Source organism: Carya illinoinensis, chromosome 13 (assembly GCF_018687715.1).
Source record: "Carya illinoinensis cultivar Pawnee chromosome 13, C.illinoinensisPawnee_v1, whole genome shotgun sequence".
Taxonomy (NCBI): Eukaryota; Viridiplantae; Streptophyta; class Magnoliopsida; order Fagales; family Juglandaceae; genus Carya; species Carya illinoinensis.
Genome location: NC_056764.1, coordinates 28,003,189 through 28,075,277, shown reverse-complemented (window position 1 = coordinate 28,075,277; position 72,089 = coordinate 28,003,189). Strand labels below are relative to the sequence as shown.

The 72,089-nt window shown below is 34.4% G+C and overlaps 2 protein-coding genes and 2 pseudogenes across 5 annotated transcripts in view; all 4 read left to right on the top strand.

Annotated features, from left to right (window-relative positions):
* Positions 1-16,482: 16,482 nt before the first annotated feature.
* Positions 16,483-21,903, top strand: LOC122292935 (annotated as a pseudogene).
* A 10,001-nt stretch (positions 21,904-31,904) lies between these two features.
* LOC122291706 (protein argonaute 5-like) lies at positions 31,905-39,815 on the top strand. Of its 3 annotated transcripts, XM_043099596.1 has the most exons (23): positions 31,905-32,630; positions 33,233-33,450; positions 33,564-33,713; positions 34,026-34,159; positions 34,276-34,382; positions 34,766-34,869; positions 35,855-35,993; positions 36,076-36,192; positions 36,320-36,430; positions 36,512-36,583; positions 36,933-37,055; positions 37,142-37,286; positions 37,365-37,486; positions 37,565-37,702; positions 37,771-37,913; positions 37,999-38,061; positions 38,145-38,208; positions 38,549-38,684; positions 38,761-38,834; positions 38,962-39,056; positions 39,154-39,185; positions 39,271-39,438; positions 39,558-39,815. In XM_043099596.1, exons 1-22 carry the CDS (start codon positions 32,094-32,096, stop codon positions 39,432-39,434), a joined length of 2,988 nt encoding a protein of 995 aa, XP_042955530.1. In that variant the 5' UTR covers positions 31,905-32,093; the 3' UTR covers positions 39,435-39,438; positions 39,558-39,815. The 3 variants fall into 3 exon arrangements, with proteins under 3 accessions (XP_042955530.1, XP_042955531.1, XP_042955528.1); XM_043099597.1 differs by having other exon boundaries at positions 38,606-38,684; positions 39,271-39,815; XM_043099594.1 differs by having other exon boundaries at positions 39,271-39,815.
* A 2,189-nt stretch (positions 39,816-42,004) lies between these two features.
* LOC122291708 lies at positions 42,005-45,700 on the top strand (annotated as a pseudogene).
* Positions 45,701-70,588: 24,888 nt separating this feature from the next.
* Positions 70,589-72,089, top strand: part of LOC122291707 (protein argonaute 5-like) — an 11,393-nt gene continuing 9,892 nt past the window's right edge. The window contains exons 1-2 of one of the 2 annotated variants that reach the window (XM_043099598.1): positions 70,589-71,266; positions 71,866-71,917. In XM_043099598.1, the coding sequence (XP_042955532.1) occupies positions 70,730-71,266; positions 71,866-71,917 (589 nt within the window). In that variant the 5' untranslated portion in view covers positions 70,589-70,729. Of the gene's footprint in view, positions 71,267-71,865; positions 71,975-72,089 lie in introns of both variants that reach the window. The other variant, XM_043099599.1, reaches the window with a different exon arrangement.

Here is a 72,089-nt window from a genome sequence, read left to right as displayed (position 1 = left end):
TCTACATACATTTCTTATGGCATTGAAGATTTTCCTTGACAAGTTGAAGTACCTCAAATTTAAAGTTTATATTGTGATAGAAAATCATGAGTGGAAAAATGTTCTTTTTCGTTCTAAATTTTATCTGCTTCCAAAGAAGCAATAAAACCACATTAATACTCGTCTCTATTGAGCCTTCCTTCAAAATCTGAGACTTGTGTGTAGATGGCGACAAAGACCTCAGCTGGTTTAATACTTGAGCAATTGGCAAGTGAGTAAGGAGAGAATGACATGCAAATGGCAACACACTCCAATTTTTAATTTATTAGCATACAAACAATGTTTGTACTTTTGACTTTATCTCTAAGCATATGAATTCCACAGTAAATAATTTGTTACATGACTTACTCAAAAATGAGTAACACAAATGATATCCCAAGTACAGAAAGATGTCGTGTAATAATTAGGAATAAAACTCTTAGATCATCTCCTCGTGGAAAGTTGTTTAAATTCAAACTCATATAAAATGGTGAAAAGTTTCACAAATAAAAGTGGTGGTATGTACAATGAATGGAAGAGTGCAATGGAAATTTAAAAAAAAAAAAAGCACTAGTCATAAACTAGATTCATATTTTTGGATTTTTGAGTGTCGAAATGGAATGTAAAATACTAACAAATTGAAATTAACAATTAAAGACTCAACTACGCTAAACAAATACGCTAAACAAGTCAAATGCCCCCAAGTCATGCTGCGTGAAAATGTCCAAGCCAATTAAAATGTATGTGGCGTCCCAGGTCAAATAAAAAGCATGAATTCCCCTTTAAGTCCCTTGCGTGCTTTTCATTTCTTAGCCTATAAAATAAAATAAAAATTAGAAATAAAATAAAATAAAAATAAAGAATATAATATCAAAAATTATGTTATGCATATAAAGGAATATTGTCCAATTAAATCACAAGTTATAATATTAAGCAAAAACAATACTATTTATCAATTTAAATCACACTCGGATTTATGCATCTTAATCATTTTTTCCATCTAGCTAAAACCAATAATAATGTAATGAAAAAATTAAAATATATTAGTTCTAGATATATAAAATATGCAACATTTCAGCTCAATCATTACACAATAGAGACAAAAACTTTAGTCCTAATGAGAAGATTGATATTTTATTATTTATATTTATCTTCACGTGTAGGTTGGACTCTTCGTTGATCCAATGGTTGAATATTTAATTAATATGGTGAAGTGTAGGGTCAAGACCTAAATTCAAGATCTATGCTCTGATACTATGTAAAATCATCACTTATTTCAAAATTTTAAGTTGATGAAAAGAGATAAATTTTATTATTTATATAATATTTTAACAAAAACAAAACAAATGGTAGTAAGTCATTGATCTAATCAGGTCAAAAACTTGAGGATTTCTCAATAATTTTCCTACATAAATTATGCATTTATCTTACATTATGAGACTAATTGCCAACAAGGAATTGACACGTGGATAATTTCATTTTTAATTTATCACATGCCCAATGAAAGAATGAACTCCTCAATGTTTCTTCAAATTTGACTCTACAAAATGGCAACATTTACATGGAAGAGACAACAAAGAGACTATTGTTCAAACATCATGTTAAGGTGTGCTTTGTAACCACCAGGCTGGATATTGAAAAAGAGTCATTCCCAGCTCATAGTGGTGGCGCGGGCCTTGGTTTGTGTCATTTGAAACCCACGATGGCAGTCCAAAGAGACAGATTTACGTAATTTAGAATAAGACCTATGTTCACGGCTCGTTTGGATTGCAAAGCCACTATAAATGAGTGTATTTTAGAATCTCTCATGGTCTCTCGTACCTCACTATACAGACTCCTAATACGTGGAGAAAATAACAAAACTAAAGCTTCTGTCTGGAAGTTGAAAAAGCTCTCGTATCCATTCACTCAGGAATTCCCCTTTTCTCAACTGATATGATCCATTTTATTAACCTGTGTCAATGGTCAGTGAAGAATTCAGTTTTATCTCACTTCATTGTCCATTTTTGCGTGCCAGACCCTCTTTTCTCTCTTTTCCCCTTCTTTCTATCACTTCCTTTTGAAAAATTGTACTCTTTTCCTCAACCTTTATCCCCTCATCTCCTTTTTCACTATTTTTCCTAATGAATGTCACTCAATGGACTAGGTCATGGATGTCATATTGGGCCTGGACTATTTTATCCATTCTAGTTTACCCCTAACGCCTAGAGAAGATAATAAAAATAAAGCTTCTCACTAGAGGTGAAAAAGCACGCGTATCTAGTAGCCCAGAAGTCTCCTTCTCTCAACCAATCTGATCCTTTTTATTGGCCTATGTCAATAGTTTCTGAAAAATTTGGCATTATCACTTCACTATCCACTTTTGTATGCTTGACCTCCCTTCTCTCTATTTTTCCATCCTTTCCGTCACTTCTTTTTGGTACATTGCCTTCCTTTCTCAACTTTAGTCCCCTCATCTCCTTTTTTTCTCTTTTTCCTAATGAAGGCAACCCATTGAACTAGGTCATGGATATCATATTAGACCTGGGCTATTTTATCCCTTCTACTTGACCCCTAATGCCTAGAGAAAATAATAAAACTGAAACTTCTATCTGAAGATTGAAGAAGCTCTCTCGCATCCAATCACGCAAAAGTCTCATTCTCTCATTCAATCTAATCCTTTTATTGGCCATTATTAGTACTAGGTGAAGAATTCGGTTTTATGTTAATTTACTATCACCTTTTGCATCATGCACGCCTCCCTTCAAACACTTTTTCATCATTTCTATTATCTTTGTCCCCTCATCTCTTTTTTCTATCTTTTTTCTTATGAGGACCACCCAATGAACTGGGCCATGGATGCCATATTGGGCCTAAGCTCTTTTATCCCTTCCAATTGACCTCTAATGCCTTGAGAAAATAATAAAATTGAAGCATCCGTCTAGAAGTTGAAGAAGCTCGCACATCCAATTGCCCAGAAGTCTCATTCACTTAATCGATCTGATCCCTTTTATTAGTCTCTGTTAGTGTTTGGTGAAAAATTCGACTTTATGTCACTTCACTATCTACTTTTGCATGCATGGTCCACTTTCTCTCTATTTTCTCCTCCTTTCCGTCACTTCCTTCTAATACATTTCCCTCCATTCCTCAATCTTTATCCCCTTATCTCATTTTCTTTCCTCAATCTTGTAAAGGTCACCCAATTGACTAGGCCATGGATGTCATGTTGGGTCTGGGCTATTTTATTCCTTCCAATTGACTCCTAATATTAGGAGAAAATAAAAAAAATAGACCTTCCTATTGGAAATGAATAATCTTACATGTTCAGTCACCCAGAACTCTCATTCTCTTAGATAATCTAATCCCTTTTATTGACCTCTCTCAGTGGTTGGTGAAAAATTCGACTTTATGTCACTTCATTGTTCATTTCCTCAATCGTTGTCCCCTTATGTCTTCTTTTCCTCTTTCTCTTAATGAAGGTCACCCAATGGACTAGCCATGGATGCAATATTGGGCTTAGACTATTTTATCCCTTCCACTTGACGCCTAATGTCTAGAGAAAATAATAAAACTAAAGTTTATGTCCAAAATTTAAAGAAGCTCGTGCATTCAACAGCCCAAAAGTTTCATTCTCTCAGCGATCTGATCCCTTTTATTGGAATCTCTCAATGACTAGTGAAGAATTTAACTTTATGTCACTTCGTTATCCACTTTTAGTGCCTGACCTCCTTCACTCTATTTTTTCCTTCTTTCCATCACTTTTTTCTAATACATTAACATTCTTTCCATCACTTCCTTCTGACACATTGCCCTCATTTCCTCAGCCTTTATCCCATTATCTCTTTCTTTTCTCTTTTTCTTGATAAAAGCCACCCAAGGACTGGGCCATTGATGCCATATTTATTTCAGCAATTTTATCATTTCCACTTGATCCTCAATGCCTGGGATAAATAATCAAACTGAAGTTTCTGTCTAGAGGTTGAAGAAGTTGGTGCATCTAGTCACCCAGAAGTCCCCTTCTCTCAGCCGATCTGATCCTTTTATTGGTCACTATCAGTGTTGGGTGAAGAGTTTGGCTTTATGAAAATTTGTTGTCTACTTTTATGTACTTGACCCCCTTTCTCTCTCTTTTCCCATTCTTTCCATCACTTCCTTCTGACACATTACCCTCCTTTCCTCAGCCTTTGTCTCATCATCTCATTTTTTCTATCTTTTTCTGAATGAAAGTCACCCAATGGATTAGGTTATTAATGTCATATTGAGCCTGAACTCTTTTATACCTTCCAGTTAACCTCTAATGCTTGGAAAAAAATAATAAAATTGAAGGATCTATCTAAAGGTTAAAAAACTCTCAAATCCAGTCATATCAGGGACCCCTTCTCTCAGTCGATTTGATCCATTTTATTGGCCTCTGTTAGTGATTGGTGAAGAAATCACATTTATGTCATTTCACTATCCACTTTTGCATGCCTGGCCCAATTTCTCTCTATTTTCTCCTCATTTCTATCACTTCCTTCTAACATATTTTCCTTCATTTCTCAGTTTTTATTCCATCATCTTCTTTTCTCTCTTTTTCCTCATGAGGGCCACCCAATGGATTGGGTCATGGATGTCATATTGGGCCTAGACTATTTTATCCCTTCCAGTTAATGCCTATTACCGAGAGAAAATAATAAAAATGAAACTTTCGTTTAGAGATGAAGAATCTCGCGTGTCCAGTCACTCAAAACTCTCCTTCTCTCAGCCAATCTGATCCCTTTTGTTGGCCTCTCTTAGTGGTTGGTAAAGAATTCAGCTTTATGTCACTTCATTGTTCACTTTACGTGCCTGACCCTCCTTCATTCTATTTTCCCTATTTTTCAACAATTCCCTATGACACATTGTCCTCATTTCCTCAATCTTGGTATATATATATATATATTATATTCTCTTTTTCTTAATGAAGGCCACCCAATAGACTGGGTCATGGATTTCATATTGAGCCTAGGCTATTTTACCCTTTCCAATTGACACCTAATGCCCGGATAAAATAATAAAAGTGAAGTTTCTGTCCAGAATTTGAAGAAGCTCATGCATCCAACTGCCCAAAACACCCTTCTCTCAGCCAATCTAATCCCTTTTATTAGACTCTCCCAGTGATTATTGAAGAATTTAGCTTTATATGACTTCAATGTCCACTTTTGCATGCCTGACCCCCTTCACTCTATTTTTTCCTCATTTTCGTCACTTCCTTTTAACACATAGCCCTCTTTTCCGTCACTTCTTTCTAACACCTTACCCTTATTTCCTCAAGTTTTGTCCCGTTATCTCATTTTTCTCTATTTTTCCTGATAAAAGCCACCCAATGGATTGGGCTATTGATGCCATATTGACTTCGACTATTTTATCATTTCTAGTTGATTTCCAATGCCTAAAAAAATAATAAAACTAAAGTTTATTTCTAGAAGTTGAAGAAGCTCATGCATCTAATTGCTCAAAAGTCCCATTCTCTCAACCGATCTTATCTTTTTATTGGCCACTGTCAGTACTTGGTAAAAAGTTCAACTTTATATCAATTGATTGTTTACTTTTGCGTGCTTGACCCCCTTTCTCTCTATTTTTTCCTATTTTCCATTACTTCCTTTTGACACATTACCCTCATCCTCAACCTTTGTCCCCTTGTTCCCTTTTTCTATATTTTTTCTGCTGAAGACCACCCAATAGACTAGGTCATTAATGCCATATTGGGCCTAAGCTCTTTTATCCTTTCCAATTAACTCCTAATGCCTAGAGAAAATAATAAAATTGAGGCATTTGTTTGGAGGTTGAAGAAACTTACACATCCAGTCATCTAGAAGTCTCATTCTCTCAACCGATCTAATCCATTTTATTGGGCTCTCTCAATAGTTGGTAAAAAATTTGGCTTTATGTCACTTCATTATTTACTTTTACGTGTTTGGCCCTCTGTCACTCTATTTTTCTCTACTTTATGTCACTTTCTTCTTACCCATTGCCCTCTTTTCTTCAATCTTTGTCCTATTATATCTTTTTTTTCCCTCTTTTTCTTAACGAAGGTCACTCAATTGACTGAGTCATAGATGCCATATTGAGTCTAGGCTATTTTATCTATTCTAATTTACGCCTAATGCTTAAAAAAATAATAAAGATGAAGTTTCTGTCCAAAAGTTGAAGAAGTTCACGCATCCAAACACCCAAAAGTCCCCTTCTCTCAGCCGATCTAATCTCTTTTATTGGCCCTCTCAGTGACTGGTGAAGAATTCAGTTTTATGTCACTTCATCATCCACTTTTGCAAGACTGGCCCCTTTCACTTTATTTTTTTCTCATTTTCGTCACTTCCTTCTGACACATAGCCCTCATTTCCTCAGTCTTTGTCTCATTATCTCATTTTGCTCTCTTTGTTATCATAAAAGCCACCCAATAGACTAGACAACTGATGACATATTAGTTTCGGCTATTTTATCCTTTCCAGATAATCTCCAATACGTGGAAAAAATAATAAAATGAAGTTTATATCTAGAGGATGAAGAAGCTCGTGCATCTAGTCACCGAGAAGTCTCATTCTCTTAGCCGATCTGATCTTTTTATTGGCCACTGTCAGTGCTTGGTGAAGAGTTTGGCTTTATGTCAATTTATTGTCTTCATTTGCGTGCTTGACCCCCATTCTCTCTTTTCCCCTCCTTTCCATCACTTCCTTTTGACACATTTCCCTCATTTCCTCATCCTTTATCCCCTCATCTTATTTTTCTATCTTTTTTTTTATGAAAGTCAGCTAATGGACTAGGCCATTAATGCCATATTGGGCTTGAGCTCTTTTATCCATTCCAGTTGATCCTAATGCTTGGAGAAAATGATAAAATTGAAGTATCCTTCAGGAGGTTGAAGAAGCTCACACATCTAGTCGTCCAGAAGTCTAATTCTTTCAGCCGATCTGATCCCTTTTATTGACCCCCGTCAATGGTTGGCGAAAAAATCGTCTTTATGTCATTTCACTATCCACTTTTACCTATATGACTCCCTTTCTGTCTATTTTCTCCTCTTTCTATCACTTCCTTCTAACACATTTTTCTTCATTCCTCAGTTTTTATCTCATCATCTCCTTTTCTCTTTGTTTCCTCATGAAGGCCATCTAATGGACTGTCATATTGGGCCTGAACTAGTTTATTTCTTATAATTCTGTAAATGAAGAAGCTCACACATCTAGTCGCCTAGAACTCCCATTCTCGCAGCCAATTTTGTCTCTTTTATTGACTTGTGTCAGTGGTTGTAAAGAATTCAGTTTTATGTCACTTCATTTTTCACTTTTACTTGCCTAATCCCCCCTCTCTATTTTCCTCTCCTTTTCTCAACATTTGTCCCCTAATGTCATTTTTCTTTCTTTTTCCTAATGAAGGTCATCCAATGGACTAGGTCATGGATGACATATTGGGCTGAGGCTATTTTATCCATTCTAATTGACAGCTAATGCCTAGAGAAAATTATAAAACTGAAGTTTCTAACTGGAGATTGAAGAAACCCGTGCATCCAATTGCCCAAAAGCCCTCTTCTCTTAACCGATCTAATCCATTTTATTGGTCTCTATCAGTGGTTCGTGAAGAATTCAGATTTATGTCACTTCATTATCCACTTTTGTGTGCATGACCACATTCTCTCTATTTTCCCTCATTTCTGTCACTTCCTTCTGACACCTTACCCTTCTTTCCTTAGCCTTTGTCTCCTCATCTCATTTTTCTCTCTTTTTCTTGATGAAATCCACCCATTCGACTGAATTATTGATGCCATGCCTGGAGAAAATAATAAAACTAAAGTTTTTGTCGGGAGTTTAAAGAAGTTCATACATCCAATCGCCCAGAAGTCCTCTTCTCTTAGCTGATCAAATCTTTTGTTAGTCATTTTCGATGTTTGATGAAGAATTCGACTTTACGTCACTTCACTTTTCATACTGGTTATTTGATTTTTGGCACTGTCGACTGCCATAGGGAGCTAGATTTCTAACCATGAAGCTTTCTCATTTCGCACAAAGCTTTCTTTACTTTTTCCTTTCCCCTCTGCTCCATGATTTCTCTCGAGCTAACAATCTTTCATACAATTTTTCTCTCTCTCAGTTACTGGATACAAAATCCTTCAACAATCTAATATCACTCCTCTATTACGAGATTCCAAAAGCCTTCAAGGACACAACTCCATTGTTTGTTGAGTGATACCAGGTCTAAGGCATTTTAGTTGTTGTAGGTTAAAAAAAAAAAAAAATTATTGACAGACCTTCCATTATTTATTTTATTTTGGAACAACAAGTTTATGACTTATTAGTAAATATTCAATTGGGCAGCAGTCATGTTTTTCAATTTGGAATTGAATGTCAATACTCGCAATAAACTAAACACTATAAGTTTATTGTTTCCAATTTGGGATTGTTTAAATTTATTAACTAGGATAACCACTGGGGTTGGGTTGAATTTGTTATCTATTTGTATAGATGAAAAATATGAATAAATATTTAAATGAAATAGTGATAGATTTAGAGAGTTGTTTATTTAGTATTGTTAAAATTTGGCTACCTACATTAAAAAAAAGTGAATTTTCTAGTCAAATTTTGGTTAAAGAATAGCTGACCCATCCTTCTATCTCTTTTTCCTTCCTTTTCGTCCCTTCCTTCTGACACCTCACCCTCCTTTCATAAATCTTTGTCCCCTCATCTAGAAAAGGAAAAAGATAGAAAAATGAAATCTCATTTTTTTATTTTTTTCCTAATGAAAGTCACTTAATGGACTAGGCCATGGATACCATATTGGGACTGGACTCTTTTAGCTCTTCTAGTTGACCCTTAATATCTAGAGAAAATGATAAAACTACCAAGTCTGGAGGTTGAAGAAACTCATACATCCAATCGTTCAAAAGTTCCCTTCTCTCAACCATAGAATGGCAATATGTAATACGACCTGTTAACTCAACATGAACATGATACGAGATTGGTGAGTTTTCGTTTAATGCTAACAGGTTCGGCTCAAAACGGTTTAACCCATTAAGACAAGATTCATTAATTGGTCACTACCAAGTCAACCCACTTAACCTATTAGTGATTCGTTAAAATTTTTACTCAAAATTATAATTATATCATTTTTAACCTGAAAACAAAATTACTCTAACCCTATTTTGTATTTCCTAACTTCCTCTCAGACCCTCACTCTCTCCCCATTCTCAGTTGAGTTAGTTCTAACGAGTCTCCTCCCACACTTCCTCTTGGTTGTAATTTTGGTGTTTGGATTGTATTTTGAACTTATGTAGTTAGTTTTATATTTTTTTAAGATATTATGATTTTAATTTTTATGTAAAATTGTGTTAATCAGATCGAATGAGTTGAAATATTGCATATTTTATATATCTAAAACCAATGTATTTTAATTACTTCATGACATTATTATTGGTTTTAGATGAAAATGTGATTAATAGGCTTAAATTGGAGTTGTGATTTAAATTGTTAATATTATGGTTTATGCTTTATTTTATAACCAATGATTTAATTGGATAATAATTCTTCACATGCACAATATATTTTTAATATTCTAATCTTGTTTTTTTTAATTTTTTTTTTATTTTCTATTATTTGTATATTATTTTCTTTTATGCTTTAAAAATGCTGACCTGCTCTGTGCACCTTACTGATACATGATTTCAATTAGAGGATAAAATATTGCTAAGAAAAAATGCCAAAGATTTTAATAGATTGGTAATTGAGCTGAGTTATTGCAAATTTTTATACATTTAAAAATCAATATATTTTTAATTGTTTTATTATTTTAGTATTGGTTTTAAATGGAAAATGATTTATAGGCATAAATTTGAGTTGTGATTTAAGTTGATTAATATCATGAATTATGCTTAATTTTATAACCTGTGATTTGATTAGGCAATAATTCTTCACATGTATAATATATTTTTTTTTGATATTTTATTTTTTTAATTTTTTTTTATCTATGTTATTTCTTCTTCTTTTTTTACTGCTTTTAAATAATGACTCTACTTCTAATTGTGACCTCTAACAGCATGGACACGGAATCAATGCATGAAAAAAAAGAAATATGGCTGATTATTCATGTATGCGCCGGCTAGCAATTAGCTAGCTTTGTGATTGTTCTCTCGGTTAAAAAGAGAACGTGTTGTTTTTAAGTTTTTAGCCTTTGACTTTTCAACGGGACATATAAAGATAATGTGAAAGCATGAGTTTTCACACGGACGGCACTTTTATTTTTTCTTGGTCTTTTGTCTTTTGCATGCAGCAAGTGGGATATGCTTTTGAGGCATGCTCATTTTGACTCTTCAACCGGACCACATTCCATTCACACGGAAAACAACCTCACATGGCACGCTGGACTCACGACTGCATCACACATGATTAACTCCACCTCACGGAAAGTGCCAGATAGCTTATCTAACTGCAGCAAATTACGGAAAAGAGATGCATTTTTTACTTCAGCTTTTGGAGGTAACATGCCTAGAAAAATGATTGAAGGAAAGAGAAGGGGGAGATATATTTTTTTTCCTGACCTAAGCCGCAGAGAGATTTTATTTTTTTTTTTAGAAAGAGGCGCCGCGTACTGGGGGGATTGCAGAACAAACATTAAGCGCCACACAGAATTTTTCCTGAGTCTCTGGCATTCGCAGCGCCGTTGAAGAACCTTGAAGGGTCCATTGCCGTTGGCCAACCTCCTCCACTGTTTTTCATCTTCATCTCCATTTATTTGGCTTATTCTTTTCATTCTCTATTTTTTATTTAATTTCAGTTTAAAGTTTATGGAATATTTTTGAGATTTTTGGCTTAAAAGTTTGGGTAATTTATTTGATGTTTATTTATTTCGTGTTATTTATTTTTCTCACTTCTTTAAACTTTCATTTAATAGTGATTACAATTGCTATGGATTAATTTTGAGAATTTGTGATTTGAATACAAAGATGAACTCTAGAATCTTGGTTTTGGGGTTTTTCAATTTTCAGTTTGTATTTTGTCAATTATTTTATAATCTAGTTTAATTCTTAACTTAGTTTTATTAATCTCTTAGTTCCATTGTATATTAGATTGATTAAAATTTAATTAGTACTTAAATAATTTCAGTTTCATTGTTTAATTTTTAGATTAATTAAGATTGTTCAGTTTAATTGACTCTTTGATTGTTAATTTCAATTTATTAGTCTTTTACATTTCATTTCGACACTCAAAAATCTACAAATATGAATCTAGTCCATGACTAGTGCCTTTTTTCATTCTTGTTGCACTCTTCCATCCATTGCACGTACCATCATTTTTATTTTTCTCTTTGTGAATATTTTCATCATTTTAAATGAATTTGATTTTAAGTAACTTTCCCTGAGGAGACGATCTAGGAATTCATTCCTAATTATTACACGACATCCTCCTGCACTTAAGATAGCATTTGTGCTACTCATTTTTGAATGAGTCAATTGGTAGAGTGGCAGATGCACATGGCCTCTCTTGACATATTTCAGTTTGACCACCACATAAGTCAAAAGTACATGAGACGAGATTTTTTGGCTATGACCATATAAACAAGTGAAGAAAGAAGAATCACATATATATAAAGGATGCGGGACCCATGCATGGAATAAAGAAATCACATGCACATGGGGTTGGCTATTGACGAACATTTCTTTTCTTCATGAGACATGGAGCCCACATCACTTCAACTTGTTCAATTTTCTAGCTTTTGGATCTTCAACGCACATAGGGTAAAGAGCCATTGTAAAAACCATTGACCAAGTCTCTCAAACCTTGTGGACAATAAGCTCTCTTCGTGGACAGCATACAGCCCCATCAATCTTGTTGTGACACATTTTCAAGCCTTTCTTTGCTTTGGACGAAAATGAGAAAGTAAATTGGTTTCTTTTTGCCGCATACAATTAGTGGTCCTGGATTAACATAAAGGCAAGAGGAAAATCAGCGAGTAGGAGTTGTGAAAGACGTGAAAAAAAAATGAGTGGGATTTTGACGGAACTGGGAGAAAGAAAAGCTAGGGACTTTCGGCTCTGTTTTTAGGGGAAAGAAACAGAGCAGCTACGAACTGCGAAAGTGGAGGTTTTCACTTTCGTTTGGAGGATAAAAAAGACACAAAACAGAGATGAGAGGCAGGACTTTGAACAAAAAAAAGACTTTCGGCGGGAAGGATTTTATTTTCTGGCTTTGGGACTTGAACATAGTGAGACTTGAATGTGAACTGAAGCGTGAAAATAGAGCTGGACGGAACTGCAAGGAGTTTTTTTATTTCTTTTCTTCCGTGGAACTCTAGACCAAACGGCTGACTTACAAGAATAGCAAATTTTATTTTTTGAATGGGCTTTTGAGTGAGACACAGGGAGTTTTTTGGGGTTGTATTTTCTCTTCACTTTTGTTCAATGCTCTCGGTTATTTTTCTAGTGTTGATTTGGTATTTTATTTTAGTTTAATCATGGAAAATGTTCATTTGATTTTCATAACTTTTATGTTGAATATGGTTGGCTAAACTTTCGTACTAACGTTAGATGTGAAGTTTAATAATTTAGATATTATTTTCGGATCAACGTTGGAATTTATATTGTGAGTTTGATCGATTGAATGGTTTTATTATTAGATATTTTGATTATCTATATATTTATCTTGATTCATTGTGATTTTAAAATACAGTGAATACTTGAAAAAATCTCTGTGATATTTAAATGAGTTCGTGAAGGTTATAACCATCAATCGTTCATGCTTAATCATTAGTGACTATTTTTTTGACCTTAAATGTTAAATTTTTCAATTAAACGGAATCATTATTCTAGTTTAAGTTAAGTAAATCGATCGGAAATAATATTTTAAACTATTAGATGGATTCTCGAAACCTTAGTCATTCTCCATATCGATTTATTTTATAATTTTAATTTTATTCTATTATTTTAAAAATCTTCATCTCAGTAATTTTCTTATCTACTTGATTGCACGTTTATCTTAGTAATTTATTTTCTTTGTTTGAGTTTATTTTCTTCATCACATAAGTTAATCCATATGGATTCGACCCTGTTAAGTACTACAACACCTACATACTTGCAAGTAAAACTGCACTAAATTTTTTGTTCACTAGTTTGAGTCAATTTAAGCGCAACAAGTTTTTGGCACCGTCTTTTTACCCCATCTCATTTTTCTCACTTTTTCCTAATGAAAGCCACCCAATAAACTGACTCATTGATGTCATATTGGGTCTGGACTATTTTATTTCTTCCTTAAGAAGCTCTCGCATCAAGTCGCCCAAAAGTCCCTTTCTCTCAGCCGATCTGATACCTTTTATTGGCAACTATTAGTGGTTGGTGAAGAATTTGGCTTTATGTCACTTCACTGTCCACTTTTTCCTGCTTGACCCCCTTTATTTTTATTTTCCCCTCATTTCCATCACATTTTGCTGACACATTGCCCTCCTTTCCACATCCTTTGCCCTTAATCTTCTTTTTCTCTATTTTGTCTGATGAAAGTCACCCAATGAATTAAGTTATAGATGCCATATTGGACTTGGACTACTTTATTCCTTCCAGTTGATTCCTAATGCTTAGATAAAATAATAAAACTGAAATTTCTATCTGGAGGTTGAAAAGCTCATGCCTCCAATCACCCAGATGCCATCTTTTCTTAATCGATTTGATCCCTTTTATTGGCTTATATCACTTCACTATCCACTTTTGAATGCTTAACCTCATTCTCTCTATTTTTCCTCATTTCTGTCACTTCCTTCTAACACATTGCCCTTCTTTCCTCAATCTTTGTCTCCTCATCTTATTTTTTCCTCTTTTTCTTGAAGAAATACACTCAATTAACTAGGTCATTGATGCCATATTGGGCCTGGGCTATGTTATTCCTTCTTGTTGACCAATATTGCTTGGAGAAAATAAAAAAATTGAAGCTTTCGTCTGAAGGTTGAAGAAGCCGCATCCAATCACCCAAAAGTCATATTCTCTTAGCCGATCTGATCCCTTTTATTGACCTCTATCAATGGTTAGTGAAGAATTCTCTTTATGTCACTTCAATGTCTACATTTTGGTGTGTGGCCCCATTCTCTCTATTTTTCCTTCCTTGCTGTCACTTACTTTTGACATCTTGCCTTCTTTTTCTCATCCTTTGTCACCTCATCTCATTTTTTTTTTTTTTTCTCTTTTTCTTGATAAAGGTCACTCTATTGATAGGGTCGTGGATGTCATATTGGACCTAGTCTATTTTATCCCTTCTAGTTGACCTTAATGCCTAGAGAAAATAACAAAACTAAAGCACGCTTTCGTCTAGCGGTTGAGGAAACTCTCGGCTCCAGTCGCCCAGAATTCGAATTCTCTCTAACTATCTGATCCCTTTTATTGACCTATATCCGTAGTTGGTAAAGAATTCAGTTTTATTTGATTTCACTATCCATTTTTGCATCCCTAACCTCCCTTCTCTCTCTTTTCCCCTCCTTTCTGTCACTTCATTCTAACAGCTTACCCTTCTTTCCTCAACTTTCATCCTCTTATCTCTTTTTACTTTCTTTTTCCTGATGAAGGTCATCTAATGGACTAGGCCACAGATGTCATATTTAGCCTGGGCTATTTTATCCCTTCCACACCCATTTAGGGTGTCATTATTAAGTGCGTCATTATTAAGTGCTTATGACATGTGTTTTGAAAAAAGAGCATCCACTATTAATTTAATGCACCACAATGAGCAATACTAGTTAAACATTTCTCATTGGGATATAGATAGTGCTAACTCAGTTTAATACCCTTTTATTATAATTTGACATATAAAAATTCTACAATTTTTTTTAAAAGAAAAATTACATCACACCAAATTGCAACACAAGAATTTAGAACCACCTGAAAGGGTGACCGAACCACCATAAGCTGGTGGCAAACTACCTCGACTAAGGTGGATCTTGCCACCCTAACACCTCAGGGTGGGTTGGCCACATGCCATCCTATGCATGGTGGTTCTAGCTAACTTGACAATAGGGTGAATGCAAATCGAGGTTGCAGATCTACCTGCTGTGAAGTAATTCTACCCACACTGAGCAAGGTTGTCATAACTATCCTTAGGTGGCCAGACTACCCTTTGAAGGAATGGAAAGCCACCCCAATTTTTTCTCTTTTTTCAATTTTTTTATTGTGAAAGAATTAATTCTGTGTGGGTGTACTTATTTTATTTTCAAAGGAAAATTTTATGTCATGATTTTATCAAAAGATATAAAGGAGTGATTTATATTGTATCTTGATTGAAGTTAATTTCTTTTGAAAGATTAAGTGAAATGTAACTAAAATATACTATATCTTGATTAACGTTAATTTCTTTTGAAAGATTCACTATTTGGATAGTGAAAGTATTTCATCTCATCTCATTTCATCATTACAACTTTTTTAAATTCCCACATAAAATATAATAAACAATTTAACTTTTCAAATCTCAAAATAATAAAAATATTAAAAAATAATATTCTATCAATATTTTATTCAACTTTCAACTTTTATCTCAATTTATCTCATCTCAACTCACTATTTAAACAATACGTTAAATGTAACTAAAGAATAATAATATGTTTATTTCGAGGAAAAGTTAAACTCTCAAACCCCATATCTCAAGTAGTAATAAATATTGTGAAATCTATATCATATATTTATTGCTCTCTCATATTCTTATTCTTATAATTCAAAAAATTAAAAATCTGAATCCAAAATGAGGTAGATTATTGACAAAACCTAGCATACAATAAGGGTATAGATACAAAGAAATTACACAAAGTAAACTTACAAACTACACCGTTTGATATGGTCTATTATATTTACTTTATAATAAAAGTAATTTTACAAACTGACAAACTATATCAAACTACATGAGTTTCTAAAATTATTTTTATATAATTTCTTTGTGGTTAGAATATTTCCCTTACAAAAAAACTAAAATATATATATATATATTTATATGTAAAAAAAAACACAAATAATAAGAACATATTGTCCCAACACTTCGTCATTTGTAGGAGTGTAAAAAAAATCGATAAACCAATCAACCAGACCGAAACAAACCAAAACGGTGGGTTTGGTCTGGTTCCAAATTTGGTTCGGTCCAATACTAAACTTGGTACCGGTACCAATTTTATTTTTCTTAAAACCAATCAAAATCAATCCGGTTCTAATTTTTCTTTTTCTAAAACTGGATCGGACATGTTCATGTATATATATATTAATTTTTTATATTATATATAATATATGATTATATATAAAATAATTTTTTATTATATGATAAATTACTAATTAATATAATATTAAATATTAAAATCTTATATCACTATAGTTTATTATATTAATAATTATACTAATATTATATCACTATATATTACAATATATTATAATATAACATTTATTATTTTTCTTTTTTCTTTTTTCTTTTTTCATTTCGGTTTCAAATAAGTATCTTCCAACTATTAATTGGATGGACATAGGAGTAGGCCCAAGCTGTCTTAAAGAGATCGTACAGTTCTTCGTCCACAGCCTCCAGGTTACTCTCAGAGAGAGAGAGAGAGAGCGAGAGAGCGAAGCATAAATCAGATTGAAAATGCAGAGTTTGAAGCGACTGATACCCCAGGATTCAACCTGGGGTGCGATTCTTTGTGATCAGATTTTGAGGCACCAAGAGAATATCTTTCATCTTCCTTCACTGCATTTAGCTTAAAGGTCCTCCATTCGCTTTCTCGACATTTACCAGGTATTCTATACATTTTTTCAAATAGAATCTCTTTATTATTATTTTCTTCCATCAACTATGACAACTAAGGCTTCTATTGCTATAAGTAATTGTTCATGTGATTTAGGGCAGTGCAGATGAGATGAACAGGGGATGCGTTTCCGATATTTCGGAGCACGAGAAACATGGTTGGAAGGTTTTGTAGCGAACAAATCATTTTTTTTTTTAAATCTTCTACTGGGGTAAGCAAAGGCCTCTGCCCTTCGATTTCGTTGAGAATTTGACTTCCCTTTCCGCTGAGGTAATGATTTGCATAGCCTATTACGTGTAGTGATATTGAGTTGGAATGATGTGATTGTGAACTAGTTTCTAAACAATTTTAAAACCCACTTTCTATATCAAGCATTGGATTCGATTAAAAACTGTGTTGAGATGGCCAGATAAAATCTATATTTAGTGTGACCAATCTACGTAATTGGACCTCTGAGTGCTGATTCTTTTACTTCATCCATGATGATGTGTTATGATCGTCTAGGAAACCTAATAATCTGTGGAGTATAGTATGTAAGTCGTGTTCTTTAGTTTATTCTTGACTGTACAGAATGACTTTACCTGTGCAGATTTCTACGGAAAATAAAATTATCATTCCTGCAATGGCAGCCGTGAAGTTTCCTGACATAGAAGTGAACTACTCTGATAATAAAACATGGAAGCTGGCCATCACTTTCAATAGAGATATGGTTGATGCTGAAAAAGCAGCTATTCCAAAGGCAACATTGCTATGTCTTTCATTCCATGAAAACTCCCAGGTATAGAACATTAGTTATAATTGTGCACCAAAATTTCAGGTGCTTCACCAGTTCACCAAATGCCAGTGGTTTTTTTGCTCCAAGTTGGATGCGTATATTACACTTGGATATCTTTACTACACCTTTTAATGTGCAAGAAAGCATGTAATCTCGTGTGATTAATCAGTATACGGTCTCATGGACTATATATAATTTAGAGAACATAGGTCTAGGAGCTGTTTGCCAGCTGGAATAAAGTGATTAGAACTACAAGGAAAATAGAAGAAAGTTCGAGGTTTTTACTTTTTTGTTACTTTTAGCGAGGTTTGCGGGGTGCAAAATAGGGGTGTATAGAGAACCGACGGCAACCGGACGCCGGAACCGGCGAAGAACCGGTCAGCCGGCTGTAGAAATTAATGAAAACCGACTTTGGTCGGCTCGGTCCCGGTTCGTCCACACAAAAAACTGGTAAACCGACCGACCTTATATTATTATATATATTTTTTATATATACTTTATATAAAATGACGCAGTTTCATATATATGAAACAGCGTTGTTTTGCTTAAAATGTGTGAGCAAAAAAATTAAAGGCAACCAAACGGTGTCCTTTTTTTGGGAACGAGTTAGGGTTACCTTCCCCTTCCCCCCCCCCCCCCCCAATTTTCTCTCTCTCAAAGTCTCACATTCTCCCCCCCCCCCCCCCATTTTCTCTCTCTCTCTCTCTCTCTGAGTCTCTCACAGTCTCACTCTCTCGTGTGTCGCAGTTGTGCTTGCTTGCAAACCCGTGACTCTCCCCGTTCAACAGTGCCGGAGACGAACCCATGACTCCCTCAAGCCTCCGTGTTTTCCTCTGGCCTTCGTGACTCCCTCCGGCCTCTGTGAGCATTCTGACCCCTTTTCCCCTTCATATATAAATGATATATATTAGTATATAGTATATAGTATATATTCTATATTAACATATATACATATACTATATCAATTATTGTTAATACTTAATATACTATATAGTATATAGTATATATACTATAGTAACGTGTGTATATATATAATCTGTTATATATATATATATTAACTTATATAATCTGTTATTTAGTTATTGTTAATTATTTATATAAATTGAGAGAAGATGAGTGAACAACCTAGATTAGAGTCTTAGACTTGTGATGTTTGCCATGTTGCAAAGTAGCTGCTGGGATATTTTGTTTTATGTTTGCCATGTTTCAAACTTGTGATATTGTATGGGATCTTAAAAATTATAAACATATAACATTTATATTTTGTTTTATAATTTAGATGGATTCTTCTTCGTCTCCGATTGATGTTGATACAAATGAACCTCAACCAACAATTAATTTGGAAGAAGATGTGAGAGAGACCCAAACATCAAAACCCCCTAGTGTCCCTACTAGTAGTACTTGTCCATTACCTAAGAAACGGAAAGGGACGAACAAGTTGATTGTATGGGATCATTTTACGAAAGTGGATGGCTGTCCTGTAGATGATTCGAAGGCTAAATGTAATTATTGTGGCAAGATGTACGCTTGCCACTCAAAGAGGAACGGAATTTCAATGATGCAAAATCATTTGCCTTCATGTCGTAAAAATCCTCATAAACGTGGACCTTTGGATAGGTACCAAAAAACATTGACAAGTGAGGCATCACATGAGGAGAGGGTTGGAGAGAGTGATAGTAGTACATTAAGGACTCTTGTAACCCACAAATTTAGTGAAGAGATTGCGAGGTTGGCTATTGCAAAAATGGTAATTATTGATGAGATGTCATTTAGGGTTGTTGAAAGATAGGGATTTAGAAAATTTGCTTGGTCCGTTGAACCCCGGTTTAAAGTTCCATGTCGTGTCACAGTTGCAAGAAATTGTATGAAGTTGTATGAAGTAGAAAAGGGGAAACTTAAAAAAGTGTTTAAAGATGGTGGCATGTGGATTTCATTGACGACAGATACATGGACATCGATACAGAATTTGAATTATATGTGTCTAACTGCACATTTCATTGATAAGAATTGGAAATTGCATAAAGAAATAATTAATTTTAGTTTAATCCCTAATCATCGAGGGGATACCATTAGAAGATATGTTGAGTCGTGCTTGTTTAATCCCTAATCATCACGGTTCGGTTTTCTCCCCCATGCACGGTCGGTTTCGGGCAGTTTATTACATCATTCCATAAACACCAGTCGGTTTCGGTTTGGGCAAAAAACCAAACCGTGATGGTCGGTTTTCAGCCCTATTGCAAAATGAAAACGTCAAATATGGATGATAAGCATGATATTTGGTGCCCAAATAATATTATATCAGGTTTTAAGGCATTTTCAAAATGGAAGGTACAGTAAAAAACAAGTCAAGATTTTGTGCACTAAGTAGAAACAGAAATAGAATCATCATACTAGTTCAATTATTTCTCACACTTGGTCGCTTATATATTACTCTGCCAATTTAACTGCCTGAAAATTGGCACGCCTTACTATTTTCTCTATTTTTTATAAATCCAAATCCCAGAATTTCCTGGATCGTATATTTTTTAAAAAATAACTTAGTTGATAGGTTTGGCTCTTACTATTTTATCCTCTAATAAAATGTTCATTAATCAAAGAAATAAATTTGGTTAGTTTCCCTTTTAAATTTTTTCTTTTTGATAAGTAAGTTTCCTTTTAATTATTTGTGTTGTTCTGTTGCTGCAACAATCTGGTATTATTTCCTTGACAGGCAATGATTGATTCTTGGAGTGGGCCTTTTCTAGGTGCTTACAGTGATTCAAAAGATCTTCAGCTATACGAGGTACAATCACTTTGTATATGTTAGTAGTTAAATAAGTTGTCCCAGTACTTGGGGACAATCCCCCAGCATTAAAGGTTTATGAGATCAATGCATCTAGTTTTCATAACTCAATCTATTCATCATTGTATTTAATCACTCGCAAGTTTTCTTCTCTGATCCTTTCGTGGATTCAGATGTAGGTCAGTGCAAGTGTCTGATGAATGCGATCATTTGAAGGTTATATGATTTTTTCATGAAGTAATGTGCTGAGAGAGTTTCCATGAAAAAGTGGGGACTTCTTCTCTGACTTCTCTCTAATTTAAACCAATTATCCTCCTTCACTTACTAGTCAAGCATTGAAAACTTGAGCCAGTCTCATGGTGACTATATTTTGAGTGGCAATATCATTTGCCAGATTATGCCTCGGTCAGAAGAATTATAATTTGTGCAAGAGGTGTTATAAGATATGCCAACATTTTTGTCTCCCTCTCTTTCAACGGAATTGTGGTTTTGTGACATATACTCAAATCAAATTGCCACTTATGCACATCAAACTTTGATGAATTCGCTATTTTTGTTTTCTTTCTGCATAAAATCTTTTCTCCTTCGAAAACATACTAATGCTCAGAACATTAAATTAGCAATATGGTTTTTAAACGACCAAAACAACACACCAGCAGAGTGTGTTGAGTTTGCTGTTATGCAAACATTTAGGAATGCTATTTAAATGTTTTTTTTTTCTTTTTACATTACCATTGTACTGTAGCTGTTTTATCTTTGTCTCGGGAAAACACTAGTTGAATATAGGGAAAAATCAAATGTTCCACACAATGTTTCATAGTTGGCTCATTCCAGATTAGATGCAAAGGTGCATCTTAAAGATTGTAAATGTGCTTTACAAACATTTTCAATGGTTAGTTAACAAAGTTCAGGCTAAGTTACATATGCCTTATTTTAATCTTTCACGATGCTCTAATAATTTATCATGGATAATTATCTTTAAATTTTTACATTTAAATTATCAATGAAATATTTCATTTTTCCCAGGTGTCCTTCACAGACTCGTGGTTCTTATGCTGGAACCCTATTAAGCAGCTGCTTCTTCGGATGATGAAAAAATCTAAATATGAAGGGAAGGATACACTTCAGAAGCAGATTGTATATCATTTGGTGACCATTATTACTTCCGAAAAGAACTAAAAATTCTGAACCTTGTCACTGGGTACAAAGTATTTTCATTTCCCAACTTATTTAGTGGGAAGCTACATGAAGTTCTTAGTTTTAAAGTTTTAAAGCTCCATCTGTAGGTATATTTTTCTGCTGGACAAATTTGGTAGAATAAGATGGCAAGGCCTTGGTGTGGCAACAGAAGAGGAGCTGTCATCCCTTCTTTCTTGCACATCACTTCTTTTGGAAGAAAAATGAGGTGGCCAGAGCATTTTCTTAAGGTACTTTTAGAATAAGCAGGAAGAGAGTTTCACTGATATTGTTTGGCCTCAACTTCAATGGATCAGAAATACCCTAGTATGATGGAGATGGTGATATCTTTAGGCACGTTTCTTTTTTAATTGCTTTCATTTCTCCTGTTTCTAGATTTTCGTTCATCCTTGGGAGTTTATTAAGGTACCCTTTATTCTGCAGAATGAAAATGTAAAAATTAAAATTAAAATAACTTTTTGAAATAGAAATTGTTTTAGAATAACTTTAACTTTGAAAATTTGAGCAAAAATTAAGAGAATTTGAGTATGAACCTGGATGTAGCTTGAGGTTTTTTTGAATTTACGAATGATGTCAAAATCAATATCGATCCGATATATGGGTTTTGAAATTGCAATAAAGGTGACGAATGAAATCCCTCAAATTGTTTGGGAGATAAGGTCAATGACTTTACAATGATTTTACTGAATTTAATTATAGTCTTGAATAGTCTATAGATTCAGTTGTGAATATTTATATATTTTACCTTGACCACTGTATAAATATGATTATATTCTGATATCTCACGTTTGAAGTTCGGCCAAGACAAATTATTTTGGGTATCGTGTCAATGAAAAAGGGGTAGGGAAAAAAAATATATATATATATATATATATATGTATATAGGTAAATTAATGTCATATCGAAGCGTGCACGGAAACTAAACCCAGTCGGAAATTGAGAGCCTGTCAATCTGATTAGTCTTTACTTCTCATGGGTAATTTTAACTGACAAATGAGAGGAGAATAGAAGGTCGTCGTATATTTTCTCATTAAGAAATAAAACTGTACAAAGAATGTGTGTATATATATATGTTGAGTAACTTTACATAGATTTGTGAAGTGCCTAAACATCGCTTTGTCGCTTTTGAAAAATAGTAGAATTTATTATTAAAAAATTAATTTTTTTATGTAAGTCTTATATTTTATTCATATTTTTTAAAGTGATTACGTAGCGATTGCACAATTCACGATTGTAAATATATTTTTTAATATCTGCATATATGTGTGTGTATCCAACTCAGCCAAATGATCGACTTAAGTACAATGTTAATTAACAAGCTAAGTAAGAAACATAACCAGCTAAGTAAAAATATGTAAAGATAGGTAACACATACTATGAATCTGTAATATTCTCTCTCAAGATGGAGAGTAAATGGAATGAACTCTCCGTCTTTGTGATTAATTACAGAACCTCTTGATGTCCAAGAACTTTAGTGAGCACATTTGCAAGTTGGTGTTGTGATGCCAAATGAGCAGTCTTGATTACTCCATTTTGTATCTTCTCATGTATGAAATGACAATCTAGCTTAATGTGTTTGGCACATTCATGAAACACCGGGTTGGCAACAATGTGTAAGATAGCATGAGTGTCACAAAATAATTGAGCACTTTTGAGTATGTGATATGTAAATAAAAAAGAAGGGTAAGAAGCCAAACAATCTAGCAAGTAGCGGATGACATTGATCTGTATTCAACTTCAGTAGATGAGTGAGAGACATTTTGTTTTTATTTTTATTTCCAAGAAACCAAAAAAAACCAAGAAATACCAAGAAACTAGTTATGGATCAACGGTTGCTAGGACAAGATGCTCAATCTGAATTTGCAAAAACTGAATAGAAAAGATTAGGCCTTGTAACAGTGAGATATAAGAACCAACTAATCAACCTTCAAAAAACTGTTGTATCTATCAATAACTCTCCATCATTTCTAGTAAATCTAAGATTCGGCTCCATAGGAAACAAAGCTAGGTTGGCCCCTAAGAAAACTAGCATCTTGCATAATCTCAAGAGCATATTTTCTTTGACATAGAGAAATTCCTTGTGGAGATTTAACTACCTCCAAACCAAGGAAATATTTAAACTGTCCGAAATCCTTGAATTTAAATTTTTGATCAAATAATACTTTCAAACATTCCACACATTTGATATCATTACTTTCTATAACAATATCATTCACATAAACAATAAGAGTAGTAAAAGAAGAACCTTGGGATTTGGTAAAAAGTGGGTAATTAGCTTTGGACTGCACAAAAACCATGTCAATAAGAGTATTAAAGAATTTTGAGAACAATTGACGTGAAGCCTATTTCAAAGCATAGAGAGATTTGGTCAGTCTGCAAACTTTGGACTCCCCATTAATATGGAAACCAGGTGGCAATTTCATAAAGACTTCTTCCAACAAATCCCCGTACAAAAAGGCATTGTTCAAATCAAGTTGAACCAAATGCCAATTCTGGACAACAACTATACCAAGTAAAGTTCTAACAGTAGCCATTATAGCTAGGGGTATAACTGGTCTAGTCCAATCCGGTTTTGGACAAAATTTAGAATCGAATTGGTATGTACCGGTTTTGCATTTTCAAAAATCGATTACGCACCAGTTACTCTCTTAAACTGATATGTCTGGTTTTACATGTTTCGATCCATTTTCCAGTTTTAATAAAATTCAAATTTATAAAAAATTAAATAAAATCAAATAAAATAATAAAAAAAAAAAGAGTAAAAAAAAACACCTGCTGGAAAGAAAGAAGATAGGGTATACATCCCCTATATTGATTACAAGATGAGAAAATATTGAGAGCAGCCACTATTCACCATTACACACCACACACCTTATAAAAAACATCCATATACCTTATGAAAAGCATCCCTACACCCTATAAAAAGCTATAAGTGTGTGATGTGAAAATGAATAATGGCTGATGCATAGTAAATCCCTGCCCTGTATTCCTCATTCAACCATGTTAAAATCACAAGGCACCATTCTAGCTACTACAGTTTTACATGCTAGAGATACCAAAATATTTATTCCTTGTATCACAGCCATCAACAAGAATGACGAGAAGATCGTATGGATCAAGGGTGTTAGGCTATGAAATGCATGTTTTGCATCGAGAGCTGTATCTTTAACAAAATTAAAAATTTGAATCTTGGGATGATATATACTTTTTTTTATATAAGTATGTGAGAGATTTAGTTAATTTTCTAATGGAAATTAACTTGAATGTAAAGAAAGGAACACATAAAACATATTGAAGAACAAGATGTTCAAAAACTGAATCGTATCAACATGTGTGACTGAAACACAATGGCCATTAGGAAGTTGGACAGTAGTGTTAACAGTAGAGGTGATAGAAGAAAAAACTACAATAGATGGAACTATGTGGTATATTGCTCTTATGCTATGAATCCAGAAAGAACAATCAGAAACAAATAAGGCAGTTTTGATAGATGAAAAAATGGAATTACCAATATGATAAAATATACCAGACATTGGGATGAAATAGAAGATACAATATTAACAACAAGAGCAGAATTAGAGGATGTATGAGAGTGAAGCATATCCAAGAGTTGTTGGTATTGAGTTTGAGTTAAGGAAAAAGGAGATGCAGTTGTGGAAGAGTTGTCACTAAGAACAACTTGATTGGCTATGGACTGTTGTCGACGTTTAGGCTTGTATCCTGGTGGAAACCCGTGAAGTTTATAGCACTTTTTGATCACATGACCAGTAAGTCCATAGTGTTTACAGTTCGGCCATTCCATTTTAAATGGAGGCTTTATAGATCTGGAAATTCCAGACTTAGCTGCAAAGGTATGTGCCTAGGTAAAAGACAAACAGAAATGTCACATTGTTGCTCTTCTTGTAAAACCAGTAAAAACTAGGGGTGCTACCCGCACCATACGGTGCGGGGTAGCCCCCTCCCCGCACCCCGCCCCGCACCATGCGGGGGTGGGGTTTTCCTCCCCTCCCCGCTAGGCGGGGTGCGGGGCGGATACCCAATCCGCCCCGCTTTATTTTCACTTCAAATATTAACTATATTTTATTATTTTAAAAAATTATTTCTAGATCTAAAAGTGATAAAAAAATATATGTTTAGATCTAAATTGTAAATTTAAATTTTGTAAATATGACTATAATTTAAAAATTATGTCATTTTTAAATTTACTAATGCATATTTTGTATAAGTTGTAGTGTAGTAGTTTTTAAACTATATAGTTTTTAAATTTGCTAATGCATAATTTGTGAACAAGTCTAACAAATTATAATATATATTTATATATACACAATTTGTAAAATATAAATATATATTTATATATATAAACATATATTTATGTTTTTGTAAATATAAATATTTATGTTTATATATATATATAGGTGAGGGCGGGGCGGGGGAAATGCGGGGCGGTGTACCCCGCCCCGTCGTGCGGGGGCGGGGCGAACGGGGGCGGGGTAGCGGGGTGCGGGGCCCCGTTGCCCACCCCTAGTAAAAACACTTTGTTAATGGGAGGCAAAGGCTCCATTAACAAAGATTTGAGCCCTTGCAGATGAAAATGACTCATTGAGAACCATCAAAAACCAAAGAATATGTTGCTGTTGAACATATTTGTTCAAGGTGTGAACTGCATCACAAGAACAAGTTGGAGGTGACTTGTAATTATTCATCTCATCCCAGAGGGCTTTCAGCCGAGTAAAATAGGCATTCATATAGAGTTGGCCTTGAGAAAGAGTAGAAATACTCTTATGCAATTGAAAAATACACAGACCATTTTTCTAAGAAAATCTCTCTTTGAGATCTATCCAAATCTCATATGTAGTGGTTATATAAAGAACATTAGCAAAGATTTCGCTGGGAACAAAGTTAAGAATCCAAGAAATGACCATGGTGTTGTAATGTAGCCAAAGAGAAAACAAAGGATCGGTAGAATTAACGGGTTTGAGAATTGTATCGTTGACAAACCCTAGCTTATTCTTTGCAGACAACTCCATAGTCATAGATCTGGCACATGTATGATAATTGTTGCCGATCAAGGGCTGTGTAATAAGGATAACGCCAGGATTATCTCTCGGATGCAAGAAAAAGGGACTATCAGCATCATTAGACAGAGAAAATGGAGTTGGCACCATGGAAGTCAAGGTGCGCATTTGAGAGAACTCAATTTGGGTGGACTTGAAAAAAATATGATACCATGACAAATGAGAGAAGAATAGAAGGTTATAGTATATTTTCTCATTAAGAAATAAAATTGTACAGAGAATAAATATATGTGTGTGTGTGTGTGTCCAGCTCTGCCAAATGACCAACTTAAGTACAAAGTTAATTAACAAGCTAAGGAAAAAAAATAACAAGTAAATGATAAATGATATTTGAAGTTATAATATGTGTAAGTGACATGTAATTATTTAAAAAATAAATAAATAAATATATGAATTATATAAAAAAATAAATTTTTTAATAATAAATTTCACTTTATTTGAATCTAATTTAGATCAATTTGTAAAATTATTTTTATATAATCTCTTTATAGCTACAACGTACTATAAAAAAAAAAAACCCCTCTTAACTTCTCTTCTGCCTGGACATTGCCCCCAATGAATATGTTATCGCTAGCCGTGATCATTGACCGAAACAGCGTGAGGTTATATAGGGAAAAAAATGAATTCAAAAGGTTACTACTATTTATTACGAGGAGGAGTTTGTATCAGTGGTGCAATGAACCGTGAAAGCTTGTGAGCAGTCTGTTTTTGTCTTTGTGGTACTTGCCCATACCTACGGCGAGAGTATTCGATCTATTAGATAGCTAGGGGGAAGAATGACCCACAATATTTGGATTTTACCACATTTCATTACCTAATCCACCCAACCAATATTAAACAAAAGAAGAAAAACCTGTTAGCAAGAGCATGAGCTACTTAGCAATTGGATAACACATTTAATCAACAAAGACTTTTTATGGGCAAACAAACTATCTTATGGTCTGTTGGTATGTTGCTTTCACTCTGACTTCACTGAAAATCAAGAGACCAATTTGCATCCCATTTTCCTTTTGATGGGGGAGATAAGGGAGAATGATCATGACAGACAAAAGAATGGAACTAATTTATATTCTTTTCACTTTTTTATACCCCCATAGAAAATTGTTAGAGAATCATAGAGCAAGAGTACTGGATGAAGTTTCTTCTCTAAGCCTCATCTGTTGGGGAATACAACTGTTCTCAAATACATATATAAATATATCAGATGACGTGATTGTACAAAGAGTATCTCAGATGATCTGTAAAATATAATATCTGATAATAGTTGTGCTCCCAAACAAACTTTAAATAAGTAATAAATATTGTAGGTCATCTATCTCTCACATACTTGAGGTTTTTAAGTTCATGCAAAAATTGAAGGGGTCTCAATTTATTTAATATTTGCATTTTTATATATATTTTTGTATTTGTTTGTGTGAAAGCAAATAAAAGTTAAAAAGGAATAAGAACGTACAAGAATATTAATATAAATAAATTTTAAATGGAAAATAATGACCGAAAGATATAAAGTAATGCATCTTCATTGTTTAAGATTAATCCTTTCTACATATACAATGTTAGTTTGATCCATAGGAGAGTTTTATATTGTACGAACCTAAAAGAAGGTAGTGTAGGACTCTTTCCAAATCATACATATACATACTGATGCAACAAACACGTAAAAGGCTAAAAGCATATTCTCTCTTGAGAACTGAGAAAAGCGACTTTGGTATCTTTTCTTTCCTCTAGAAGGAAAGTAGCCTATAGTTGAATTCTCCGTGAATGAAAATCACAATGCATTTCGTACGGAGATCTGCTCGTTCATGCATGCAAGCAAGCCTTCGCGTAGAAGCCATCCGTGCGCGTATATATGTATAAAAATGAGTTCTGATTTGGTTAAAATCAAACCATTTTATTTTATATAATTATTATAATTTTTTAAAATTTTTATATAAAATAAAATTTATTTTTTAAAAGTTTTAAAATAAAAAATTATATTTTATCAAGAAATTTACATCTATGAGCAAATATATTAATATTTTACAATGTCCCCATATTAAACATGATATCATAAATCAAAATAATGTATTTAGAGATCTACTAATACACTATTTTTTTCTGACTGATCTGGTCTTCACTAGTGCTAATACTCTCAACAGATAAACGTTTAAGAGATAGCTCAACCTCACCCTTCATAGATAGAGATAACTCAACCTCTATAGAAAAAATTCTAAGAGACGAACTCTTTTTTTTAATTAATAATAAAGAAATAAAAAAAGGAAAGCAGTAAGATAAATGCAAAAAAATGACAGATTATAGTTTGGACTAATTTCGATAGATTTCGAAATCTATGTGAAAAAATGACTTAAAGTTCAGATTTGAAAAGATCTAGTAGTGGCAAAAAGAACTGCTAGAAGAAGTGGTGCATGAGAACCACTTGCAGTAATTTTCATAAAACTATTACTTTTCTCCAAACAATTTACAATTTGAGATGTTGCTTGTACTGCGAGTGTCTTTCCAAAATTGTTAAAAAATTATAAATCGTGAAAAAAATATAGGTCGTGGAAAAAATATATTTTTTTAATCGTAAAAAAAATAAAATAAAATAAGATAAAATAACTATCTTAATAGGGAAAAAGTTGGTTTGTCGCTCCACTTGTATCGCTACAGTATACCATTAGAAAAAAATTTTTATAATAATTAAAAAAGTAATTTTAAATATATTAATATTTTTTTTTTATTTTTTAAAAATATTTAAAAAAATTAAAAAAAAAATTAGACAGCACGTTCGGCAGCTGTAAGAGCTAGACGGTACAGTAGGCCCACCAACCTTAATGCGAAGAGAAATATTTTTTGTAGTCGACAGATACAGTCGGTTGTAAAAAAAAATTAAAATAGGATGTACATAAAAAAAAATTATTTTTATAATTTTTTATAATTCATGTAAATTCTTTTAAATATAAAAAAAAAATTTATAAATTTTTTTTATTCATTTTATACAATCGACTGCACGTCAATTATATCTGACGAGTGTACGTAACAAACTCCTAATGCGAATGGAAGGAGACTTAGGAAAGGGCTGCCTTTCTCCTCCGGCTTGGTTTTTGACCAGGAAGAGAGAAAGGGGGAGGCGGGCGGGGGCGAGACAAACGAGGCTTTAACTTAAGCGTGTGCTTCAAAGTAATGATTATGGGTCCTATCACCAATCGAGAATTTATATCAGAGAAATATAAAATGTTTTTTTTATTTAATTTTTATATTTAAAACAAAAATTAAAAATTTATTTAAAAATATATCTCGGTAGAAGCGTTTTCCAATGATTATATATGGACGTAGACAGTGATAATATCAAGCTATCAACTCAAAGTTAAATGCGTGCAGTCTAGGATAATCTTTCCGTCAAGTTCATCCACCAGATATTCATTCAACTCGACGTGATTGATCATAGATATATTTTTTTTTTCAGCGTTGATTTATTATGATTATAAATATATTTTTTTAAATGATAACAATATAAAAAAAATTTAATTATAAACATAATTATATATTAATATGTATATTAATTTAATATAATTTATTAAAAAATAAATTTTATTAAAAATAATATTAATTTAAATTTTAAGTATAAAAAAATTAATATTAATATATAGATTAATATGCGACTTTATTTATATATAATAAAATTCTAACTATATATGTCTGTCTCAGGCATCTGAATAAATAAGTCAAATAATTAATTTGAATAATAAAATATCCTAAATAATAAATACGGTAAAAATAGCTCATAAACGTTAATAAATTTATAATTTAATATATTAAATTATATTATTTTAATTTATAAATTTATTTTATTAAAAATATTTTGTGATTATAATATTTTATTTCGTAATATATAATTTCTATGCAAGAAACCTTGATGAGAACCCTCTTTTATGTTTATTCTTTTTTATGATGATTGTATCAAATATCGATAAAAGGTATTGATAATTTGAACGGATTACTGTAATTAAAAAATATATATAGATTTATTAATAATCACTTACTTAATTATGAAAAAAAAAAAAGCATATATTGTTCTGTACAGTATGGATCCAAATTGGGGGCCAGTTTATCGGTACCAAGCATTTTCCAACTCCACGAGGAAGGGAAGCTATAGAAGTAGGCAGTAGGCAGTAGCTGCAGTAGGCAGTGGCTCTTAGGGCATTCACGCTGGTTTATATACAGGGTCAGCTACTATGCCATCCCAAACATACCGTTGAGCGGTATTTTTTTTTTTTTTTTACATTTTTTTAATTACTTTTTAATTATCAAATAAAAAAATTACATCAATATATTTAAAATTACTTTCTTAATTATTAAATAAAAAAAATTTTTTTTGCCCAACGATCAATCCAAACGGTTAATCCCAGACGATAAAAAGGCTTTTTCCTTATACATATTCATAAGTAAATTTTTTTTTTTTTTTTTTTTTCGATATGGAGATTTAAGGAGGTGATCGAACCCAAACCTCACTTTTGGTGGTGGGGCTTCATGTTATCATGCCGTTGGCCTTTGGCTCATACGTAAAATTATATCTTTGGAAGATTTAATTTATCATATAAACAAAATTTTTAAATTAACTTATATAAATTTGAGATAAAATAATAATAAAAAATTATCATTTCATTATTTTTTTTGCTTTTTTTTAATAGAGTTTATAATTTTTATGTATTAGATTAATACATGTAATTAGCATTCAAATAAATTTCATTAGCACCCAATATATGTTTCCAAAACCTATAAGAGAGAGGTACACGGATTTGATTTTTAAATATATAAAATATTTGAGTAAAATATGTTTTAGAAAATAAATGAGTAAAATATGTAGTAAAATATATAAAGATAAAATATGTAGAAATAAAGTGAGAGGAGAGAGAAAAAACGAGTAAAATATGTTTTGAAAAGTAAACAGTAGATCTTCAAACATTTAAATATACTGTTTATAACTATATAAATATTTAAAGATGCATAATTTAATATAGATGTATTTAAGCACATATTATACAAATATGACTTTATATATATATATACCAATGTGGATGCTCTTAAGATAAAGAATTGCTTCTTCAAAGTGAGGTGGTCACGCTTTTTATTTTTATTTTTTTATATTTTGTACTTAATAGTTAAGTAAATATTTTTTAATAATTTTTTAATTTTTAAATTTTTTTGAAAAAATATTTAATGAGTTTAAAAAATAATTTGAAAATAAAAACAAAAAAGAGATAAAATCGTTACAAGAGTACGCTGACAGTCGAGTGTAGGCACATGTTGGGAATTATGTATAAAAAGTGGCAGAGAGTCGCTCATTTCCCACGTCTTTCCCTCTTCTCTCTCGTTCACCGCTCTTCCCTTCCACTCCCACCCTCTCTTCTTCTCCTCTCTCTCTCTCTCTCTCTCTCTCTCTCTCTCTCTCTCTGTAACACATCTTTTATTTTTGGCAATACTTCCCTTTGCTTTTCGTCTCGGATTCTGACCACGTTCGAACCGGTGAGCTACAATGTCACGGCGAGGCGGTGGCAGGAAACCTGACGCTCGCCGCAACGAGCCCTCTCCTGCGTCTTCATCGTCTCATCAAGGAGGTGGAAGAGGCAGAGGAGACGGCGGCGGCCGTGCTAGTGGAAGAGGTGGTGTTGCTGGTGGTCGGGTGGGTGGCAGAGGAGGAAGAGGCCGTGGTGCTCCTTCGGGATTCTCTACCGTTCCTTCGCTGGCTGCTGCTTTTCCTGCTTCGCCTCCAACTGAGGCTAACTTTCCCGCCGCTCCTGCACGGGCGGCTCTAACTCCGTCTTCTTCTTCTGCGTCGTCAAGCTTGGCACCGCCTTCGACTTCGATGTCGGCGACTGCTCTGAGCAGTGAAATCGAGGGGCGGCTCAAACTGCAGACTCCTGCACACATGGATAGGGAGGCGCCGCCGACGTCGTCGAAGGCTTTGTGCCCTCCGAAGAGGCCGGGCTACGGTACCATCGGCAAAAAAGTATTTGTCAGAGCAAATCATTTTCTCGTCGAACTTGCAGACAAAGATCTCCATCAATACGATGTCAGTAACCATGCTCAAAGTTCTTTCCCTATTCTTTTTTTTTTTTTCACAGAAATGACTGTTCTTATACCTTTAGCGTCTTGTGCCCGCTTGGACGACCTGCATTTGTTACATAAGAAATTATTTGTTCATTACTCTTTTTTAGTTAAATTTGACGGTTTTTGTCGTGGTTTTTTATTCACTTTTCCCAGTCTATATTTTTGGGACTTGAGTGAGATAGCATGCTTCACCTTTCCCACCATCTAACATCATCGGCAGTCTTGTCGAGGTCTTTTAAGTTTTACCCATATTCCACGATTAGTTCGACGTCATGTAGTTATCCTGTGGACGAAGCCGTTTCTCTTTTATCTTTTGAAAAAAAACATGAAGTGTGATACATTTGTGTGAATGTCTAGAAGCGGTTAGCGTCTGGGATGACGTACTTTTTATTTTTATATCGTCTGTCTTGAAGGCTAGCTATAGTTTCTGCTAAGAGAAAAACAAGCATGAGACCTTTTGCTTCGCAATTTCGTCGTTCTTGGGCATTTTATGAGATCTGTTTTTCTGCGTCATTATCAAGTATTAATTTGTGTCCTCATGATATGGCTGTTCTATTGCTTTAGGTTTCGATAACGCCAGAGGTTACGTCGAAGAAAGTCAACAGGGATATTATGATTCAACTAACTGAGTTGTATGGTGATTCTCATTTGGGAAGGCGAAAGCCTGCTTATGATGGCTGGAAGATCCTCTATACGGCAGGGCCATTGCCGTTTAAATCTCAGGAATTTGTTGTCAAGTTAATAGATAATGATGGTCGTGGTGCCTCATCTAAATCAGCGAGGTGTTTTTCTTTTGGTTTATCCGGCTGTGGATATATGTTGTTTTAAGCTTATCTTACGTTTTCGACTTTTACTTTCATTTTATCTGAATAGCTCTGCTCCGCTTGACGTGCAGGAAAGAACGTCAGTTTAAAGTGGAAATTAAGTTGGCTTCTAAACCGGACCTGCATAATCTTCGAGAGTTTTTATGCGGTAAACAGCTGGATTCACCGCAAGAAACAATACAAGTTCTTGATGTTGTCCTTAGGGCGGCACCATCTCAGAAGTAACATGCTCTTATCTTCTTAGAAATCTGTGCATTTCTGTTAGAGCAATACTACAGTCATAAAATTATAAATGTCATGCAATCGTTTTGAAAAAAAGTAGGATCCACGATTAAAAAGTTAGTTTTTTTTCATGTGAGTTCTATATTAATTTAATTTTTTCAAAACAACTGCACGTCACTTGCACAACCACGACTACAAATATCATTTCTCTTTCTTTCTGTTATCCTTCGTTTATGGTTCTTCTCAGACATACAGTTGCAGAAAATACGAAACCTTTCACATGCATTAACCTTGTGAATTTTTTACGACAGCTATACTTCTGTGGGGAGGTCATTTTTTGATCCAAAATTGGGTCCAGCAGGTGAGCTGGGAGACGGCATTGAATATTGGAGAGGTTACTATCAGAGTCTTAGGCCAACTCAGATGGGACTTTCTCTCAACATTGGTATTAGTTCACTCTTTCTATGCTATTATGGGATCCATTATGAGTAACTTGTTGATTCATTAATTGCAATTACATTGACATTTCCTTGCGTTTAACATATGATTTCCATATTGCAGATGTGTCAGCCAGGGCTTTCTATGAACCAATTCTTGTGACACAGTTCATTGCAAAACATTTCAATTTCAGTTTTTCAAGGCAACTATCTGATCAGGATCGCAATAAGGTTATTTCCCTACTATACGATGTTTTGGGCGATTTAATTAGGACTTTGGATGGAAGATTTGAGTATTTAACAAAAGAGATTCCCATGGAATCAAATGAAAAATTTTCTGAGAATTACTTGGGGAAGTACTGAGATACCTCTTCTGGTATCTGTGGAGACCAGATTTTAGGGTGAATAGACTTATCACTCTAGCTTCCTTTTAAAGGATGCCTTCTATCCACTACTTAGATTTCTAAGCTTGCTTAAATTTGTTCGTTAGGTGTGTGTGTCCGCTCACGCTTGCTTGCTTTGTTTCTTACTTTTATGAACTTGATGTCTGTGTGTGTTTGTGCGTGCTTTGTTTCTTTTAATTTTATGAATTCATGTTTGTGTGTGCTGCCCAGATTAAAAAGGCACTGAGAGGAGTCAACATAGAGCTTACTCATAGGGAGCATTCCAGACGTTACAAAGTTGTCGGGGTATCCACTCAACCAACTAGCCAGATAACGTGAGTTACCGTACTTATGTCGTCTCTTTTCTGCTTATGAGATATTAGTATATGGAATTATGGAATTAGCATCAGGAAGTAGATAGTAAACATTAGTGCCCATTCATCAAGCTGGTAGGCGTCTTTGGTTTTATTTTGTTTTGTTTTCAAGAGTTAGATTAAAAAATTGCAAAATAAAAGCATTATAGATGCTTCAAGTGAGTGGCATGGTTTATGAAAGATCTATAAGAAACTTCAGCATGTTTGGTAAGTGAAACTTTCTTTAATATTTCAGAACGTTTGAAAAAAGATTTGTGATTTTTTATGGAAGAGAGAAGGTAGAATGAAAATCGTGTGGATAGAATTTTTTGAGATGTATCATGTGTTGAAATTTGTGAAATTTGGCAGGTAGAATTGAAAGGTGGTTTGGGTGAAATTTTGAAATTTTTATTGTGTTTAATTATAATTGTTTTGGTTTGTGTTGCTTAAAAAATAATTGTTGTTTTTTATTATTATTATTGTGAATGTAGCGAAGGACTAGATTATTATTATTATTTTTTTTTTTTTGAGAAAATATAAAATTCTTTTGTAGTTTAATGAAAAGATGTTTGGATTGAAGTTGAGATTTTTTTAGAATGATCAAATGCTCCCTTTTTTTTTGTCTTTTATTTATCTGGAATCTGTCGGAGTTTTTTGCAAATCAAACGTACCTTTTGTTCTTATTTATCTGGAATCTGTTAGAAACTACATTTTTTAAATGGACTCAGTTTGCTTAGCATGATGAGGCCTAAATCTAACAATTTAGCAGTGGCTCGTTTATTTGGTATCTGGTGGCTTTGCTTAAGGGCTGTTTTCTTTAACTGCATTTGTATTTTCGTTGGCCACAATGACTGGAACCACTTACCAACATTGTTTGTTATTGTTTATCTTACTTCTCTTGCACTTCCTTTTGTTGCGATTTTTTTTTTTTCTGCCACAGAATTTGAAATCTTTGTTTCCTTTCCAGGTTTACTCATGATGACAAGAAAACAAAGATGTCTGTTGTTCAATATTATCATGACAAATATAATATTTTGCTTCAGCACTCGTCTTTGCCTGCCCTTCAGGCTGGGAATGATGCCAAACCTGTTTATTTACCAATGGAGGTTGTCTTCTTACCATAGGAAGATTTTTCCATTGTTAAGAATTAGGCATTTCTGTTTATAGATGTTTTTCTTTGTATTACAGCTTTGTAAGATTGTTGCTGGACAGAGATACTCGAAGAGATTAAATGAAAGACAAGTAACTAACCTTTTAAGGGCAACTTGTCAGCGGCCTAAAGCAAGGGAAAGTAGTATTGAGGAGGTAATTTCAATACGTGTGACTTTGGTGATAAATTGTAGTCTTTAGCTTCAAATGATGGCATATTGATTCAATATGAATGAAGACCTGCTTGTTGTAGTAATTATTGATGGGTTATCTTTTGTTCTAGATGGTTAGACTAAATAATTTCAATCGGATTGCACTTGTAAAGGAGGAATTTGGGATTGAAGTAAGGGACAAACTTGCAGTGGTTGATGCTCGGATTTTACCATCTCCAATGGTAAATTTGCATCTATGTTTCTTTGAGCTATTTTCGAAATCTTATGTTGTCAAGTCTAATTTGTCACTTAATTTTTTGTAGCTTAAATATCATGATACCGGAAAAGAATCAAGGGAAGTTCCCAAGATGGGGCAGTGGAATATGATAAACAAGGTGACAGTTATTTGATTGTTATATTGTTTTCTGGCTCTGGAAAATTGTGCTTGTTTAATCCATACTAAATGATGCTGGTATTGGAAGATGTCTTTTTTTTTTGGGGGGGGGGGGGGTTGCATTAGCTCTCTCACTGTGTTGCACTTTGTATTTTGATTATAGAGCTCCAGCACTATTTAGTATGGAGGTTATATAATTTCGTCTTTTATGTGAGCCATTAAGCTTTTAATTTTCAAAGGTGCCATATTCTTGTATATTGTGAATGGAAATATTATTAATAATAATTTATTTGAATTTCAATTGTAAAATTACATCACTTAGATTACCATTTGTAATGCTTCCATTGTAGAAAATGATCAACGGCGGTACAGTAGATTTTTGGACATGTGTGAATTTCTCTACACGGGTGAACAGGGATTTGCCTTCTGAATTCTGTGACCAATTGATTAACATGTGCAACAGCAAAGGAATGGTATGGTCTCATGATTTACTTTCAAATGCAAGATGTGTATGTAGAGTGTATGCTTTTAATTTGTGGACACTTATTCCATCTGCAAGGTTTTCAACCCACATCCTTTGATTCACATACGTTCAGCTCATTCTGGTCAAATTGAGAAGGCTCTAAATGGAATTCATAAAGAATTGGCAGGAAAACAACTTCAGCTGTTGATAATTATTTTGCCTGATATCAGTGGGTCATACGGTGAGTAAGTTAATTGGTATTCCTATTTTATGACTAGAATTTGTTTCCTCCAGTTAAACGATTCCTTGTTGCTTGCAGGGAAAATTAAACGAATCTGTGAAACTGAACTGGGAATTGTTTCTCAGTGCTGTCAGCCTAGGCAAGCATCAAAGCTAAATAAGCAGTATCTTGAAAATGTGGCCCTCAAGATTAATGTGAAGGTTTGTTCTATCTGACGTCTGATTGTCAATTCTTGTCAAATTCTTTGATGGTTTTACACTCAATTTTAAAATTTCTAGGTTGGAGGACGGAACACTGTGCTACAAGATGCTATTCAAAGAAAAATTCATCTTTTGACTGATCGCCCTACAATTGTATTTGGTGCGGATGTGACGCATCCACAACCTGGCGAGGACTCTAGTCCTTCAATTGCAGCGGTATGTTTTGTAGATTTCATTACGCATTTTTACTGAATTGTAATGGTTGGTTTACCTATTTGACACAGGTTGTGGCTTCAACGGATTGGCCGGAGGTAACCAAGTACAGAGGATTATTTGCTGCACAAGCTCACAGGGAGGAAATTATTCAAGATCTTTATAAATTAGATCAGGATCCTCAAAGGGGTCCAGTTCATGGAGGAATGATCCGGTAAGGAGTTGGCATTTACAGTGCTTTAATACTTATATGGCAGTGTTTATTTCTTTGTTGTCATTATCCATTGGTCACATTGCAGGGAACTACTTAAAGCCTTCAGGATTTCCACTGGGGTTAGACCCGAAAGGATTATATTCTACAGGTAGAATTGATGTTCGATGATGCAAAAAATATATCGGTTTTGCACTTTCTTATCTGATATTGTTTTATATTACTTTGGTGCAGGGATGGTGTTAGTGAAGGCCAATTCAGTCAAGTTCTGCTCTATGAGATGGACGCGATAAGAAAGGTATGATGATCTTACGGAGATGTGTCAGCTTCAGAATGCCTTGCCAGTTAGTAATCGTATGATGATCTTACGGAGATGTGTCAGCTTCAGAATGCCTTGCCAGTTAGTAATCAGAATGAATACTGCAAGGGCATAGAAAGCTCTCAAATGCATATTATGAACTCTAGATTTGATTTTAATATGATAGTCTGGCTTTGTTTAATTGTATATTGTGTTTGATACAATGATTTTATATTTTTGAATGAGTTGTTGCAAGATCAATTCAGTTTCATTGGAATGAGATCTCACAAGTACTGTATTGAGTTAATGCAACTCTTATTTTAAAGCGTTTTTCTTCCAGGCCTGTCTCTCACTAGAGAGTGGATACCTACCACCAGTTACCTTTGTTGTGGTGCAGAAAAGACATCATACGCGCCTTTTCCCTGCAGATCATAGTAGACGAGATCAGATGGACAGGAGTGGCAATATTATTCCAGGTTCGTAAGTTGTCTCCATATGGTCAATTACTGCTCCTTGTTTCTTAATCACAGTTCTTTGAATCTCCGTGTCCAGGAACTGTTGTTGATACCAAGATTTGCCATCCAACTGAATTTGACTTTTACCTCAACAGCCATGCTGGAATTCAGGTAAACCTGTGTCATTTTGTTGCTTTAATTTGGAACTGTTGGCTTAAATTAAGGCTGGATGCATACCCAGGAACATACATATATTCTAAAGAAATAAGTTGGTTTTTCATTCTTATCTTATTTGCAGGGAACTAGTCGCCCAACACACTACCATGTGTTGTACGATGAGAATGGATTCAGCGCAGATGCATTGCAAATGCTTACAAACAATTTATGTTACACGTAATGCCCTTTTAATCCTCATTCATTAAACTCTTCCTATGCATTATAAACATTTCTGCGTTGTTTATTTTGTAACTTCGCTCAACATCCTTTTCAGGTATGCTAGGTGCACTCGATCAGTTTCTATAGGTTTGATTTCCTTCCTCTTGCTTTCCCTTTTTATTTGAGTTGTGCATGCTAATTCCATCCCTCAAAATGATGATTACTTGTACAGTCCCTCCCGCATATTATGCCCACTTGGCTGCATTTCGTGCACGATATTACATTGAAGGTGATTCGTCAGAAAGTGGTTCAACCGGCGGGAATGAGAGCAGAAGGGAGTTCAGGGCCCTTCCACTCGTCAAGGACAATGTTAAGAATGTTATGTTTTATTGCTGAACTGGTAACCCTTTTGCTTCCGTGGCTTATTTTGGATGATACAGCTCTTGGTAAAGCCCTTTTGTTTCGAACTTTTTGACATTCCTGCTGTTCGTTCTTTGGTCTGAAAATGGATTACCCCAGGTCCCCAACCCATGCTTCATCAGTACGGCTGCTTTTGGTGCTTTACAGAGTAAATAGATACCTGAATAGGGTGTCCATGGTTTTTTATGTAAAGGATTATTGACTTAAATTCTCTTTTGGGTCATAACATTCGTGTTTGTGTATAACTGCTGGCTTTGCCATGCACTTTTGAACTCCCTTGATTCTCTTCTGAGGATGTGAAGATCATTGCTTGTTTAGGTTTTAACTTTATTTATATTTATAGATTTTTACCAGATATTATTGGGGTTTCTTTTTCAATCATCGATGATTGTGGAGAGGATGAAGTGTCTCAAGTAAAAACTGTTACAATAAACAAATGGATGAGGAAAAAAAAATCATAATAAATAGGTAATGGATCACAGGTTTGAAATTGTGTTCTTGGTTTGCCAAGTACGCAATGGCAGGGGAAAGGTGTGTCTACAATAAAACTCCCAATTTGTTTAATAATATACTCTGTATAGAGAACTATGTAAGCAGGATTTGTTTAAGCTCATTCTCACTTTAATCCATTCCGAGGAACTTTGAATGCTAACCATCATAATCTGAATTGCATATGTTAGACACTTGGCAAAGAAATTTCTTGTTACGGCAGAATCTTCTTCTTGAACATTCGACCTCCATTACTCAATTATATATATATAACAGATGCTTCATTCAACTCCATAAATTGCATCAATTTGTAACGTTACATTTTAATGACATGCCTTCCCCATATTGTTCATCCTCGTACTTTTTGTCATCTTCAGTCGTATCTACTCACGAGGCGCATTTTAATTGGTTTTACATGTTAAACCATTAAATCAATATTCTTGAATGAAAAATGACACTGTTTAAGAAAAAGAGACTGTTCGAGTAAACCCGATTATAAAAGTCACTGGGGTCTTTATTTAGGCGTCGGAAACTCTGCATGATATGATATTTTATTATTTAGCAAGAATTTCTACTGAATAATTTTGAAGCTATGAAGTTGGCTCTCTCCCCTGTCTCTCGTTCCCTCTCTCACACTTTTTTTTTTTTTTTTTTTGTGCTTGAATATGTCATTGATAAAGACAAAATACACGCAACATTCAGGGCGTAAACTAAATGCAACATTCACGGCAATGGGTCTTAAAAGTTTAAAACTTAAAAAAAACCACCGCAAATGAGAGAAGAAAGAAGATGGGAGAGGGAAGAAGAAAAATAAGAGAAATAAGAAGAATAAAGAAGAGAGATGAGGAGATGAAAGCGAGGGAAAAATTAATGAAATGGGTAGTGTTTTTCAATGTACGTATAATATTTAAGATGTATATATTAAGTTATTAAGTGATATGCAACCTGCCCGCACACACACATATATAAAGAGATGAATCCCGCTTGCACCTGTCCCTTGTGCGGGCGGGTTGCCCAAATCTGGGATCCATGGAAGGGCCAGTGATAATCTTTGGTGGGAGAGGAGGCTCAGAAGAATTTGGCTCTGCGTTTTTCTCTAACAGGGGTTGAATATTGCATCAAGTAAATTACGTAGACTATGTGAAAACCCATGTATGCAATAACCAAGGTTTTCTCGTGTCTCCGTTTCTCCGAGAGTGTCCCGTCACCCCTCGCTAGCTATTAGAGCGTCCCTACCGGGGGGGCTGGAGCTTCATCTCCTCCCCCCTCAACTTGTCCAGCCGCTATTTCTAGGATTTTTACCGTTTTCTCTTTTAATTTTCTGGCGATAGTACTTAGATGTTCCGAGCTGTTATTAGCCGACAATCTTTAGGTCTCGCGCGCCCCTCTATCGAACTCCTCAGCCGCCAATCTGTCTGAAGGTGGAAGAATTCTGTCCAAACGTCACGCGCGGAAAAGTTCAACTCTCAAACTCCATATCTTGAGAAGTATTAAATATTGTGAAATCTATGTGATATATTTATGGAAAAGTATAGTTGTAAGTATAATTGTGTATTAATCTGTATATTAATGTGATGTGATTAGTCAAAAAGTAGATTTTATTGAAAACAATGTTAGTTTAAATTTTAAGTATAAATAAATCAGTATTAGTATACAGATTAGTGCGTGACTGTATTTGTATGTAGCAAAACTTTATATTTATTGCTCTCTCATGTTATTCTTATAATTCAGGGAAAAAAAACTTTAAAAATCCGAATCTAAAATTCGGTAGATTATTAACAAAATTTAGTATTAAAAAAAGAATATTGTTATCGTTACAAAGAGATTACATAAAATAATCTTATAAATTAGAAAATTTTATGTGATCCATTAGATTTATTTTATAATAAAAATAATTTTATAAATTGACAAATAATAACAAATCACGTAAATTTATAAAATTATTCATGTATAATCTCTTTTTACTTAGAGTATTTTTTTTTTAAAAATTTACGTTAAAAAACACAAATAATCAAAAAAATATTGTCCCAACACTTCATCATACGCAACAAGCCCATTACGGTTTCAAATAAGAATGTTTAGTCCAACTATAAACTGGACGGATATAGGAGTAGGTCCAAACTGTCGTATAGAGATCGTACAGTTCTTCGTCCCCAGGTTACTCAGAGAGAGAGAGAGCGAAGCATAAATCAGATTGAAAAATGCAGAGTTTGAAGCGACTGATACCCCAGGCTTCGTCAAGCCGGGATGCGATTCTTTGTTATCAGATTTTGAGGCACCAAGAGAACATCTTTCATCTTCCTTCACTGCATTCAGCTCAAAGGTCCTCCATTCGCTTTCTCGACATTTACCTGGTATTCTATACATTTTTTCAAATAGAATCTCTTTATTATTATTTTCTTCCATCAACTTTGATAACTAAGGCTTCCATTCTGAATTTTGTTTTCTTTTCGTATTTTTAAACCTCTATTGTTTGTAGCTGGGATACAAGGCGGCTATCGAGAAAGAGCGTGCTCGGCTGTGAGTCTGAAGTTTCTAGGTTTTTTTCCTCGTAGATACTTTCTGTATCGAATGCTATAAGTAATTGTTCATGTGATTTAGGGCAGTGCCGATGAGATGAACAGTGGATACCTTGCCGATATTTCGGAGCTCGAGAAACATGGTGGGAAGGTTTCGTAGCGAACAAATCATTTTTTTTTTATCTTCTACTGGGGTAAGCAAAGGCCTCTGCCCTTTGATTTCGTTGAGAATTTGACTTCCCTTTCCGCTGAGGGAATGCTTTGCATAGCGTATTACGTGTAGTGATGTTGAGTTGGAATGATGTGATTGTGAACTAGTTTCTAAAAAAATTTAAAAACCACTTTCTATATCAAGCATTGGATTCGATTAAAAACTGTGTTGAGATGGCCAGATAAAGTCTATATTTAGTGTGACCAATCTACCTAATTGGACCTCTGAGTGGTGATTCTTTTACTTCATCCATGATGATGTGTTATGATCTTCTAGGAAACCTAATAATCTGTGGAGTATAGTATGTAAGTCATGTTCTTTAGTTTATTCTTGACTGTACAGAATGACTTTATTAGCAGCATTTGTGCAGATTTCTACGGCAAATAAAATTATAATTCCTGCAATGGCAGCCGTGAAGTTTCCTGACATAGAAATGAACTACTCTGATAATAAAACATGGAAGCTGCCCATCACTTTCAATAGAGATATGGTTGATGCTGAAAAAGCAGCTATTCCAAAGGCAACATTGCTATGTCTTTCATCCCCTGGAAACTCCCAGGTATAGAACATTAGTTATGATTGTGCACCAAAACTTCAGGTGCTTCATCAGTTCACCAAATGCCAGTGGTTTTTTAGTTCCAAGTTGGATGCGTATATTACACTTGGATATCTTTACTACACATTTTAATGTGCAAGAAAGCATGTAATCTCGTGTGATTAATGAGTATACGGTTTCATGGACTATATATAATTTACAGAACATAGGTGTAGGAGCTGTTTGCCAGCTGGAATAAAGTGATTAGAACTACAAGGAAAATAGGAGAAGAGAGTTGGAGGTTTTTACTTTGTTATTCTTTTTATCGAGGGTGGGGGGGTACAAAATGAAAACGTTAAATATGGATGATAAGCATGATATTTGGTGCCCAGATTTATATCAGGTTTTAAGGCATTTTCAAAATGGAAGATACAGTAAAAAATAACTCAAGATTTTGTGCACTAAGTAGAAACAGAAATAGAATCATCATACCAGTTCAATTATTTCTCACACTTGGTCACTTACATATTACTCTGCCAATTAAGCTGCCTGAAAATTGGCACGCCTTACTATTTTCTCTATTTTTTATAAATCCAAATCCCAGAATTTCCTGGATCGCATATTTTTTTAAAAATAGCTTAGTTGATAGGTTTGGCTCTTACTATTTTATCCTCTAGTAAAATGTTCATTAATCAAAGAAATAAATTTGGTTAGTTTCCCTTTTAATTATTTGTATTGTTCTGTTGCTGCAACAATCTGGTAGTATTTCCTTGACAGGCAATGATTGATTCTTGGAGTGGGCCTTTTCTAGGTGCTTACAGTGATTCAAAATATCTTCAGCTATACGAGGTACAATCACTCTGTATATGTTAGTAGTTAAATAAGTTGTCTCAATACTTGGGGTCGATCCCCAGCATTAAAGGTTTATGAGATCAATGCATCTAGTTTTCATAACTTGATCTAGTCATCATTGTATTTAATAAACCACAAATTTTCTTCTCTGATCCTTTCGTGGATTCAGATGTAGGTCAGTGCAAGTGTCTAATGAATGTGATCATTTAAAGGTTATATGATTTTTTCGTGAAGGAATGTGCTGAGAGAGTTTCCATGAAAAAGTGGAGACTTCTAATTTAAACCAATTATCCTCCTTCACTTACTAGTCAACCATTGAAAACTTGAGTCAGTCTCATGGCGACTATATTTTGAGTGGCAATATCATTTGCCAGATTATGCCACAGTCAGAAGAATTATAATTTGCACAAGAGGTGTTATAAGATATGCCAACATTTTTTTCTCCCTCTCTTTCAACGGAATTGTGGTTTTGTGACATATACTCAATCAAATTGCCACTTATGCACATAAAACTGTTGATGAATTCACTAATTTTGTTTTCTTTCTACATAAAATCTTTTCTCCTTTGAAAATATACTAATGCTCAGAACATTAAAAAGCAGCAATATGATTTTTAAACGACCAAAACAACACACCAGCAGAGTGTGTTGAGTTTGCTGTTATGCAAACATTTAGGAAGGCTATTTAAGTTTTTTTTTTTTTAACAGTACCATTATACTGTAGCTGTTTTATCTTTGTCTCGGGAAACACTAGTTGAATATTGGAAAAAATCAAATGTTCCACACAGTGTTTCATAGTTCGCTTATTCCAGATTAGATGCAAAAGTGCATCTTAAAGATTGTAAATGTGTTTTACAAAAATTTTCAATAGTTACCAAAGTTGAGGCTAAATTGCATATGCCTTATTTTAATCTTTCACGATGCTCTAATAATTTATCATGGATAATTATCTTTAAATTTTTACATTTAAATTATCGATGAAATATTTCATTTTTCCCAGGTGTCCTTCATAGACTCATGGTTCTTACGCTGGAACCCTATTAAGCAGCTGCTTCTTCGGATAATGACACAATCTAATTATGAAGGGAAGGATACACTTCAGAAGCAGATTTTTATTCATTTGGTGACCATTAGTACTTCCAAAAAGAATTAACAATTCTGAACCTTCTCACTGGGTACAAAATATTTTCATTTCCCAACTTATTTAGTGGGAAGCTACATGAAGTTCTTAGTTTTAAAGTTTTAAAGCTACTATTTGTTGACATTTTTGTCATTTCCATCTGTAGGTATATTTTTCTGCTTGACAATTTTGGTAGAATAAGATGGCAAGGCTTTGGTGTGGCAACAGAAGAGGAAGTGTCATCCCTTCTTTCTTGCACGTCACTTCTTTTGGAAGAAAAATGATGTGGCCAGAGCATTTTCATATGGTACTTTTAGAATAAGCAGGAACAGAGTTTCACTGATATTGTTAGGCCTCAACTACAATGGATCAGAAATACCCTAGTATGATGGAGATGGTGATATATTTAGGCATGTTTCTTTTTTTAATTTCTTTTTGCCCAAAAAGGTAAGCTAGTCTTTCATTTCTCCCTGTTTCTGTTGTATTAGACCTGTTCTTATGTCTAGATTTTCGTTTATCTTTGGGAGTTTTTTTTTTTATTTTTTTTTATTTTTTTATAGGTAATCAAAACTGTATTAATCAAAGAAAAGGCCTAACCCAGTATGTACATGAAACTACCCCTTTAAGCGGGCGCAAGAGAGAAGAAAATCATGGAGGACCATTCCATTGAAATCAACAGCAATGGCCCATTTACAAAGCGTACTAAAAAATAAAGCCAGCAACTCCTCTAATGTTTGCTCCATGTCTTCGAAAGTCCTTGCATTCCTCTCTTGCCATAAACACCACATGATACATAGTGGTATCATCCTCCAAACCGTTGAAATCTAGGGCTGACCTCCTATGTTGGGCCAAAAGGCCAAGACTGCCACCACTGTCCTCGGCATAATCCAGCCCAACTCAACTCTACTTAGCACCTTGTCCCACAAAGCTTTTGCAATCTTGCAATGTAGTAAAAGATGATCTACCGTCTCGCCCCCTCCCTTACACATACAGCACCAATCTGCCACAATAACCCTCATTTTCCTCAAATTATCAGTTGTGAGGATTTTACCCAAAACAGCTGTCCACACAAAGAATGCTGCCTTAAGGGGCACCTTGTGTTTCCATATCCTTTTCCAAGGGATCTGACAGTTGGGATTTTGAGCGAGAGCAATATAGAATGAGTGAATTGAGAACTTACATTTCTTGTGCAGGACCCACCAAAACCAATCTTCTTGTTGATTGCTCAGCTTCACAGTGTAAAAGAGACTATAAAAATCCACAAAGCTATTCATCTCCCAATCTTGCGCCGCCCTGTAAAAATTTATGTTCCAATGAAAATGTCCCCCCGATATGCCTATAACACCTACCACTGAGCCTCTTTCATGCTGGCAATTTGATAAAGAGAGGGAAATAACTCATGTAAAGTCGTATCACCACACCAAATATCTTTTCAGAATTTGATCTTGGTACCATTCCCCAACTGAATACGGGCGTGCCGAAGAAAGACCGTTTAGCCTTTCCTGATATGTTTTCACAACCTCACTCCATCAGCACCTCTAACTTCTTTAGTATACCATTCTTCCCATATATCTTCATATTTGCACCCAATCACCCCTCGCCACAAAGCATCTGGTTCCGACTATATCTCCACAACCATTTATCCAAAAGTGCCCGATAGAAAGTCTTCACATTTTTAATACCCAGACCACCCTTGGATAAAGGACGATACACCGTTCCCCACTTGACTATATGGTACTTGAACTCTTCCCCCAAACCGCTCTACAAAAAGTTACGTTGTAATTTCTCAATGCGACTTGTTACTCTTGCTGAAATAGGAAAAAGAGATAGGAAGTAAGTAAGCAAATTAGAAAGAGTGCTCTTAATCAATGTGAGCCTTCCTCCTTTCGATAAATACAATCTCTTACAGCTCGCCAACCTTCTCTCTATTTTCTCAATCACTAGCTCCCACAAGAGGGGCGATCTTGCCCTTATCCCCAATGGAAGACCCAAAAATGTCAGTGGGAATGAAGCTATCTTACAACCTAATGATCAAGCCAGTTGTCGTAAATTTGACACCACTTCAATTGGTACTATATCGGACTTGTCAAAATTCACTTTTAATCCAAACACTGCTTCAAAACACAGAAGCATCGCCTTCAAAGTCCGCACCTGACTTTAATCTGCATCACAAAGGATAAGGGTATCATCTGCAAACAATATATGAGATATATTAGTAATGCCCCTCTCCATGAGTTCCAACCGAAAAGTTGCACACCATGCCATTTTGATTTAAAGCCGACATCATCCTGCCTAGTCCCTCCATCACAACAACAAATAGTAATGGCGACAACAGATCGCCTTGTCTTAGGCCTCGTGACTTCACCCCAAAACCACATCTCCCAAGAATATATAGTAAAAAATTCCAGTTTACATGATCATAAGCATTCTCCATATCCAGCTTGCAAATGATTCCATTACCACCGTTCTTCATTCTACTATCCACACACTCATTTGCAATAAGGGCCGCATTAAGGATTTGCCTACCTTTAACAAAGGCATTTTGAGGCTTAGTGATAAGCTTCCCTACCACCTCATTAAGTCGATTTGCTAACACTTTAGAAATGATCTTGTAAACACCACTAACTAAACTGATGGGATGATATGCATTTACCTCATTAGCCCCCATCTTCTTCGGGATTAATGCTATGAAAGTTATATTTAAACTTTTTTTGAATTTTCCAGCCACGTGGAGTTCTTCGAAAACCTTCATAATGTCTTCCTTAACCACATCCCAACATTCTTGAAAGAAACCTATAGAGAACCCATCCGGCCTCGGAGCCTTATCCTTAGCTAATTTTCGCACAACCTCCGCCACTTCCTCTTCCTCTACCTCAAATGCCTGTTCTAGTCGAGAAACATCACTCTATCCAATGGAGTCAAAGACCAAACCATCAGGAAATAGCCGCCAACTCATTGGTTCGGTAAGGAGTTGCTCATAAAAGCCAACTATATGGTCCTTAATAACATGTTCTTCCCTACACTTCGTACCATCAATTTTCAGCATCTCAATATTATTGTTTCTCCTATGAGAATATGCAACTCGATGAAAGAACTTAGTGCAATGATCTCGTTCCCTAAGCCACAAAGCTCTTATTTTTGCCGCCACGAAATCTCTTCCATCAGGATAATTCTCTCCAGCTCCTCACCCAACAATGTCCTCCATTCTATTTCGACTTGGGTAAGGGATCTAACCTCTTAAATCTGTTCAATTTCCTGAATCTCCCACATCTTTCCTTCTTTGTTTTCCCTAAGATCATCGAAAGAACGTGTATTCCAAGGCTTCAAATCTCTTTTTAGTGCTTTTAATTTGCCAGCAAGGATAAAGCTAGGAGTACCCTGAAATTGATACAACGCCCACCACTGTCTTACTTGTTCCACAAAGCCTTCCGACTTTAATCACATGTTCTTGAATTTAAAATATCTCCGTCCACTTTGCAACCCACCACAATCAAGCAAGATAGGCCAGTGATTTGAACTAATACGAGGCAAACGCCTTTGCCAGACATCAGGGAAATGGCTTTCCCACTTCGGGGATATGAGGAAACGATCAAGACAAGACCACGTTTGATTGTTAGCCCACCTGGCGGAGCCCCTGGCTAAGGGCAAGTCTACCAAATTCAAATCAGAGATGCACTCAGAAAATTCAATCATAGCTGGCCTCCCCCTTCTATTACCAAAAGATTCACTTGGAAATCTAGTAACGTTAAAATCTCCCCCAGTGCACTAAGAGAGATTCTACCAACTATGCAGACCGGCTAGTTCTTCCCACAATAGTACTCTGTTATTGTCCAAATTTGGGTCGTAGACACCTACAAAAGCTCATAAAAAGTTATCTGACACACTCTTGAACGAGCATGCTACCGTGTACCTCCCTATGAACTCCTCCATTTTTTCCACTACCCGCCTATCCCACATAACTACCACTCCACCTGATGCCCCATTAGAGGCCAAGTAAACCCAATCTACATGAACACCACTCCACAAGCTTCTAACAATCTGCCTATCAATCAGCTTCATCTTGATCTCTTGCAAGCAAACAATGTCTACCTTCCACTGCCGAAGCAAGTTTCTTATCCGCAATCATTTCGCAACTTAATTTAGTCCACGGACATTCCATGATACGATTTTGGGTTTCATGGAGAATGGGCTAGCCCCTTCCCTTTCGGCCTGCTTCTAGTAGAGCTACCCTTAGTGTTTAAAGACCATGCCAACTGCTTAAGCTCTCTGTTTTTTCAAGATAGATTTCCATTGTTGTTGATGCCCTGCTTCTATAGCTGTTAGCAAGGCCATAAACTATTCATCATATCACTCACACTCTAGTCCCACAACTTCTAAATCTCCTTCACCTTATCGAACACCCAGCCGAAAACTCTTGAATGGATAGGAAATAGAAAATTCAGTGGTGTCGGATCCACCTTTCTAGTTTCCTTCACCCTGGAAAAATTAGTCAAGTCTAGGTGTCCCTTCAAAGCCAACGCATGCTCATCATTAGTGGACACCCCTTCTAAAGAATCATAAAGAGACCCTTCCACTTTCGACTCTTCCAAGCCTTCCCCATCCCTCACAACCACCTCAAAATCCCCCACACATAATCCAGAAGAGGTCGCCAGAGCCCCACCAACCTCCAGGGTCTTCATCGGCATAGGCCCATCCTCCTCTTGGCTCATTGGGATCATCACAGGCTCAGCCACCTCAGGAAGAAGCCTAGATGGATTCAACGGAGCCTCCGAGATCCTCATCGGCGTTTTTTAGGCCTGAAAATGTGCACTCGGCCCTCCCTCTCAATTCACCGTGACCATCTTAGGTTCCACCTCCACATTCCAGTCATCCCACACCTGCATGCCATCGTCGGAAAGGTCGACCTCCTCATCAGCGCATTCTGTTGCCCCTCCAACGTCTCCTCTACTGGCAGCAACACGGACAGCGTTGGTGGTTGGACTTCAGGCTTTTTAAATCCCATGGGTTGCTAAACCCTGCTTACAGGATCCGCGGGTTGTGCCCCACCCGAGTAATTTGGGTCTGTCGACAGTGGGCCTTTATCCCGGCCCACACCTCCTGCATCAATTTTAGGCCTTTGGGTAATGTTATTCAGCCCATTTGTAATACTTTTATTTCCATGTGCCCCACTCGATTGCTTTGCCCCCTTCATCAGTGGGCCCTTCTTCCAGCCCATCCTTTTCGACCCACTCACTTCCTTCCAGACCTCTACTCTTCCTTTTTTCATATGGGCCCTATCTTTATTCAAGCCCAGCCCCTCAAACTCAACACTCCTACGGCAACAATTACAACGTTCCTTATTTCGACAGACCATATTCTTCAAAGTCTCCATCTCCCTCTGCAACTTCCATATTTGCTCCTATAGCTCTTTCATCCTCCAACACGCTTCCCTTTCCTCTTACCTGCCACCTTCTGTGTATCGTACACCTTGTGGAGCTCAAGGCATGCGCTTGTCAGAGAACCATTCTCCATCACGTGGTCCCTGCCACCCTCTATTTCTCAGCACCTCCTTGTACGTTCGTTTCTTCTCAGCTGAAGGCCTTATGCGATGAGGTCTTCCCTGTGGCCTCTCCTCCTGCAGTAGCTACCCCAAGGCCTCCTTCAGTCTCTTCCACCTTTCCCCCCATCTCCTTCCGGGAAGATGATAAGTCTTCTTCCTCCACCGTCTCTGTATTCTGCCACCTCCAGAAATCTACCCCTACTGTTGGAACATTTTTTAGCTAAATAACTGGAGTATTCCTCTCTAATGGAGATGTAAAACTCATCCTTCTCCCTACTCGAGCAGCTCTCCAATGTCTTAATCAGCCACTGTAACATGTTCTGCTTCACTAGGAGTTCCTATTGCCTCTTCCAACCTCTCTCTGTGATGCGAAACTGGACTCCCTCTTTTGAAAGAGTGAACAATTTTGAATGTATTCCCACCTCTCTAAATAATCTCATCGAAACCAACTCACATCTTTGAGAGTTTGGTAAGGTACCCTTTATTCAGCAGAATGAAAATGTAAAAATTAAAATTAAATTAACTTTTTGAAATAGAAATTGTTTTAGAAGCTTTGGAAATTTTGAGCAAAAATTAAGAGAATTTGAGTATCAAACTGGATGTAGCTTGAGGTTTTTCTGAATTTATGAATGATGTCAAAATCATTATTGATTCGATAAATGGGATTTGAAATTGCAATAAAGGTGACGAATGAAAACCCTCATATTCTTTGGGAGACAAGGCCAATGACTTTACAATGATTTTACTGAATGTAATTGTAGTCTTGAATATTCTATAGATTCAGTTGTGAAAAGGCCTTATTTATAGATTTTACCATGACCAGTCTATAAATATGATTATATTCTGAAATCTCACGTTTTAAGTTCAGCCAAGACAAATTATTTTGGATATCTTGTGTCAATGAAAAGGGGCAGATTCTGTCAAAGAAAAGACCATGAGCTGGAGTATTTTTAATTTACTGTGAAATATGATAAGCTTCTGCCAAATAAGGCTGTCTAGGCTTGTTCATGTACTGACTAAGGCGATGAACTGAATAGGAGAGATTAGGCTTTGTAATCGTGAGATATAAAAACCTACCAATCAACCTTCAAAAAACTGTTGGATCTGTTCAAGGTGTGAACTGCATCACAAGAACAAGCTGGAGGTGGCTTGTAATTAATCAACTCATCCCAATTCAGCCGAGTAAAATAGGCATTCACAGAGAGTTGGCCTTGAGAAAGAGTGGAAATACTCTTTTGCAATTGAAAAATATACGGACCATTTTTATGAGAAAATCTCTCTTAGAGATCTATCCAGATCTCACATGCAGTGGTTATATAAAAAACATCAGTAGAGAATTTGTTCCAACGAAGTTAAGAATCCAATATATGACCATGTTGCAATGTATTCAAGAAGAAAACATAAAATCAGTAGAATTAATGAGTTTGAGAATCATGTCATCGATGAACCTGCTTATTCTTCGCAGACAATGCCATAGTCATAGATTTAGCCCCGGGTATGATAATTGTCGCCGATCAAGGGCTGTGTAACAAGGATAACACCAAACTTGTCTCTCGAATGCAGGAAAAAGGGGCTAGCAGCATCATCAAAATGAGAAAATGGAGTCGGCACCATGGGAGTTGAGGTGCGAACTTGAGGGAATTCAATTTAGGCGAACTTGAAAAAAATCTGATACCATGACAAATGAGAGAAGAATAAAAGGGTCTCGTATATTTTCTAAATAAAACTGTACAAAGAATATATATATATATATAAGTAATATTACATACAGTCGTAAAATTGTAAACGCTACGCAATCGCTTTGAAAAAGAGTGGGGTCCACGATTAAAAAGTTAGTTTTTTTTTCATGTGGGTTTCATATTAATTCATTTTTTTCAAAGCGACTGCACGCTGCTTGCACAACTATGACTGTAAATATCATTTCTATATATATATATAGGTGTGTGTGTGTCCATCTCAGCCAAATGACCAACTTAAATACAAAGTTAATTAACAAGCTAAGGGAAAAAAAATTAAATAAATAAAAAATAATATTTACTGTCATAAAATGTGTAAGTATCATGTAATTATTTTAAAATAAATAAATAAATATATAATTTATATAAAAAATAATAATTAATTTTTTAATCATAATTCTTATTTTATTTTAAAATAATTACGCAAAGCTTATGTATTATTAAAAAAAAAAATAGTTAACACCTGCCGTGATAATACCCGTCAGCAGTTTGACAAATGAGTACAACCCTCTTGTCGTGTATGTCACGTCGATGCGTTTCACGAAGTTGTTTGCAAAACGGAAAAGAAAAATCAGCTCCACTTTACTCAATGCTATTATTTTATATTACATTTTATTCATTTTGATTAATCTTATATATTAATCACATTAATAAAAAAATCATTTAAAATATAATATATCAATTAATCTAATTAAAAAATAAAATAAATTAATGCTCCTAAATAAAAATAAATAAATATATTAAATAAGATTATCTTTTTAGAAAAGTTAAATATTCTAAACACAGATAAATTATAAAAAAGTAATCTCACAAACTGATATGACTTGATATGATCTGTTAGATTATGAAATTACTTTTATTATAAAGTATATTTAATAGATCACATAAATTCATGTTAATTTATGAGATTATTTTTATATAATAAACTCATTATAGATACAACAGTCCAAAAAAAAACCCTCCAACTTCTCTTCTTGCTTCACATTGCCCCGTGTCCATGAATATGTTATCGCTAGCCGTGATCATTGACCGAAACAATTTGAGGTTATTTAGGGAAAAAAATGAATTCAAAAGGTTATCACTATTTATCATGAGGAGGAGTATCTAATTTGTATCAATGGTGCAATGGACCGTGAAAGCTTGTGAAGTTGTGAGCAGTCTGTTTTTGTCTGTGGTATTTGCCCAAACCTACAGCGTGAGTATCGATCTAATCCACCCAACCCATATTAATCAGAAGAAGAAAAAGCAACCCCCCCCCCCCCCCCCCCCCCCCCCCGGGGTTAGCAAGAGCATGTAGTGTCCATTAAAAAAGAAATTAATCATCAACATCAAACTTGTAAAAAGACTAAAACTTTTTAATAAAAAGTAAACTCTTGAATCATAAGCTTTGACTTTAATCAAAACATCTCCAAAAATTTCAAAAAAATCAAATCTTACATCTACCATATTCATAACATCATCATAAAATTAACCATACTTTAAATCATTCAACAAAAGTCACCAAAAATCACAAAACAATACTTGAAATTTTCGGTTTAGTCCCAAAACATATTTTTTTCTCAACTAACTTTGATCAATCTTTTGATCCATGGTTGAAAAATATGAGATCTTCAAACTAAAACATCACATGGTTTAAAAATATGTCGTAAAGAAGATCCAACCATCAAACTTAAAAACAGATGGCAAAATTAATCAAACGTGAATCTAAACCAAAAAATCAAATTTTAGGCCTAACCAAAATCTTCTTGCATAGAAAAATCATATCTTTGAAAATAATATTAAATATCTTCAAAATAACGTACTAACATGCATATAAGATACTTAGGATCATCACATAAAAATATTAAAACCTCTGGAGTAAGATTAAATGACAAAATATTCAAATTTTCTCAAAACAAAAACTATTTTTCCACTTCTAGTTTTCAAATTTTTAAATCTAAGAAAATCTATCATCAAAAGTTCTAATCATGCAACAAAACATCAATGAACATTCATAAACACATACTAACAACACTCCATAAAAGTTTTGGACCAAGATATGTCCATTAACTTGGTCAAAATTCTAAAACATAACATACTCTCCAGTTTCATGCCAAAAATGACATTTTCTTGGTTAAATATACTTTTGATTGATCAAATGACTAGGGATGTAATCGGTCTAGTTTAGTCTGATTTTAGACAAAATTTAGGATCAAACTGATATACACCAGTTTTGCATTTTTCAAAACCAATTACGCCCCGGTTACCTACTTAAACCGATACTCCGGTTTTCGGTCCAGTTCGGTTCAATTTTCCAGTTTTAATATATTATATTATATTATATTATATTATATATAGTATATTATAGTATATAATACTATAGTGATAATATATTATAGTATATTATAATATATAGAGTGATATAGTATTTGTATAACTATTAATATGTACTATATAATATTAGTATAATTATTAATACAATAAACTATAGGGATATAAGGTTTTAAAATTTAACATTATATTAATTAGTAATTTATCATATAATACAAAACTATTTTATATATAATTATATATTATATATAAAAATTATATACAATATACAAAATTAAAATATATATGAACCAGTTTGGTTCGGTCCGGTCTGATTTTAGAAAAAGAAAAATCAGAACCAGACTGATTTTGATCGGTTTTTAAAAAAATAAAATTGGTACTGGACCAAACCAAACTTGGAACCTGACCAAAACCCACTGGCTCGGTCTGGTTTACTGGTTTATCAGTTTTTTTTTACACTCTTACAAATAACCATTGAATGAGACGAATAAAATATCCACGGAAACTACATCAAAAATGAATAACTTTTATGAATGAGTCATCATGAGAAAATACTTATAACAGGTCGAAAATCACCACACAAAAAGACCCAAAAATCTGCCCAATACAGCTCTTTTGAGTTTCTCTCAAAGAATTGGGTGAAGAAGTGATGAAAATGAGTGAAATGTGTTTTGCACGACTTTAAATCTCTGGAGGGGAAAGGCATGAGCTTAAATGACCCTTGATTGGAGGTGTTCATGTCACATAAAGTGAAGAATAGTTAGGGGCATGGATTGCCTACAGCAGCTGTGAGGTATGAAGGTTGATAAAGTGGATTTCTCCTTCACATCAAGATACTATTGGGTGTAGCGAAGGGCAGCGGATGGCCTGCCATGTAGGGGAGAAAACTTTTTCAAGAAACTTTACCAAGGTGGCCAAATTCATGGGCCTTGGTGGGGTCTCAACCAAGTGGGATTTCATTTGGGGTTTAAATGAAATTTGGTTATGATTTGAGAAACTATCAAGGTTAAATTCAATTTTTCTTGGTCTAATCAAATTTTTAATGTTTAAAATATTGGATAATGATGTCATAACAAGAATTTGATGAATTAATAGTATGTGGAAGTGATTAAATCGAATGCTTAATATACAATGCTAGAAATCGATAAAAAATTGTTTAGAGGCCAACTTTAGGGTCAGGGGAAACCGTTTAGGGTTTCGATTTCAACCAAACTTTTGAAATTTTAATTGGATTTCAACCATTTAGGATTGAAACATTCTTTGGTTTGGCAAAATTGGTTGATTAGAAGAAAGAATAGAGTTTCTTTTAGATAGCATGATTTTACACCTTGATTCTTTTACAATCTATCTCATAGTTTTTCTTTTGTTGAACTCAAGGTTTCAAGTTTCATGTGATTATAAATCTACACATGGATTTTGATGATAACAAATAAATTCAAAGAATAAAGGAGTTTCAAACTCAAGTTGTTCACACAATGGAATCAAACACATCAAAGAAACAAGCATGAGCAAGAAGGAAACAAGTTCACATTAAAATCATAGAGTAATGTTGTAAATCTCTTAAAATTTGAAATTAGGATTAATGCTCAAAATGAATATTTTATCATAAAGCATTAAAATACATTTTCTACATGTGTATGAATATTTTTGAAAATTAAATTTGAAAATTTTGAAAGATGATTGATTGTCATCTTTTGCATGTACATGCCTTGATTAAAGGGTTGAATTTTGAAAATATTAAAGATGATTGATTGTCATCTTTCACATGTGCATGTTTTATTTGAATATTTTCAAAAGTGATTGATGCTTTTTTAGACTTATACAAAAGGTAGATGATTTTGTTTGAAAAATTTGAAAAGTAAAGTGTGCTCATTTTGTCATATGCAAAAAGTAAAAGATTAGGTTTGAATTTTTTGAAAAGGAAAGTGTGCTCATTTTGTCATATGCCAAAAGTAAAAGATTAGGTTTGATTTTTTTGAAAAAATGAATGATGTTGTCTTTAACAATTGTAAAAGAAGAACCTTTTATTTGAATTTTTTGAAAAAGTGAATGATGTTGTCTTTGACATGTGAATCTTTTTAAATTTGAATATGAAGTCTCATATGCCTATAAATAGATCATTTGAGAGCTTCACATTTACAACACCAAGAGCATACAACATTCATTCAAAGCTTTCATTCTCTCTTCTCTAAGCATTGAGCCTTAATCCTTGTTCATTTTGAGAAATATAGTTTGGGCTGTATTGTTCTTATTTTACTCATTGAGGAGTGTTTTCTGATAACCTACCCACTATCAGCTCTTGTATCAGAAAAAGGGTGTGTATAACCCTTGTATGTGTAGAAAGTATTTTACACGGGGAATAGTTGAATCACCACGTGTAAGGTGATTGCAAGTGTAGAGGGTGTTCTACACGGATCCTTTGTAGCGGTGTTGTTCAAAGGTGTAATAGGTTTCTATCTCCACCTGAAGGAGATTGAATAGTGAATTTGGGAATCCTCAAGGGGTAGCTTGAGGCGAGGACGTAGGCAGTGGGGTCGAACCTCGTTAACATACTGAGTTTGTTTCTCTTTTACCCTTACTCTTTATATTTATTATTATTTCATATTTTGTTTATATTTTATATTATATATTTGATTTATAATTGTTATTTTTTTAATACAACTCAATTCACCCCCCTCTTGTGTTAGTCATCTGGGCAACATCTTTACACCAAGTATCCAAAACTATTCACCCAGTGTGAATTAGATCTTTCCAACTGTCTAAATAAAACTTCTCTAATCTAATTTGGACAATCCACACTGTGATTTTAAAAACACTATGCTAAGTGCTACTATTAAGGTTAATATTCAATTCAGAAAGTGAAAAATAAATTTTACACTGGTAAAATCTTAAATATTCATACAAACCTAATTGTGCAGTTTGTTTATCAAAATTCTACCCTGGAGTGCCTAAAAAAAACCAAACGCATTTTCAAACAAGCATATCGTTCGAAAACTAAAAATGTGATTATTGCGCCATAAAATCCTAAACAATCAACTAAGTCTAATGACGCAAATTTTAATGTATTCTGACACTTCTAACTACCTCAAATAAATAAAATTGCATTTCTAGTACCATAGTGAGTGATAATACTGACTATACTGATAGATTAAAACTTATGCGATTACTCAATTCATGATACTTACGGAGTTTTCACAAGATTCTTAAAACCTATAGAAATTTCACCTTGATTTCTAGTGAGTTGTTACAATTCCCGACCAGTAAGATTAGGCTAGGTGTCCCGAGCCTCCTCCAAGGCTTGCCGCCAAATCACTCAACACCTTGTGAGGAGTCTCCAAGCATTGAGGAGGAGTTAGGCAGGCGCCACGCCGGCCATGTCCAACATGTCGTGCATCGAACGACAGAATGGCAATCGAAGACCATCGAAAAACATGAAAGGGAACAGTGCAACCTTGTAGGTGAACCCCTTGGGGTCCATGACTCCTTCGTCTGGTTGCGGGACCTCAAGAACTACACGCTCAGGTATGTTGTACATCCGTCTCAAAGCACATAGGTATGAGGAAGTCACCGATGAGCATCACGAGGACCCCACGTATCCTTGACCTTTTGTAGAAACTCCGAAGGATCCTGTCCTCATGGGCAAACTAGATGGGCTAGAGGAGCTAGTGGTCTTTGGGTTCGCCGAGCTCTTCAGAACCGATCAAATGGATTTTTTAAAAGCCATTGAAGAACAATGAGGGTGGAGACAGGCGTTTTGGGCAATAGAGGGGGCAAGCTATGGAGTCTCGAAACAATAAATGTTTTGCCCACCTCCCTGTGGCTATATGTAGCCCCAAGGGACGGTCCGCATTCCAGGAGGGTAGAGGCACCCTCGTCGCATTAACACGGCAAATTCGAAACAACAGAAGGGAATGTGGCAAGGGCCACCTGAAACTGCCCATGCGCACTAAACAAAGGTATCATCAGGTGCGGGAAAAGAACCATGTGAACATGCCATTATTAAGAGTAAGGGAACCGTCGAGCCACTCCTTCAAGAGCCAATCAGCAGGGGGCACACAAAGCAACTACTTGCAAACGCCTTAACGACATGGGAGTATAAACAACTCCTGTCAGTCCATACTAGAAGTAAAGGAACAAGGAGCTGTAGGAATTCTTATCAAATCCTTTCAATAGGAATTGGCAAGGTAACTGTTGGGGTGATTTTTTCAAAGGCCCAAGACCAATAATAACAACACCTTGTCCTAAAGTCGACCGAAGCCCATTTGGTTCCCCGACAGCCCACCCAAAGAATCCTCAGCCCAAAAAAGCATGGGTCTGACCAACAGGTTGGCCCGGTCGAAACCCAAAAAGCGTAGAAACTCACCTTTCCAGACAAGGAGGAAAAAGCACACCACCTAGATGGAATTCCACGCTTAGACAACTCACACAGGAGGCCATGCCGCATTAATTGCACACGCTAAGAAGCCACGCCACATTAAATGAGTCTACCTGGTGGCTGGACCCTGGAGTGATTTCGTGTGTGCAGGAATAGGTGAAGGCCAAAGCCACCAAGAAGCCCAATCCAAAGGCATACGAAACACATCGTTAACAATGTAAATAGTAGTGAAAAGTCTGAGAATATCTTAAAATAGTTGTGTTTCCAAACAAACTCTAAATGAGTAATAAATATTGTAGGCCATGCTAATTTATGTATCTACCTCTCACATACGTGAGGTTTTGAAGTTCACGCAAATATTAAAGGAATCTCAATTTATTTATATGCATTTATATATATTTTTATTTGTTTGTGTGAAAGCAATTAAAAGTTAAAAGTAATAAGAACGTACGAGAATATTAATATAAATAAATTTTAAATGGAAAATAATGACCAAAAGATATAAAGTAATGCATGATCATTGTTTAAGATTAATGCTTTATGCATATACAATCTTAGTTTGATCCATACAAGAGTTTTATATTGTACAAACCTAAAAGATGGTAATACTGTGGGACTCCTTTCCAATATATATAAAAGCATCCATACGACAAATATGTAAAGAGGAACGCTATACATCATCCTATACTACATATTTTATATATTAAAATATTATTTTTTATTTTTTATTTCATTTTATTCTTATTAAACTAATTGAATTATTTTATTTATCATCCACACACTACATATTTATTATAAAAAAAATTAAAATAAATATAATGTGTGAAATATGAAGATGACAATAAAAATTTTTCATACGTAAAAGCATCTCTCATGAGAACTGAGAAAGCGACTTTGGTTTTTTTTTCTTTTTTTTTTCTCTCTCTCTCTTCTTTCCCTATAAGTAAAGTAGGCAATAGTAGGTTGACTTCAAGGTGATGATTAGTAAATCACAATGTATTTCGTATGGAGATCTGCTCGCTGCTCGTTCATGCATGCATGCATCACTGGCTTCCGCCTTTGCATGTATAAAAATTAGAATAGGATTAGTTATACAAAATTAAACTATTTTATTTTTGTTATGAATTCAATGAAAAAAAAGAGAGAGTTTCAAGAGATTGAGAGAGAACGAGAGAAGAGATTCTCTTATTGATTTGTTATCAAACTTCTGAATTCCTTAAAGGATTCAACGATATATATAGGAGTACAAAGGGAATTATGTTTTTGACGGCTAGCTTACTATGCTAGCACTATGCATTATACATTTGACGACTAGCACTATGCATTTGACGGCTAGCTAAATGTGGTCATACAATTCAAGATAGTTTATAACACTTCCCCTTTGGATGACCATATTTAAAGAATATGCCTCGTTAAAACCTTGTGCAAGGAAAAACCCTGTGGGAAAAAACCAATAGCGAAGGAAAAAGAGTACAGTATTCATGTGTATCGCCGAGTGTTTTAGGATTGCCTCATTAAAACCTTGCAAAGGAAACCCCAGTGGGATAAAACCTTAGCGAAGGAAAAAGAGTACAATCAGCACAAGTCTTCAAGACATTACTTCCCCTGAAAAGTGCATGATAACAGGTCTTCAAACCTCCGCATTCCAATGTTCTGCATAATCTTCTTAAATGTTGCAGTTGGTAATGCTTTAGTGAATAAATCTGCCAGATTTTTACTTGACCGTACCTTATTGATATCAATTTCAACTTTCTTCTCATGAATTGCAATGATCTTCTTGTGTGTATCTGAAAGATAACTTGTATTTGTACATCCAACTAACTGTGGACTTGATCCATGTTGATAAAATAATCACAACTGGATCTTTCTGCTCATCACTACTCTTCTGGAGTTGTACCATTCTGGAATTTTTGTAAATAACACAGTTAGTAGAGAATTCATCAACATTAAACCGCTAACCTCCTTTTTTAATAAAAACGGTGGCCAGCCTTTTTAGATCAGACAAGCACCGCGGATTTTCAACTCTTCTGTAGGTCTCAGGCATGCTATCAGGCGCCGCAGCTGTCAGGCGTGCTGTCAGACGCCGCAGAGCTATGAAGCTATATTTCATCTCTTTTCTCTTTCTTTACGAGAGATGCTGTATCATAATTATTTCTATAAAAGAGATATTCAGTTCATATTCATTCGCATCTCATCTTCTTCACTTTTCTGTAATCATACTGCATTTTTACTCTGCAATCTCTTTCCGCATTCTTATCCTACAATGGCTCAGCGATCTTCTCATGGTCAATATATGAGGTACTCTGCACCTCGTTCATCAGTTGTTTCTGCTTCTACCACAGATGCTATCATGCAATATAATGATCTGACTCATAGGTCAGATAATGAAGCTATCTATGAGCTTGTGAGTCTCTGTACCCGATACTCATCATCCATTGTCGCATTTTCTCAGCGACTGCAATCCAGAACTTATGGAGTTGACAATCTCCACGAGAATATTGCTATACTTCAGCAACTTCTTCTGGAGTCCAATATGAAGATAGGAGCAATAAAGCAAGAGAATAAGAATTTAAAGTCATTGCTTAAATCTTCTTTTCGATTGTCCACCCCTTTAGATAGGGATGCCATGCAGATTCTTGAAGAACAAGAGCATTTGAAGAATGAGGCAAAGTGCCTCAAATTTCTGTAATTTTTTCTTCAAGATAATAAAATAATATTTCACAAATATTCATATTTGTGTATCTATCATCTGGTAGATATTCTGTGTGCTCCCTTTTATTTCTTCTTTAATAATGCACATTTCTTATCAAACTCATAATATGAATCTGAAATACTAATTGTATTTAAGAGATGATATTTCAAAACTAATAATATCATCCATCTTCCCCTTGAAGCCGCAAGAGTTTCAGATTTATATTTCAAATATGTGTAGTTTCCATGAGCTCTTCTGGAGCCTCAATGACATTAAATCATATATATAAACTGCAATAATAGCTTGTTTCTATTTGCGTTTGGATTGCTTTAGATCATATAAGGATCTTTGAAACTTGATAGAATACATATTTCTAGATGTATTCATACTATAAGTTTCAGACATTTTCTATCCTTCAGGGATTTTTATATATATATCATGATCCAATGATCCATATAAATATGCAGTTAATCATGCATATCCAAACTCTCGGTAACTTTCAAGCTAATAAAAATCTCAATATGATTTCAACCACTTTAAAATCATATCAATATTGTTTCTTCGAGAAACTAATTTGTGATTTCTATATCACATATTAAAAGCTTCAGGCTTTTTATATCATGTATATAAATATCCACTGATATTTAACAACAATCACCTCTTTAGGTGTTTGAATTTGAAGTCCATATTTATCACATTTTACTTTGTGATATCAATTCTGCAGGAATTGAGAAACTGACTTGTGATTTATATATCACATTTTTATTTCCTTTCCATAAATACCCACTGACATTCAACAAGTATCACCTCTTTAGGTGTTTAGATTATAAGTCCCGATGCATCATGTTTTACTAGTGAATCAATTCTGTAGGAATTGTTTCTTTCAAATTTGGACAATATTTTACGTCGTATTCTTCGACGATTCTTGATTCACTTTCATCATTACTTCTGGTAATATCAATTGCCATCTCATATGGAAATACGTTGTCGACAATGATTTTATTTCTATCCATAATTTCTCCATTATTCATGAAATGTAACGAGATCTCGTTATTTTCAGGTACCTGTCCCTCTTCAAGGGAAGACATTTTCATGAAAAACCTTTTCAGGAGGCACTCCTCAAGAGTTTATATAGGAGAATTTTATACAGAGAATTTGGATGGACTTTATTGCTTGTTTTGTGGGTATGGCCTCTTCAGGAGCACCAAATTATTTGTGCCTTTCTCTTTTGAGATACTTTATCTTTTGTATCGATAAGTCTCACATGCCTTTATACATGTCTTTAGACTGCTGAATTTCTTAATTGTCCCATAGGGACTTCAATTCTCGCTGGGATTTTAGCAGCTAGAAATGAGACATTTTTATCTTATTGCATCCAAAATTTAATTATCATCTGAACTTTTGGTTCACATATGATAATCAAGATAACATCGAATAATTTCATCTTATTTGTTTCAAGCAAATTTTTCTTTCCACTTCTAATGGTAGTAAAAGAATCTTCTGGTTCTTTTATGGACGTCCATATGAAAATCATTCGACTTATCGTAATTAATTTTGGATTATCAAAATAACCATGAAAAGATACAAATATTTTGAATCATATCACCTTTTGATGCATCATAATATTTGATTCAATAATTTGTATAATATCATCTCAAAGAGAAAGCTTACAGCTTTTCCAATACGAGCTTCTGGGCCGAAAAGATATTCATTATCACGTCCAATCTCTTAGTTTCTTTGAATGAAACTCATAATTCTTTTCACTTCAGGGAATAGAATGACATAAATTTATTATCATTCACTTCAGGGAATGATGTAGATCTAGTAAGACGTGATTAATGATTCTTATCAAAAGCTCATTATTTTGCTCAGTTACTGAAAGACCATATATAAATTTAGAATATATTGTGAACGTTTACATTTCATATTGCTACTTCAGGAGCATACTCGATATTGCTACTTCAGGAGCACATTTGAGACGTTCATTCAAATATATATTCTTTCCACAATTTCAATTATGTAACTTCAGGCGCATAAATCATAATGAGCTTTTAGTACATGATCCTTCAAGGATGTTCAATTTCCATTCTAAGATAAATCATATCAATAATTTATAACAAGTATAAAAGAATAAATAAAACTTGTATCTTAGAGATTTCAAATAAGTTATTGAAAAAAACTTACTTGAAGTTGAAGATTACTATCTTTAGTATCATCAGAACTTTCGTGTATTATGAAAATTACTGGGATCGAAAAGATCACGGCATATGACTCCTGTCAGAAAACTAATAGAAACTATTAGTCAAACATGATATGCCAATTATAAAAAAAATTATCGTTGATTGAACTCATCATTTATCTCTTCGAGGACAAACAGGGTCCAATGTCGTATTTGATATACGGTGGAAGGCTCCATATAGTAATTCTAAAAACAAGTGGGCTCCATATAATAATACCAAAAGCAAGTTGGCTTATTTTGTATACTTATCCAAAGATGCTTCCTTTAATGAATGTATCACATAAAGCCAAAATGGTAAGGCTCCACCCTTGCAACTTGTGCCATTTTTTTACTTTACCTTTGACAGCCATTATTTTGGTCTTGAGAGAATTCATGACCCAAATCCTTTTCCTGGATAGAAACCAGCTCACCTCTCACCTAATCATGAGGGCCTTTTACGTGTGTTACCAACTCCACTTTTTGCTCTAAAGTTTTTAAGAAAAGTCTATCCAGCGCCTCAATAATCATAACCTTTCCGGCAACCTTCGCCGGCCAGGAATCCGTCGCCTTCGTATCTTTCGTTGCACAAGCATTGGAAACTTTGTCGTCCAGTCGTCAGAGCGAGCAATGGGGTACAATTGGCATTGATAGAACACTGGCAAGCTCCCTCGAGCCACCACCCGAGCTTTACCACCTGAACTTCCAGCGACACCGCCAATCTGGAATCGTTTTCCGCCGATATTGAGGAGACAAAATTCTGGCAGATTTTTGCTTTCAAATTGGCTTGGTCAATGAAACGAGAGGAACTACTCTCCATGTAGCAACTGATCGTGTTGTTGTTAGCGTCACAACCCAAAGACTCGGAATGGGTCTGGATGAGAGTGGCCAGGATGGTGCATAGAAGAGCGGGCGCGGTGCATTTCCCTAAGAGAATCGAGTTTTGGGACGTGGGGGCGAAGTGGCGGCTAAAGAGGCGAAAGAAGGTTTCGACAGAACAGCTACTCGAGGCGGCGGTGGAGACCGTAATCCCGTCGGAGTTAACGGATTGGACAGGGAATTCTCCTATGAACATGCCGCTATCCGTGCAGTCTAGACGGACATCGCAGCCGGCAGAGAACCCGAGCGGGTACGGGACGGTCTTGATGCCGCATGATCGGTTGCAGTTGAGGGCGGATGCTTGGGCTATCAAAAGTGGAAGGAGAAAGATTGCTAGGTGCAGGACCAGACCTGCACTTTCTGTGGTCATGGAAGAGCCTGTCTTTTCCCGTACAAAAAACAGAGGATTCAGAGAAATGGGTTTCTGGGACAACTTTCAAATCTATGTTTAGGGTTGAAGTATCTGGCTTGAATGATTGAACTTCGACCAGACCTGTGGTAAAGAAGAAGAGAGTACAGATGCGTAGCTTCTTCGGCAAAGCAGTACTTCTCTGCCACCTCGTATATTCTTTCTCTCTTCTGCAGAATCCACAGACGATATTGGGCTAGCGTGATCGAATCTCCCCTCCGTTCAGACCAAGAAGCTTATCATAGGACTGAATTTGTTTCCCAAACATGAGCTCAACGTCATCGACGGTCAAGATTATGCTCCCCAACCCAAGAGGTTATTTTTGGAGCCGAGATCGGGTTGGTGATTGGTCTCCGCCATCCAAAATTAAGTTGTCGGAGAACTCGGCATGAGATTTTATTTTGGGAGCTCAGGACTCGGAGGTTATGTTACGGACTCGAAAACTCAAAACTCGAATCATGTGTGTTCAAGGTCTAATAGGTGAGGATCTACAGGATCCCCGTGTTCAAGGTCTGGGACGTGAGGATCTACATGATCCCCAGCACCTGTTAAGTTCAGTCGACGATCGTCCCAATCCTTTGCTCAGCCACGCAACTGGAATATGGAATCATCTCCGATCTACAGGCTCCTGCAGGACACTCTCCACCATATCTTCTCGAGTCGTTCGCTCCGTCAGATCATGATCTGCTGATCGGTTTTGGTCATCTGAGAAAGAAGGAAAAACTCACCAGGAGACGAAGGAAGAAGATGAAGTTTTTGGAGAGAGAAGGAAGACGATGATGATCGTGCTGATAACGTGTTATGAATTCAATGAAAAAAAAAGAGAGAGTTTCAAGAGATTGAGAGAGAACGAGAGAAGAGATTCTCTGATTGATCTGTTATCAAACTTCTGAATTCCTTAAAGAATTCAACGATATATATAGGAGTACAAAGGGGACTATGCTTTTGACGGCTATCTCACTATGCTAGCACTATGCACTATGCATTTGACGACTAGCACTATGCATTTGACGGTTAGCTAAATGTGGTCATACAATTCAAGATAGTTTATAACAATTTTATATAATTAGTAAAATTTTTTTAAATTTTTACACAAAATATAATAAATAATTTATTTTTTTAAATTTTAAAATAAAAATAATATTATAATAATATTTTATTCATCTTTTAACTTTTATTTCATCTCATCTATGTAATAAAAAAATGTCTTAAATTTTTTTTGAAGGAAACTGTCATCATAAATTTATCAAGAAACTTACATCTATGAGCAAATACATTCTAGGATGTCTTCATATCAAACATAATATCAAAAACTAAAATAATGTATTTGAAACTGTACCAGTACACTATTTCATTTTTAATTGGTCTAGTCTTCATTAGTATTGATACTCTTTACAGGCAAACGTCCAAGAGACAGTTCAATGTCACATTTCATAAAAGGAAATGACTCAATCTCTACAGACAAAAGTCTGAGAGACGAACTTTTTTTTTTTAATTAACAATAAGGAAACCAAAAAGAAAAACAATAAGATAGATGCAAAAAAGGATGAAGTACAGTTTGGACCAACTCCGATAGATTTCGAAATCTATGACGGCTTGTAAAGGAAACATGCTTATTTCTTTTCAATCATAAATGTCGAATCTGAAAAATTTACTTGTGATGAGTCTGATGATCTAGCGCATGTGGCGAGAATAGTTGCTGAAAGGGGTAGTGTGTGAGGATCACTCGTAGTGATTTTCATAAAATCGCTACTTTCTTTCTTACAATTTACAGTTTAGAAGTTTGTTTGTGCCGTATATGTCTCTTGAAAGTTATCAAAAAAATTAGAAATCTATCTTTTTTTGATTTTTAAAAAAGTAAAATAAAATTATGTAAAAAGAACTGCCTTAAAGATTTATCTTTTTCAATTTTAAAAAAATGTAAAATAAAATTAAGTAAAAAGGACTGTCTTAATAGGTAAAGTTGGTGGACGAAGAAATGAGGAAAAGGACAGGGCTGCCTCCCTCCTCCGGCTCTTGGTTTTTTGACCCCCCCGCGGGCGGGGGGGCGTGGCAAACGAGGCTTTAACTTTTTTTTTTGTTTGGATAAGCTACGAGGCTTTAACTTAAGCGTATGTTTCGAAATAATGATTATGGGCCCTATCACCGATCGAGAATTTTTATCAAAGAAATATAAAATGGTTTTTTTTTTTTTTTTTAATTTTATATTTAAAACAAAATTTAAAAATTTATTTAAAAATATATCTCAGTGATTGATCATGATATTGTATATTTGTATTAATTATGGGCGGCGGGTCTACACCCACCTCTTCCCGCTGGTAACGTTCTAATTAGATTTTTTTTGTATGTATTTTTTAATGTTTTTAAAAAATATATAAAATTATTAAAAATTATTTTTTAATTATTAAATAAAAAAATTAAAATAGAAAATTAAAAATTCAAACGGTAATACGGAATAACATTTTTCGTTAATTATTATATGATTTATTATGATTATAAATAATTTTTTTAAATGATAACTATATACGTCTCAGTCTCATGCCTCTGAATCAGTAAATTAAATAATTAATCCGAATAATAAAACATCCCAAGATGTTCTAGATTTCTAATATTAAAAAAGTGATATCAAGTATAAAACTTTTTATGACTAAATAATAAATTCGGCAAAAATAGCTCATAAACGTTAATATATGAATAGAAAAATAATATTTATATGCTAACGTATGTAAGTTCCATGTAATATTTTAAAACAATTCTAAATTTAAATGAAAAAATATTTTTTTATAATAAATATTTTTTTTTTCAAATAGAATGTATAAAATTTGTATATTTTATGACTGCATCTAACATTATTCATATTAATATTTTTTGTCTTTTATAATTATATATAATATATTATATAAAAATTAAAAAACATATTTATATATATTATATAATAGATATATAACACGCACTTATGTTTTTATTTAAAAAAATTTTATTTATCATCTCTATACCAAACATATTAAAAGAATATTTACAAAGGACCGCACTTTAGCGTAACCTGGTATTCGTCGGAGTGCACAAAGAAGGGCAGGTTGCCATAAGCTACTGGTCTTTCGAGTAACATATAGTGTTAAGTTAACAAATGTATGCAGTCGTTTTGAAAAAGAATTACGTCTATTATTAAAAAATTATTATTTTTTAATATAAATATCATATTTATTTATTTTTTTCAAAATAATTGTGCGACGCTTGCATACTTATTACTGTAAATGTCATTTCTTTTATTGAGTTATATAATACCTTATTTTATTGTTTATAGTTATATATTTTAAATCTATTTTATAATAAAAAATAATTTTATAATTTAATATATCATATTATCAATTTATAAATTTATTTTATGAAAATTTTTTATGATTATAATATTTTATTTTTTAATATATAATTTCTATGCAAGAAACCTTGATAATAACTCTCTTTTATGTTTATTATCTTTTATGAGATTGTAGCGATGAAAGGTATTATAGCTTGGACGGATTATTGCAATTTAAAAATATATATAAAAACTTATTAATAATTATCTACTTAATTATGAAATTAAAAAATAAATAAAAAAAGAAGAAGAAGAAGAAGCATGTATGGATCCAAATTGCAGGCCAGTTTGTCGGTACCAAGCATTTTCCAACTCCACGAGGTTACTAAAGAAGTAGGCATGGAGTAGCTAGATAGTATAAAGTATTAATTATTACTGTTTCAGCTGCATTACTTTTAAGACATTGGATACGATTGAGCTTTCGTTTAAACGGTAAGTTAAAATAGATAAGTGGGTATAAAAATTAAAAATTAAATAAAATATTATTATTATTTTAAAATTTAAAAAAATTAAATCGTGAATTATATTTTATATAAAAATTTAAAAAAATTTATAATAATTAAATGAAATGAAATACTTTCACTATTCAAATAATGCTTAAACGTTAAATAGTAGTGAAATATTTTATAAATAATAGTAAAATAATAGTAAATAATTTATAAATAATAATTAATTATCTATAAATAGTAATAAAATATTCATAAATAATAATAAAATAGTCTAAGCTTCCAAACACAACCATTGTCATTTAAATAACATTACAATTTAATATCACATCAAATTATAACAAATTATAAATTTATTTTTAGAAAATATTTTCGTGACTAAAACACTTATATTCACTTAAAAAACCACCATATTAAAGCTCCAACCATAGGAGAATTTTTTTAAAAATAAGATAGCAACATTAATTATCACTTTGAAAAATTTTATTCACCATCTCTATACCGCATATTATATGTGATTTTTTTTTCTTTTATTAAATTTGTGGTATATAGATGATTAGTAAAAAAATTCATTTAGTTTAGTAAGAATAAAAAAAATAAAAAATAAAAAATCAAAGTGTATAGCATAGAATAGAGATGATGAATATAATAACTCAATCACTTTTGTAGACGTTTGTGGTCTTAAGTTTATCTATTAAATTGACGAGAAATGTTAACCTATCATCTTATATTATATATAAATATATAAATTGTCATTTTTATTATTTTATTTATATATTTATTAATATATATCTAAATAAAAAAATATATATTAATGTGTCACAGAAATGATAAGAGAAAAGATATTTGTAACTGTAAAATTTGTAACCATTATGTAATCGTTTAAAAAAAATTAATTTTTTAATAATAAACTTTACTCTTTTTCAAAACGTAAATATCCTCTCTTTTTGCATGAATGCTACGGCTACTCATCGTGTGAAAAATTTGGGAGAAAATGCGCGCACATAATTTTATGAAAAAATTTAATTGTAAGTATAATTATGTATTCATATCTATATTAATTTAATATGATTAGTTAAAAAATAAATTTTATTAAAAATAATATTAATTTAAATTTTAAATATAAAAAAATAAATATTGATACTAGTTGACGATTTTGATTTTACAATAAAATTTTAATTTTTTTTAATTTTATTACATATAAATAAAGTCACGTACTAATTTATGTATTAATATTGATTTATTTATAATTAAAATTTAAATTAATATTATTTTTAATAAAATTTATTTTTTAATCAATTATATCAAATTAATATACATATTAATACATAATTATGTTTGTAATTATATTTTTTTAATTTTTTTACAAGAACACGGTGCCAATCGAGGGTAGGGATATGTTGGGAATTATGCGTAAAAAGTGGCAGAGAGGCTCATTTACCACGCCTTTCCCTCTTCTCACTCGTTCACTGCTCTTCACTACCTCTCTCTCTCTCTCTCTCTCTCTCTCTGTGACATCTGTTTTTTGCCAATACTTCCTTTGCTTTTTGTCTCAGATACCGACCACGTTCGAACCAGTGAGCTACAATGTCACGGCGAGGCGGTGGCAAGCAACCTGACGCTCGCCGCAACGAGCCCTCGTCAGCGTCTTCATCGTCTCATCAAGGCGGTGGGAGAGGCAGAGGAGGCGGCGGCGGCGGTGCTAGTAGAAGAGGTGGTGTTGCTGGTGGTCGGGTTGGTGGTAGAGGAGGAAGAGACCGTGGTGCTCCTTCGGGATTCTCTACCGTTACTTCACCGGCTGCTGCTTTTCCTGCTTCGTCTCCAACTGAGGCTGACTTTCCCGCTGCGCCGGCACGGGCGGCTCTAACTCCGTCTTCTTCTTATGCGTCGTCAAGCTCGGCACCGCCGTCGAATTCGATGTCAGCGTCTGCTTTGAGCAGTGAAATCGAGGGGCTGCTCAAACTGCAGACTTCTGAGCACACGGATAGGGCGGCGCCGCCGACGTCGTCGGAGGCTTTGTGCCTTCCGAAGAGGCCGGGCTACGGTACCATTGGAAAGAAAGTATTTGTCAGAGCAAATCATTTTCTGGTTGAAGTTGCAGATAAAGATCTCCATCACTACGATGTCAGTAACCATGCTCAAAGTTCTTTCCCTATTCTCTTTTTCACAGAAATAACTGTTCTTATACCTTTAGCGTCTTGTGCCCGCTTGGAGGACATGCATTTGTTACAGAAGAAATTATTTGTTCAATACTTTTTTTTAGTTAAATTTGACGGTTTTTGTCGTGGTTTTTTATTTACTTTTCCCAGTCTATATTTTTGGGACTTGAGTGAGATGGCATGCTTCACCTTGCCCACCATCTAACATCATCGGCAGTCTTGTCGAGGTCTTTTAAGTTTTACCCATATACTACGATTAGTTCGATGTCATGTAGTTATCCTGTGGATGAAGGCGTTTATCTTTTATCTTTAAAAAAAAAAAAAAATGAAGTGATACATTTGTGGGATTGTCAAGAAGTGGTTCGTGTCTGGGATGGCATTTACTTTTTATTTTTATATCGTTTGTCTTGAAGACTAGCTATAGTTTCTGCAAAGAGCAAAACAAGCGTGAGTCCTTTTGGTTCGCAATTTTGTCGTTCTCGGGAATTTTATGAGATCTTTTTTTTTTCTGCGTTATCAAGCATTAATTCGTGTACTCATGATATGGCTGTTCTATTGCTTTAGGTTTCAATAACGCCAGAGGTTGTCTCGAAGAAAGTCAACAGGGATGTTATGATTCAACTAACAGTTTTGCTACATACAGTCGCCACATGCACTCGGCGTGCAGTCGGCTGTACGGAATGAATAAAAAAAATTATAATTTTTTTTTTTTATATTCAAGGGACCTACATGAATTATAAAAAGTTATAAAAATAATTTTTTTTTTCATGTAGGTCTCATATTAATTT

Bases quoted from the DNA above. Each gene is read 5' to 3' on its own strand.
- LOC122291706 (XM_043099596.1), top strand. From the start codon at position 32,094: ATGTCACGGCGAGGCGGTGGCAGGAAACCTGACGCTCGCCGCAACGAG. The intron at 34,870-35,854 runs GTGAGTTACCGT...TTTCCTTTCCAG, and splicing joins CAACCAACTAGCCAGATAAC to GTTTACTCATGATGACAAGA. The intron at 37,056-37,141 runs GTATGGTCTCAT...TCCATCTGCAAG, and splicing joins TGTGCAACAGCAAAGGAATG to GTTTTCAACCCACATCCTTT.